The sequence below is a fragment of the Acartia tonsa genome, chromosome 1 (assembly GCF_053477335.1).
Source record: "Acartia tonsa isolate MP-2025a chromosome 1, ASM5347733v1, whole genome shotgun sequence".
In the NCBI taxonomy this organism is placed as follows: domain Eukaryota; kingdom Metazoa; phylum Arthropoda; class Copepoda; order Calanoida; family Acartiidae; genus Acartia; species Acartia tonsa.
In genome coordinates this window covers 44021166-44093254 of record NC_137260.1, presented here as the reverse complement: position 1 = coordinate 44093254, position 72089 = coordinate 44021166, and the positions used below count along the sequence as shown (strand labels likewise).

Sequence of the window (72089 nt, the reverse complement as noted above, 5' to 3'; positions counted from 1 at the left end):
TTTAGGACGCAAATTTATACCAGATTTTGACCAATTTTTACCACTTTTTTGGTAATATTTACCAGAAATTTGCGGTAAATTTTACCAAAAAAGTGGTAAAACTGTTCAACACCTGGTAATATTTTTGCCCTAAACTGGTAAAATTTTACCAGAAATAGGGTAAATATGGTAAAAATTTACCAATAATTGTGGTAAAAACGGGTGGTAAAAATCACGAGAAAGTGGTAAAAAACGACCTTAATTATAGAAAAACCTCGCTTGTACACAAAACGCAAAAATAAAAAAAAAATTGTTTTCATTATTAACTTTATTGATTGAAACACTTTTTTTACATAATGATTTACATAGGTACGATAGCGCGATACTATATAGGTATATATTCACAGAAATTTTCTTAATTAGTCTATAATTCTAGACGTGGTTTAAATGGCCAAATATTACATAGTTTTACAGATAATATAACTGCATGTTTAATCGGTTTAAGCTGAGAAATTAACACAAATATACATAGGTTTTAATTGCTGAGATCTGGATTCTAATTGTACTTTATACTAGAACATTTTTATACAAGAAAAATATATCACGAAGTTACTTTCCATTATTAAATTTTCAAAAATTTTGCTATATAGGAATAGCGGTTTCAAATATAATATTTATATGAATATTTTCATCGTCAGAACAAAACTGTCAAACTGTCAAGATTAATGTACGTACAAATTAAAGGTGGTTAAACATATTTTTTGACTCAAGATATCTTGATATATATCACTTTTTTATCACAAATAGTTTATATATGATCTGACTGGATGGAAGGACTATTATACATCAGCTTACTTTTGTCCTTCTTTTCTTTGTTTTTGCCTCTTGTGAAAGAAGACGCGGCAGTCTGGGCACATATAGGTGCATTCGATGAGTCTCGTGTCCAATGGCAGCTCGCTTCGGGGACTGCGTCCATGGGCGCATGTCTTGATTTTCCCCGGTGTTGCACTTCTTTTGCGCCTACTCAGTTTTGATGCTGGCCGGATTGTAGGAGGGGGTGGTTCAAACATCTCCTGCTCATCATCTGACACCCCATACACTGAAATTAAAATATTTTTTAAAATTACTTTTTTTTACAAAAAAATACTTCAATTTTACAATAGTTTTTTTTCTAGCCTAACCTAACCTAGTGTATTAATAGAAAGAGTAATATTTCTAGTTTTAACCTAGCCTAGCCTAGCCTAGCCTAGCCTATTCTAACCTAACCTAACATAACCTAACCTAACCTAACCTAACCTAACCTAACCTAACCTAACCTAACCTAACCTAACCTAACCTAACCTAACTTAGTGTAATAATACAATGTAGTACAGAAATGTTTCACTATATGCTTTGGGCACAGTCGCTAGTATAAATATTGTACTATACCTGGGCTTTTTGGTCCTGGATTCTTTATGTTCTCATAAATTATATCAAAATCCGGTTGGTCTTTCATCCTGAAATTAAACAATCTATACTACAAAGTAAAACGATTTTTGTTTGTATGTAGCGAAGGATCTTGTTAACCGCTGAACCGATCGGGTTCTTCTCATAGGTACCGGCAAGGGAAGGGAGTGGCAAAAGAAACTTTAAGGATATACTTCATATTAGAGGGTTTAGCGTACAGAAAAATCATTTACAACACAGTCGTCAGGATAAAGTAGTAATTTTAAAAAATCTTACTTTGCTGGTGTTTCCATAACAGTGACTTCCTTAACCTCGTTCTCATCCGAATTTTCTGGAGAGCCAGCTGCAGCTGTTTTGTTCCTGAATTAAACAATATATATATAATAATCTATTTAAATTAAGTAGTAAACTTTTTGGTTCCACATTTACCCCTTCCACCTTACCCAGCTAGAGGCGTACTTGCTAGTACTCGCTTTTAATAAATAAAGGAACATGTTGAATTTGTCTTTACAGAAAAATCATTTACAACACTGTCGCCCGGATAAAGTATGAAAAAATAATATTAAAAGAAATATCTTACTTTGCTTCTCCTTCCATAACAGAGGCTTCTCCGACCTTCTGGTCATCCTTTTGTGCCGCCGGACATTTCTCGGATTGCTCCCTGAATTAAGCAATCATATTATTATTAAATAGTAAACTTTTTATGGTCCACATTTACCACTCCCACCTTACCCCTAGAGGCATACTTGCTATAGTTTTGTAATATATAAAGGTGAATTTGTCTGTACCGAAAAATCATTTACAACACAGTCGCCCGGATAAAGTATGAAAAAAGATTATTAAAAGAAACTAGTGGCTACGCCCCTAGAAACCTCTAGGGGCACTTAAGGTTGGAAGGGGAAAAATCAACATCTTCCCATTTTCAATTTCAGTTTCAGAAGAGTACAAATATTTTTTGGGGGAGGGGGTGAAGACACCCTGCACAAAAATAGTTTAAAACCTTTCCAGGACCTATAAGAAGCTTCACTTTAAAGGAGAACAATATCGGTTTAGCGGTTATCCTTCGGGACAGACAAAAAACGCTTACTACTTTATATAATAGGATATCTTACTTTGCTTCTCCTTCCATAACAGAGGCTTGTCCGACATTCTGATCATCATTTTGTGCCGCCGGACATTTCTCGGATTGCTCCCTGAATTAAGCAATTATATTATTATTAAATAGTAAACTTTTTATGGTCCACATTTACCACTCCCACCTTACCCCTAGAGGCATACTTGCTATAGTTTTGTAATATATAAAGGTGAATTTGTCTGTACCGAAAAATCATTTACAACACAGTCGCCCGGATAAAGTATGAAAAAAGATTATTAAAAGAAACTAGTGGCTACGCCCCTAGAAACCTCTAGGGGCACTTAAGGTTGGAAGGGGAAAAATCAACATCTTCCCATTTTCAATTTCAGTTTCAGAAGAGTAAAAATATTTTTTGGGGAAGGGGGTGAAGACACCCTGCACAAAAATAGTTTAAAACCTTTCCAGGACCTATAAGAAGCTTCACTTTAAAGGAGAACAATATCGGTTTAGCGGTTATCCTTCGGGACAGACAAAAAACGCTTACTACTTTATATAACAGGATATCTTACTTTGCTTCTCCTTCCATAACAGAGGCTTGTCCGACCTTCTGATCATCATTTTGTGCCGCCGGACATTTCTCGGATTGCTCCCTGAATTAAGCAATCATATTATTATTAAATAGTAAACTTTTTATGGTCCACATTTACCACTCCCACCTTACCCCTAGAGGCATACTTGCTATAGTTTTGTAATATATAAAGGTGAATTTGTCTGTACCGAAAAATCATTTACAACACAGTCGCCCGGATAAAGTATGAAAAAAGATTATTAAAAGAAACTAGTGGCTACGCCCTTAGAAACCTCTAGGGGCACTTAAGGTTGGAAGGGGAAAAATCAACATCTTCCCATTTTCAATTTCAGTTTCAGAAGAGTACAAATATTTTTTGGGGAAGGGGGTGAAGACACCCTGCACAAAAATAGTTTAAAACCTTTCCAGGACCTATAAGAAGCTTCACTTTAAAGGAGAACAATATCGGTTTAGCGGTTATCCTTCGGGACAAACAAAAAACGCTTACTACTTTATATAATAGGATATCTTACTTTGCTTCTCCTTCCATAACAGAGGCTTGTCCGACCTTCTGGTCATCCTTTTGTGCCGCCGGACATCTCTTGGATTGCTCCCTGAATTAAGCAATCATATTATAATTAAATAGTAAACTTTTTTTTTGGTCCACATTTACCCCTCCCACCTTACCCCTAGAGGCATACTTGCTAGTTTTGTAATATATAAAGGTGAATTTGTCTGTACCGAAAAATCATTTACAACACAGTCGCCCGGATTAAATACCAAAAAAAGAAGTGAAAAAAATTTCTTACTTTGTTTGTGTTTCCAAACAAGCGATCTCCTCTTCCAAAGAAGCAATTTTTTGCTTTGCTGCCCTAAGGTCTTGTTTTATTTTCTGCATTGTCTCCCATCCATCGTCGTCCCTGAAAAATAAAAAAAAATAATACTAAAGTAACAGGATGTCCGTGTTTATGTACCGAATGATCTCGATAACCACTGAACAGATCGGGTATATCCTATATGGGATCCCCTGTTCAGGTGGTGGGGGGAAAATAACTAAAATATGTGTGGTAGGACCAAAAATTTTAGTTCTTTCAATATTTCTCCATTTCCGTCCCTACTTGGTGAGATAAAAATAGGTGGGAAAAAAATACAAAATTTTGTACCCCGGGAACAAAATAAATCTTGTGCGTAATGTACACCCCTGAATGAAACTATAATTATTCGCCATAACAATAATGTTTATCCTACTCTTTTCAATCCGGCTACTACCACCTTCCGAACAGAAATAGAATGGTAACAAAAATAAATAAACTTACGTAGTGCAATCCAAAGTTAGGTTCAAATCTTCTGTATCAGACGATTTAGGAGGGGTATCAGTCAGGTCATCCAGCTTAGCAGGCAGCTCAGGCTCAGACACACTCATTTCGTTCTTCTGTTTTTCGCTATCACTGAAATATATAAATATATATTATATATCCCAGGTAATCGGACCTTTGCCCAAAGAAGTAATTACCAAAAAATATGTAATATGTATTTATGTAATTATGTTGTGATGGATTGTCGAATCCGATTCGATGAATGGTTACCAAAATATAGCTAGGGACGGACGGACGGACAGACAGACAGACAGACATCATTCTACTTCGTTTTATACATATTAAAATATTACTCACCCACTTGTGGTTTCCGGCTTCTGTTCTTCGTGCTGTTCGTCTCTCTCTAAGTCGGCTGCTGCTGTGGCTGTCATGTCGGACATTCTATATTAAATTTGAAAAGAAACAAATTCTCACTGGTAATTAAATTTTCATTAATAAATGTCCAAAAAACTGACGTAGGGAATTTTAATATAATACGGTGGCCAGCAAGATCACATATTGGTAAACAAGTATATAGACAAATTTAACATTTACAAAAAGTTTATACAAATTTGAAACGTTCTCTTTTTTAATACAGCACATAAACATTACGCATTTTACCATGGAAATCTACCACCGTATTAATTAAAACATTCCCTACGATAACTGTCATATATATAATATTTTTCTACAAAATTAAACAAATATATAAAATTAACAAAAGCTAGTTCTGAATACTTTTTTCCTTAGTTTAGGGGGTAAACTACAACTGCTATATACTGAATTACAAAAAATGCGACAGATTATACAACAAAAAATTTTCAGTTTAAGCTCTTAACTTTAAGCTCATTAAACTTAATTGGTGGAAAGGGGTAGTTTCACAAAATGCATTTGAACTTAATTTTGTGAATTGCATATTTTTCTTTGTTAAGATGGTAAAAGTACGTGGTAGAAAATTTAACTTTCTTCAAATTTATGCCATATAAATAGAGTTTAAACACATTTAAACAGGTTCAAATATACGGTTCACTAAATTAACTTCAAATGCATTTTGGGAAAAGACTCCTTTCTAGATATTATAAAAAAAAATTGAAGATGAAACTTATGACATCAAAAAAAATTACATATAAATATATATATACGTAAAGTCCTGGAATTATTGGGATTGACTGCGACCTATAATCAGGTCTTCGTCTTGTTCTTCGTCTTGTTCTTCGTCTTGTTCTTCGTTTTCAGACGAAGGTTCCGACGGATAATACTTGTCTCCATTCTGCCAGGGATGTATATTCTACATGGTTCGGATGTGTAATATTTTTTCCAAGAATGCTCAGGGATGTATATTAGATTTCATTAAATATAAATAGATGGAGGTAAGAAAAAAAGGTAATAATTAAGAAAACTGAAAACATTTGTAAATTTTAAAAATTTTTAGCCGTGGACAAACAATATTTCTTGTGCAGAATATACACCCCTTTCCCGAATCAGCTGTAATGTAGCTGCCAAAGATACCGTAATTGTTTATGTTTTGAGAACATTGTTGAGAACTTGCTCTCTGTGGTGGTCTGGAGGTTGATCTTTTCTTCTTCTCTAACTCATCATCTTCAGGCCTGTGTCCCTGTTCCCACAATCTTTGCTTCTTCATGTTGTCCTTTACTCGTTTGTTGGCATCTCTTCTTGTCCGAGCCTCACCACGCTGGCCGAAATCGGGCAAATGTGTATTTGTTCTGTTCAACATTTGCTGCAGCTTAATTTGGTTAGGTTGCTCACTGAGTTGACTATTACTACAACCTGGCTCTGGACTATAACTACAACCTGGTTCTGTGTTTACGTCTTCATCAGGATTTGATGTGCCTGCGCTTTCAGCATATTCCCGGCTTGAATTAATTTGTGCTGTGCTCGTGCTTGCTCTGCTCTGGTTTCTGTACAACACCGCATTAATTTGATTCGTTGATGGAAATGTTGTTTGTTTTCTGGGACGTTTAGGAACTTCTTTGGTAGGCTTTGGCTTTTGGGCCACTTTTGCTTTTGGCTTGCGTTGTTCTTCTTCTTCTTCACTACTACTACTACTGCCAGTTCCAGTGTCTGGGTCTGATTGATGACCTTCATCTGTCTCATCACTCTCTGGTGCTTCTTCTTTGATGTCAGAAAATTCACCTTCTTCTCCATCTTTTTTCCACTTTGCTTTTTCTCCTACAAAGAAATAAAAAATGTTAAAGCAAATGTACATAATTGTAGCTTCAATATTATTTCCATACCTATATGAACATTAGTTACTATTAATCAGATTCAAATGAAAACAAGCAATATTTTTTACCCTATATTAATATGCCAATCAAAGATAAAAGGGGGAATTTTGCATTGGCAATTGCTTTATAGGGGTACAATATGGAACTGTGAAGAAACGGCGTCGCCACCGCCGAGGACCGCCAATAAAAGCCCCAAAAAAGTGTCACTTTCGCCCACCCCCCCCCCCCCCATTTATTACATTAAGACCTGTAACTTACCGTCAATGTTGATGAGTTCTAAAATTTCCATTTGGTTGTATATCGAAACATTTGAGCCTACTGCAACAACCTCATAATGACCCGTGTGGTTGTGATTGTGAATTATAATGGCAAGTTTGGGTAATATTATTCCACATGGATGTATCTGAATTTCCTTACTTGCATTGCCGTCATTCTTGCCCTCATTGTCCTCAACCTCCAAAATTTCGTCACTCTGGTTTCCGTCATCTTCGTTATCCACCTCGAATGATGGGTCATTGACCTCGAATGATGGGTCATTGGAGTCCAGCTGTCTCTTGGTTTTTTCTTCGGCTTCCAATGCGGTTTGCCTTCGCTCCCGGTTCTTCTTTGGAATGATCGCCACATCATCTAAATAATTATTATAGTCATTATTTCAAATAGTATAAATGTTACCCAACCCCCCCCCCCCCCCCTCCAAGGAAATAGCTTAAAATCACCGCAGGACCAATACACAGAAGAGTAGAATCCGATCTCCAGGATACAATTAATACCATAAAAAACCTAGTTTTTACCACTTTTATGGTAACATTTTACCAGCCTATACGATTTAAAAGGTGGTAAAATTTTACCGTAACCTCGATCGATTCAGTGGTTACTGAGATCTTAAGCTTCTGACGGCCGGACAGACATTAAGCTACTTAGTATTATAGATAGCGGCTGCGCCCATACAAATTTTAGCCTAAAACCCTGTCAGGGCCTGTACGAAGTTTCCCTTAAAACAAAATTAATCCACAGGGTTTTTATCTAAGACTACTTCTCAAATAAAATATTAATAAACTTAAATTTAGGTGATACAGTTCCTACGTTTTTCAAACTATAAATAACAATACCTTCGGCATCCTCATCATTCTCATCACTGCTGCTTTCCTCCACGACACTTGTTGCCTTTCCAGTCACCTGTCTCTCGTTACTGTTGCCTGTAAATAATTAATTTATACATTAATTTTATACGTTTCCAAACAAAAAGCAAGTACTGAAAACATTTTTTCCACCCCCCCACCCCCCCTACTTGGTTGAAAAAAAATTTTAAAAGGAAATGTGTTGTAGGAGGGATAGAATAAATAAATCATAGAGTTCTTTAAATATTTTTCAATTTTCCCCCTACTTGGTGAAAAAAAACTAGGGGGGGGGGGGGGGGGGGAAGAAAAATTTAAAAAAAATTAGTAGCAGAGGAAAAAAAATCTTGTGCAGTATATACACAATACGAGGAAAGATAAAACTTATAAATAATAATTAATGTTCAACAAATATGTACCTGTGATTGAATTATTTCGTCCATAAAATTCTTTCTGTCTTTGCAGTGGTGGAAAGTTTGGTGGTTGTTCATCATCTTGCATTGGGACTGTATCATCAAGATTTCCCACATTTTGGCCCTCATCGTCTGTTTCAGAAATAATTACCTTCTTCGACTTTTTCGAGCCCTTTCCATGCTTCTTCCTTTTGGAGCTTGTGATGTTTTGAAATACATCTACTTTGGGTTTATTATTGGACTGGCTGTTGACAATTTGATCTTCATATAACCTACGTGGCTTTACTGGATGCTTTACTGGTTCTGGAGTTACTGCTGGATTATCCGCGGGTGGTATGCGTAAGTCATTCCCAATCTGATCATCATTTGAATTCATTTCAACGTCGTCGCCTCCGTCATCAATTACAAGCTCCTCACCATTGTTGCTTTCTTCATCAGCAATGTTTTCCATACCATTTTCTTCAACATCATTGGCTTCAACAGCATTGCCTCCATCATCATTTTCTTCACCATCAGTGGATACATCAGCAGTGGAATCATCAGCAGTGGAATCATCAGCAGTGCAATCATCAGCAGTGGATTCATCAGCAGCATTCATCTTTCTATTTCTTGAAATTCTAGTTGCTTTCTCACTGGCATTGTGAATCTTTGTCTGTTCTTCACTCATTTCTGGTTTCAAATTGGTTGTGGCGTACGAATAATACATTATAGCTGTTTGTATAACCTTCTTATTACTATGGACTGTCTTGAAAAATTGCTTGGGGTTCTTTGCCATGTCTGCATAATCTTTGATCTGAAATGAATTTCTCGACCTGTCATTGTTTATTCTCAAGTAAATCTGGTTCTTTCCTTGAACTTCGTGGGGTAAGCAACCCATTGAGTGGGCACCTAACATGTGGTAAAATTTCCTGTCTTCGGCTGTAACACCTGGTGTTGAAGTTGTGATTGTCTTCGGTTTAATACGCCGCTTAATTCTTTGTATCTCTGCAGGGGCCAGATAAAATTCACACATCTGTAAGGCTGATCGTTTCTGTGCCTTTTCCTTCTTGTCTTTCTTGTCTTTCTTGTCTTTCTTGTCTTTCTTGTCTTTCTTGCCTTTCTTATTGCTTGTCTCCTTCCTTGGCTTGATTTCAAAAACCTGTTCATACGTGTAGTTTGAGGTTGACAATGCGCGTTCTTGTTTTCGCGTTACTATCCCTCGAAATAGCCTCCAGCAGACAGGATCCTCATTAGCAATCATATAATCTTCGGCCCTCTTCTTATTTTCACAAAAACCATTCGCGTCCTTTTTAAAAGTGTGATCGAAATTGCGCAAGAACCTAGATAAAAAAAGGGTTTATATCAAAACAGTCTCAATATATAACATATAACATATATCAAGAAAAGATGAACTAAAAGTCTTGCCACATAAAAAAATACATGGTACAAAATTGAAATTCTTTGAAACATATGCCATAGAAATGTAGTTTAACAATTTAACAAGAATACAATATGCAGTTAACATTTCGTGAAACTACTTTTTTAACTAAAGAACATTGAAATGCATTTTGTGAAACTACCACTTTCTCATTTAATAGACGCGGAATAGATGCGATAAATAATTGAATTACCTACAAGCTTGTATGTGGTTCCTCACTAGAAAAAGGTCGCTTGAAGACACATAGGTTCCTGTTCTCCACAAATTTGGTGGGATAGCTTCATGTAGGTACGTCTCGTTAAGCACTACCTTACAATGATCCAAGAAACGTTCCACTGAAATAATAATGAAATTTTCAATTAACTCTGCATAGGTACATGTTTATTATTGTACCAGGGGTGTATATTCTGCACAAGATTTATTTTCAAAAATAAAATATATATATAAAAAGATTATTGTACATGGTCACCTGCTAGCAAGAATAGGAATGCCCCTTTTATTCGGTTTATTTCCCTTGCCCCCACCTCCCTTCTCCCTGTTTTAAACGTTTTCTCATCATGTCAAATTTACAAAATAATATTTACTTACCAGTTTCGTCATCAATAACTTCCGGAGCAGTCCAAAAGGCAGCTGTGATGCGGACGTCAAAGGTGAACTGCTCGAACACGACATACAAAAAGGTTATGATGTCTCTGCATACTTTCAGTAAGGTTTGCCAGCCTATATCCACTTTCAGTGAGTCTTCGAAATTTTGGATGAAAAAGATAATTTCTTCTCTTCTCATATAACCCTCTTTTTCCAAGGGGTCATGGTTCTTTATTCTTTCTCTGTAATATTCTGGTGAGAAAATCTGGTCCACGACAACCTCCTGATTCTCACTAGGCCCTTTATTCGCCTCCTCCTCATCAAGCTCATCCACATTGGTCAGTCTTCTTAGATCAGTCACCAAGGTTTCCACAATTTGGCCGGTTTTCTTCATTTCTGTTTTCAGGGTTTTAGTATTTTCAGCCATATCTCTTGATACACTGTCTTGCAGGTCTTTGATTTCAGTCTTCACTAACTCATGGTTTGTGGACGTTTTGTTTACCAAGTTTCTGATGGACGCATTAATGGGCTCTAATTGATTTTTCATTTGTGAGGTCAAGAAAGTACGTAGCTGCTGAAATTGGTTCTGAATTTGGTTCATAACGGCCCCGGTGAACAAATCCTTAAAATGAAACATATTAAACCACATATTTTCAAGTCTTGGTATTTTAAAAACTATGTGGTAGAAAAGAAGACTATCCACAAACAAGAGCAAGTGATCCTAAGCATCTTCCATCATTTTTGGACTTTGACAAACAAAAAAACTTGGTAAAATTTGACAAACTTTTTGGTAAAAATTGACAAGGTAAATTTTTAGGCTAAGTCCAGATTTTTGGACTTTGACCAAAAAATCAACTTGGTAAAATTTGACCAACTTGTTTGTAAAAATTTACAAGGTAAATTTTTATTGGTCAATGTTTACCAAAAATTTAGTCAAATCTTACAAGTTATTTTTTCCAGGCTAAGTCGATATATATCCTAAATAATTGTAATTTGTATCCTCTGGATGACAAAATGAAATAAAAATAATACCTCGCTTTCTTCCATCTCACCAGAAGGGCCAGATGATCCCTGGGGTCGTGATGACTGGGACTGGGATCGTGATGATGTTGCAGGAGGAACTCTCGCGGTCCGTTGACTCGCGGAGTGGTGCCGTGCCCGTGGAGATGGAGGTGGGGTAATATTTATTGGCCTCCTTGGAGATGTTGTGGTTCCAGTTGTGTTCTAAAAATAATATAGATAATTATTGTAAAGCATTACTTACCGAGGATTATAGTTTTAAACAACACCGGCATTATCCTAATTTTTTTCTTCTATTTTTTAAAAATTTACCCTCCCCCCCCCCCCTCTCCCGACAAAATGACTGTGTTAGGTTAGGCTAGGTTAAGTTATATGGTTAGAGGGACCCAATTTGTTCAACGGTTAACGAGATTTGTTGGTACAAACCCACAAACAGACATCATGTTAGTAAGTTTAGTTTAACAACAAAACACCAACAAACCAAAAACCGATAACAATAAAACTTAAAATCCTACCTTTGCTGTTGTACCTTTGCCACCTCCAGTAGATTTGTTGCTTCCAGTTTTGGCACTTGGAGCTTTGGCACTTCCACCTCTGGCACTTAAATTAGGTTTGCCACCTCCAGTAGGCTTGTTGTTCTAAAACAAGAAATAATTGTTGTATTTACAATGCATAAAAAGATATTAGATAGCAGTGGCTACGCCCCTAGAATTTTAATTACTAATATCAAATGTTAAACACACTGTGGAAAATTAATAAATAATTATACTTGGTCAATAATCTTTTGTGGTCTGTTAAGCATGAACCGATAAGGTTTTCCTTTCGATCCGGTAACATGCGAATTTATAAGTTTTAAGAGCGAAGGGTAGCAGCAATTTGTACAATAGTAAATTAGGCCTTAAATATAATTTTTACCTTTACAGAACTAGCACTCTTTCCAGTCCTCGTCATTTTGGGATCTAGCTTGATCAATTGCCAGTCGAAGTTACGCTGTTCGATCCAGGTCGTTGGCATGGGCAATTTGCATAGTTTTAAATCTGAAATGTGTAGACAGAAATTAAAATTTTATGTAAAATTAAATTAAATTGCAAACATGTACTCTTTCAAATTACAGACTAGACTTATAACACTTTAACTTCATACCCATCGATGGCCAAAAAGGTAGGGTTTTGCTAAATTTAGTTGAAATGCCTTTTTTAAAATTAGCTATAAAAAATAATTTTAATGAAAAAAATATTTTAAAGTACATTTCACATAAATTCCAAATAAAGAGGGAAGGGCCTTCAGTTGAATTTTACAACATTTTACATACATATTATAACAAAAGGGGGGGGGGGGGGGGGGAAGTGACACTTTTTGAAACCAAAACTAAAAGTCAAAGGAACTGAACTAAAGAAACAGTTACAGATCTGTAATTTTGCATGGCAGTTGTTTTATAAGGGTACAATATGGAACTTTTAGTTTTGGTTTCAAAAAGTGTCATTTCCCCCCCCCCCCCCCTTTCTCTGCTTTCAATGTACAAAATTAAATTCCGATAGGAATTACGATGGAGACATCTTGATGCAACAGGTGTACGGAGATATGTGCTACTCTGTACTTCAGTAGGTTGGAGGCTAGTTCTGTTGGAGGATGGCTATAGTCTTCGGGATCGTCAGTCTTGCCTACTCCTAATACCAGGGGTGTATATTTTCAGTGTTTAAAACCATAAAACTTAATTCATATTTCCTAGACCCCCCCTCCCCCCTTTACCACACTCTCCTCCTGGCATGATAAAGAATTACAAATAAATTGTGGTAGGTTAAAAAGGAATTAGATGAAATGTATAGTTCATGAAATATTTCTATACAACAATTAATCATGTGCAAAATATACACCCCTACCTATTATTCTGGAATCTTCAGGAAAGGTGTATGCCGGAAAAAATGTCCTCACTTTGTGGACCAACCATACTGTTTTATCACGACGGCAGTCTGGGACAAAGTAGAGGTCTTGGCAGTCTGTATAGAATTGATTTCTTTCGAACTTTCGTTTGTTGGCATTCCTTTTTCCCCTGACAGCCAGCTTTTCATTTATGTACGGTTTCACTGTGTGAAATATCAACAATCTAAATATGTCATTTATGTCATTAATGGCTGTTAAACGGAAAGGTATGTTGCTGGTGAAATCGTTATAGCTTAAGTGTTTGATCAGCAATACACGGAAAGAAAGTTATGTTACATTTTTAAAAATTACATTAAAATTTGTAAAGAGTGGGGGGGGGGGGAGAAGTGACACTTCTTGAAACCAAAACTAAAAGTCAAAGGAACTCAACTAAAAAAAAATAGTATTACCTGTTTGAAACCTCTTTAAGGCCAAAATTATATCCTCGGATGTAAGTTGCAATCACATGATTGGCACTTTCGAAAGCATAACAACTGAACGCCATGGATGGTCCAAATCGGCGGACATGTTCCGGCATATGGTAAAGCATGTGAGTATTGTAACTCAAGCACGATTCGCCGTACATCTCCGCCAATTTTGAGTTCAGGACCATTATCATGGTCTTGAGCTCAGCCACACGTTCAGTTGTTATATGCTCTTCGAGACAGCGCAATATGTGGAATAAAAACTTGCATATCAGACGTTGTTCATCTTTAAGATTTGCCAACTGGAAAAAAAAACATTGTAATAATTTAAGGGAAAACTAGCTCTTTCGCCCCTAGCCTCTAGGGGCTTCGCCCTATATACTTATTGGAAGTCCACCCTCCTCAATAGAAATATATATATAATATAGCACACGTGCGCAAATTTAAAAAGAATGTTATTGCTATACAATATAATGAAACTGAAATAAGCTTTAAATTCTAAAAAGATTATAATATGGTAAAAACCTACCTCTGCATAAAATATCATATGGTAAAAGCCCAGTACTTTGAATTCAGAACTTTTCAAATTGAGGGCTAGCTTCTTCTCTGTCAGGCGCATGATGGACGTACGGGGAACGCGATCAAAATCGCCAACAAGCTTCAATTGATCGTTGATTTCATCTATAATTGGAGTTACTGCAGTTCATGGTAAAATATGGGTGATAAGGAGAAAATTTTCAAAATTTAAGTTCTTTAAACTTTTCAAACTAACACTCTTTTAAGCGGCATAACAAGGCGTACAAATAATGTGTAATAGACATAAATCTAAAAATGCAGAATTTTATCGCAGTGCCGACAAATGCGCGAAGAAAACACCTATTTTACGCGTCATTTCTTTAGTCAAATGCAGTACATCCCTGTAATTCTCTCCATTTGAACTAAGTCTTCTTCTTCCAATTCTGGATAACTATTACGTCCTTTCTTCAGGTACGTCATCACTTTCTTTACATAGCCCAGGTGCAACGCGTGCATCGGATCACTGGGGGTATCTTGTATTAAATCCAAGCTCGGGTCAAGCTCAGAAAAACTGGTTTTCATGTTCTGATTATTTTCCTCTAACTTGCGGAATTTCTCGTCAGACCTCGGCGTACCCATATTTTGACTGTCACTGGGGTAAAATACATTCATTGATTCGAACAATACCAAGTTCTTTTGACGGAGATAAGTCTGTGAAAAAGCCATCCCTGGAAGGTCACAGTGTGGGCATCCATTTTTTGATCCATGGCCAAGAATGCCGAATACATCGGCTCTCGCAACGGCATCGTGGATGATGGTTCTACATTGAAAGGTATGTCCAGGTAATCCTTCTTGAATTAGTTTGTTGATGAATCGGGTAACATTATCCAGAAAGTTGTAACTGTAGGGACGCCTCCTCGTCTTCTCAAATATGCTGACTGGCAATATAACACTGAAATCCTTGTTGAAGAATAACCTGAAATAATAAAGAAGAATTAATAATAATAGCATTTAATAACTTAGACTTAAAATTGTAGTTACTGATTTATAAAACGTAAAGGCTGGTAAAATTTTACCGTAAAAGTGGTAAAAACTAGGTTTACTTATGGTATTAATTAAGTCCTGGTATACAGTAAGACAGATTTTTATATATGTATGCAATAGAAAAAAGTATCAATTGTAAACTTAGTTTTCTTTTTTATTTCTTTATTGAATGGTTTCCTAAACTTTGGCTTTAAAAATCTGGGCTGTCAATTGATGTAAAACAAATATTTTGATATCCTTTGAAATATAGGGTGCCATTCCTAAAAAATATTTTTTCGAGGGTCATGCTGTATATGAAAAGAACTTTATCCCAACCCAACCCTTTCAAATCCACAATAAATTAATTACTTACCTAATCCAGACAGTATAATAGGAGATATGAGATCCCTGAGCTGCTTTCACTCCGTCGCCCGAGATGTCAAAAGTTATATGATCATCAACGGCCTGTTGTCCATTCAACCGTTTAAAGTCTGTGATGGCGTCTTGGAGGATCTCATAGGTAGGGAATCTGGAAAAAGAAATATATTTTTAACTAATAATAGCTTATAATATTGTTCTCAAGTTGTCGCAGGAAGCAATATACCAAAGAATGATCAAACTGATAATTAGAACACTTGAAAGTTTGTTGTTAAAAAAGGAGAAAAATCGACATGTTTAAAATGGACGTACGGAAATTCTGGTAATGATTATAGAAATGCTACGCTTTCTAAATCGTATATAAACATACCTGCACTCAATCAGTGAACCAGGAGCATTTGTAGGATTATATTTGTTTTCTTTGATTTCAACTTTGTATTTGGGTTTGAATAATGTATTATATGACGGAAATTTGAAAATACACGAGCGTTTCAGAATTGCCAGGATGATTCTAACTTTGTTGTGAGAGATGGGGTTGTCTAGAACACAAACGCTTCTGAAATCATTAACAATTTCTTTCTCAAGTTCTGTAAGATGTTTGAAGGGATCCCCGTCATGATCGCCATCAGGTTCGCCATCAGGTTCGCCATCAGGTTCGTCATCAGGGTCATCGTCATCATCTGGGTCAAAATCATCTTCAGGTATATCAAACAATTCCCAGTCCTCGGCATCTTGAATGCTGTCATTGTCTGCATCATTATTATCGTTGGTATTATTGTTGTTAATATTGTCTACAACAATATTAATGTAGTTTGTTTCTTCAGGATTGTTATTTAATCGCTCCAAAACTTGGTTTGCGTAGCATTGATAACATATACTTTCGGTTTCCTTTGTGAAGTTGGTATTGCAGCCTGTACAAACTTTACCTAAAAAAATACGATGTTAAACATGGTGTTTTATAGTTATAAACCTTCCCGGGACCTATGTGAAGGTACCCTGTAAAGGAGAACCCAATCGGTTCAGCGGTTAGCAAGATCCTTTTGAACAGACACACAGACATCCTGTTACTTTAGTATAAGGATAATGCCGTAAAGAAAAACTAGTCAAATTAGAAAGTTAAAAAATTAAAAATTCCAGAAAAAGTAGATAAATGTAGAGAGTGGGTGAAGGTGGGTTAGGTTAAGGGATCCCATGTAGAATATACACCCCTGGAACAAGGATATCTTGAGACAAACTTAACTAACGTTTGATCAAACCAATTGTTTGAAATTTAGATTGAAAGGAAAATAAAAAACAAAAATTGGGAGACAATGTTTGTGGGAATTTGGACAAACAAACAACAAACATACAGACCGACATCGTTCTACTTTATATTACAGATATTGTAGGTTACCTTTTGACGATGCAGTTTCGTTCTCATATTCCACATCCATCAAATCCTCCTGCTGTTCTTCTTCTAGTAATGGCTGACTGTCTTCACTTTGTGGAGGTTTCTTGCGCCATTTTCTGTTTCTCGTTGCATTACAGAAGAGTTTTCTTATGGACCTCAGTTTATGCTGCAACTGGAAAAAGATTACATAATTAGTGAATTACTTATTTAAAATAATATAGGGGAGTTGTTATGGATCGTTATTTGGGCAAGCTACACGTGTCAATTGATTACAGTACATATGACTATACTGGTGTAAGAGCAAGCATGTTTATAGTGCGCTGACTGCAAGTGAAAAATAGAAATTAAAGTCGAGCATAGATTATACTTTAAGTACAGTAATGAAAAGTAAGGTCTCATCTTAAATATGTAGAAATAATTAGTTGTAAAAAGTCACCTGTACATTTTTCCTCTTATCTCCACTTCTTATACGCTTCAGTAGAGCTTTAGAGAGTGTACCAATCAAATTGTCTCCCATTGCAATAACGTCTAACAGGGGTGTATAGGTAACTCCTGAAATAAGAAGTATATGTTATAATCAGGGATGTATATTCTGCATGGGATCCCCTGCTCAGGGGGGGGGGTGGAAATAAAAAATAAGTGGTTGGAGGAAAAAAAAATGTAAAAATTAAGAAAACTGAAAACATTTTTTCCATTTCCCCCCCCCCCCTCCTTGGTGAAAAAAAACTAAAGAAATGTGTGGTAGGAGGGATAAAATAAATGAAGTATAGAGTTCTTTAAATATTTTTCTATTTCCCCCCCTACTTTTTCAGAAAAATCTAGGGGGGAAAAAAAATAAAAAAATTTGTAGCAGGGGAAAAAAAATAAATCTTGTGCAGAATATACACCCCTGGTTATAATAATAAGGTTATTACTTGTTTACATATAACGAAAGAAGGAGAAAGTAAAAAAGGGGGGGGGGGGGGGGGAGTGACACTTTTTGAAACCAAAATTAAATGTCAAAGGAACTCACAAAATAAAGAGTTAGAGTTACAAACAAGAAAATACCCTTATTTATTCTTTGATTGTCTATAAAATTAATTAAACTTACCTATCAAAATTGTGATCCAATTATACATACGTCATCCAGCGTTGGTCTGACATTTTTTTACTTTGAAAAAAATAACTATATACAATATATACATAAAATTTTGTTTGTTCCAGTCCTGACCTGGATAATACCTATATAAATTTCCTGCCTTCCCTGAAAAGCCGACGAACGCATATATAATCGAGCCCCACTGGTCGTGACTTTTGCAGAATTCTGCAGTTGCATGGAGTTTTATTATAACAACAATGTTGAACCCAGAAAATTTGTTAATTTGCTATAAAATAAATAATAATAAATAATAAAAAACAACATAACAAAAAAAACAAAAAACAAAAACAAAAAATAAAACATATCAATTAAGATCTCCTAGAGAGCTATAGCCAGAAGCTTAAAAAACTGTACACGTGCATACGTAATCGTCGGCTTTAGGGGTAAATAATGTTTATTAATGTTTATATGCAGGAAATTATATATCTGCACGACCAGTGGGGCTCAATCACTGTCACCATGGGTACTTAATTATAAAATATATGGGCGCTGCAATCAAAGAGAGGTTAACGTAAATGTTCTGAAAGAACAAATTGATGTTATCCTCTTAGGAAATACCCCCCCCCCCTAGAAAAACGGCCCCTGGCCTCTACCTAGCCGTATAACTTAACCTAGCCTAACCTAACCCAGCAATTTAGTTTGGGGGGGGGGGGGGGGGATGGGGAGTTAAATAATACAAACAAAATTTTCTAAGAGGATAACGCCACAAATTACAATTAAAATTCGCTTTCAGCATGGATATCCGGAGGCTGGATGAAATCGCCGGCGGCGAGCTCGGCTTCTCCTAGCTTCTCCTTTCTCTTCCCTGAAAGGAAAGAACATTGAATTAAAAATGAGAAAACTAAAGCGTTTTTTAATGAAGAAACTCAAAGAATTCTGAAACATTTTTTGGTTAAAAACAATTTTTTCCCCTGCTAAAAAAGACAACTAGCCATGAACAAGAGCATGTGATTTGAAGCAACTTCCATCATTGATCCACTTATTTCTTTTTTCCCCCTCCCCTCCCCCCCCCCCGGAGCAGAATATACACCCCTGCAATAATTTCGTAGTTTTTACCTTGTTACTCTGGGTTTTATTTAGAAAAAAGGGCTGACGTTGGTGAGGAAAGGTGCACAGTCGGCTTCATGGTCAATGACACGTCTCTCGGTATCATCCAGGCGGGGTCTCTCGTTCTCGTAGAGATTCTCGGGCATAGGTTCAATCTTCTTTAAGTGTGTCTCTACCCAACCGTGATGGTATAAGAGTTTTACTATTTCAACAGCGTCATCAATGCCACATGATTCTTCTTGAACTCGAATATTTAGCTTGGAGAAGAGTCTCAACATCCTAACCATGAGGGCGTCCCATCTGTCATGCAGCTCGTGGTATTGGTATGGATCCATCCTAATTTGAGGAATGATTATTTTGTTTGTCTTGTTTATTTTTGGGAGGGGTGTGATTAATGTTTTTTAACTTTCCGGTATTTTATTTGTCCTTAAACAAGGGGGGGGGGGGGAGAAGGCCTGGAGCTCCGGAACCTGGAGGCCTATCCAAAAAATATTAAAACTTGGGAAAATTCATCATATAAGAATGATTTTATCCCTAATAACCTATACTCTCAGTCCAAAGATAAAGCCTATACTCCCTGTTTACGCAAATGTGTCAAAACTTCCCCCCCCCCCCCTATTTATTTAGAACAAATTTTGTAGCAGGAGAAAAAAAATAAATCTTATACAGCTAATATACACCCATACCTGTTATTATGATGTACGCGTACCCAGGTGATTAACTTGAATAGCCTGTTATTCAGAACTATCTGAAAAGGTAGAATATTTAAGAAATAAAAAATTACAAAATAAAAATAGCTCGTATTCATTCGAATCCGGTGGATAGGAACAGGTGTTCTCATTCATACGCCAAAAAACTAGGTAACTAGCATATCGTATTATATGCATGGTTTTCTACGAATATAAAAATCTAAAAGCATAAGATTAAAAACAGTTATTTTTAGCCAGTGCCTCCGGCACCTCTGGGCCAAAAAAGTAGTTTCATTCTTATAATTGTACTCCTATATTTGCGACAATCCGTTTATACTACGGTGCAAGACATATATTTATTAATTTTACATTTAAAAAAGTCCTGTATATTACGTAAGCTAAAAAGAGTCCCAAAAATGGGAGAAAAAACGAATACGAAGAATATTTAGAAAGAATTTTCAATAATTAATGATAAAATTTGAATTATAAAACAGAATGATACATATTAACGTCTTAATTCACTGTAATTTCACTAAAAATGATTACTAAAATACAAAAATGCACCGTAGTCATATAGTCCAGTTGAATTATTGCGCCGATGGAAAGTTACGGTTGCCAACATACAGATTGAATAGGTGGCAAAACACTTTGCAAGACAGTTATATTTTTAATCGTAAAATTGCAACGAATAATAACATTTCATGAATTATATAAGTTATGCAGTTTTAATTAATTAACCGGTAAAATATTAAAATGATATTATATACATAAGGTGTTTTTTAAAGTTTGGCAACTTTGTCCAGCACGTTGATTTTATCATCTGAAAACAGGGTTACGAAAGTTAAATAAATGTAAATTTTTTTTAATGTGAATGTAATATATTTTTGGCAATGACTTAAATGAAATATCATCGATAAAATATAAAAAAATATATTGCAATGGATATAAAAGAAATATTTTTCAATATAAAGTTGTATACCTGTACAGAGCATGTGCATGAATGCCGCTATACCGATTGAAAACTATTGTAAACAATGAGTGTTATAGTTCAAGTCTCTTAGAGAAAATACGTGTTATATCCAAGTATGATTGACAGGAGATGGTCCATGTCACAAGATTTATATGAATGTCAGTTAAGAACTCCTAGAGAGCTATATATTCAGAAGTTTAAAAAAGTACCTTGCTATACTGGCATGATACTTGATGTTATGTCTACCAGTCTTGGCTGTTAGTGTTGATATATGGACCCTGCAATCAAAGAGATGATAGTCAGATGTTTAAAAAAGTACGTGTCCACCTTCAGTCTTGGCTGTTAGTATATGGACCCTGCAATCAAAGAGTGGTTTGCGTAAAAGTAAGTGTTTAAATAATTTTAATATAAAAACATTAATAATATAGGACCTTGAGCGTACGGTTTTAGGCTGCCTTCGATTAACGGTTTAAGTTTTACTAGCGGCTATGCCCCTTAGAAGCCTCTAGGGGCACTTAAAGTAGGAAGAGAAAAGTCGAGGCCTCATCCTATTTTTAATTTGAGTTTCAGCTATAGATTAAAATAAATAAAAAGCTTCGTTGTAAAAGAGAACAATATTAATATATATAATAGGATAATTGTTTTAAGCCTTTTTTAAACCTTTTTGATTTGATCTAAGAAACACTTTTTTTTTATCCTATTCTTAATATTAAATAATCCGGGTTTAATATATATGAATGTAAGAAATATTAATAAATTATATTTAAATTGAATATTGTTTTTCAGGTTCAGCAACACTGATTCATCAGAAATAACTATTTGGGCGCTGCAATTAAAGAAGGGCTCACTTAGTAGTAAGTTTTAAATAATGTAATAAAAAAATCAATATAATTTAGGACCTTACGCATGGTTTTAAGCTACTTCGATAAACTGTTTGTTTTATAATTTTTTAAACCTTTTTGATATATGATATAAGAACGACTTTTTATCCTATTCTTAATATTTAAAGTATTCTACTATTAATATATATAAATAATAATAGAAATATTAACAAATTATATTTCAATTAATATTGTTTTTCAGACTTAACCAGGAATCAGATTCGTGAGAAAATATATGGGCGCTGCAATTAGTGAATGGTTTACATAGAAGTAAGTGTTAAAATAATTTTAATAAGAACATGGATATTTTAGGCCATGTTATTAAGACTATCCTTTAACGAAACCTTTTTAATTCAACCTTGCTACGAAGCCTTGTGTGATACCGGTAGAGTGTTTGAGTTCTTAGGGAACCACACTAATTACATAATATTATCTTGAGTTAGACAGGTTTTATAAGCTGTAAACAGACTAATACAATTAGCTATATGTCATTATCTTTAAATTATTTATTATAATTTATATAATAGCACCTTTGAAATAAGCTCATATTATATCCAACCTATATTCGCCCTTTAAGGTTTATGATTGTTTTAAGCGTAACGAAGTTTTATACCCTTAATAGAAAGATATTATAAGATGTGTTTTATGTAAAATAATATTAAAAATATATATAAATTATATTTCAATTAATATTCTTTTTCAGGTTTAGCTTCGCACACAGCTGGGTGTATTCTCTAATTATAAGCTGACCGCAATTCGACCGTGGAACATTTCTTAAGCACCAACATGAAGCTGTTGCCATCAGAAATTCATCCGTTAAAAGTAAGTGTTTAATTATTTGTAATAAAAGATAGTTGGAATAATCCTACACGCAACTACGGCAACACCTCGGCCCCAAAAGGTAGTTTCCATGTATACAAGCATAACAAATATGAAGTTAATATACACAGACACACATCGAACTACCTTTATGAAACTGTATACTAAATTATATTAACAATTAAGCTATTATTAAATTTATTAGATAGATATTAAACTGGTTAGACAAAAGTTAATACATAAAAATAATGTACTAGATAGGTAGCTATTTAAAATTAGATTTTACTACTTTATATTATTGAAACAGTACATTCAGGATATTATTAAAATCTAAACAGCATTACATTCATCCTCGTGCATGTTTACTTCGTGAAGAACAGCTGCCAGTTCGGCAGCCTGGGCAGCGGCGGGCAGCAGAGGGGAAGGACGGCAGCGATTAAGATGTGTAGTAATCCATCCATGTTGATATAACCTCTTACAAACCTCCCTCTGGATCTCGACATTGTCAGTTCTGGCTCTAATCTCTAGACTCTCTCTTAGTACTAACATACGACTATTTAATTCATACCATAACTCCAAATTCCCGTTATAAGACATTCTTAGTTTCTCTCAGTCTGGTTATGTATTGATAACTGAATTAAACTTTCTCTAATAAGCAGGCACATACACAAGCTGTATCTACTTTCTCCATGAAATTTTCCCAAAACCGTTAACTTTCCTTTTTGTAAGGCCTTTTTGATTTGTTAATCCTTTAATTGCTTAATTTAAAAATGAATATTCTTTTTCAGGATTTTGGAGTTGAACCAGTTTTGAAGTACGTGGAGCTTTGCAGTTCCATGGAGAACAACGAGAGTTCCATCTCAACATGTAACAGTCACAGATTATACAAAAAATTTCATTATATTTATTATAACGACAATGTTGAACCGAGAAAATATGTTAAAATATGTTAGTCAGTTAAAATTAACAAATAATTTACAGAACGATACTAATAAGTTTTATTATGACGATCAATGTTGAACAGAGAATATTCTGTTAGTCAGTTAAAATTAACTTAAATAAAGCGTATTGATATACAATCAGTGTTTATTATGACGACAATGTTGACACCTAACATTCCACAGCTAAAATTCTAAAAAATATTGACTTTAACATATAAAGCGTATTGATTACAATCCGCCCAATCGGTGTTTATTAATTAAGTTCTACTCGAGAGCTCCAAACATTCCACAAGCTAAAATTCTAAAAAATGTTATTTACAGAAACGATACTAGTAAGTTTTGTAGTTTCAGTATTGACCTGGATAATATCTATATAACCTGTTATGTTATAATATGAAATAAATTCTAAATAAAATCATTATCATCATTATATTTTATTTGCGATTTTTATCATTAAGTAGAAGGATGTTTGTTTGGAAAAATCTGGACTTAGCCTAAAAATTTACCTAAAAATATTGACAAGAATTTAATTAACAAGTAAGAATGGAAAAACCTACCTTAAATACTGGAGATCTTGAGGCAAGTATAAACTTGTGCACTTTTAATTTGGATGTACTAGTTTCTATCAAACAATCATGGTAAACTCTGGATCCTCAAAACAATTCTCCAGGTCACCAGAGAGACAGGATACTGCACTTTCAGGTCCAGGTTTTATAACTTCCAGCCAAATAGTCAGAGTACCTCCAGGTAGGAGACTTGCCTGATTGTTCTTCAGTACATTAATCTCCATAAAAGCAGCATTACAATTTACCTCTCCAGGTGGCACTGTTATCAATCGACATTTAGGCATCAGTAGTAGACTGTTGTTATCTTGGATGCCAATCTTTTGTAGTTTCAGTATTGACCTGGATAATATCTATATGACCTGTTATGTTATAATATGAAATAAATTCTAAATAAAATCATTATCATCATATTTTATTAATTTCATATTCGATATAACGAAAGCAAATAGTGCTGAGTAAAAGGATGCTTTGTTTGGAAAGTATTAGGTCTGAATATTTCCTCATTATATTTTATTTGCGATGTTTATCATTAAGTAGAAGGATGTTTGTTTGGAAAAATCTGGACTTAGCCAAAAAATTTACCTTGTCAATTTTTACCAAAAAGTTGGTCAAATTTTACCAAGTTTTTTTTTTTGGCAAAGTCCAAAAATTTGGACTTAGCCTAAAAATTTACCTTGTCAATTTTTACCAAAAAGTTGGTCAAATTTTACCAAGTTTTTTTTTTTGGCAAAGTCCAAAAATTTGGACTTAGCCTAAAAATTTACCTTGTCAATTTTTACCAAAAAGTTGGTCAAATTTTACCAAGTTTTTTTTTTTGGCAAAGTCCAAAAATTTGGACTTAGCCTAAAAATTTACCTTGTCAATTTTTACCAAAAAGTTGGTCAAATTTTACCAAGTTTTTTTTTTTGGCAAAGTCCAAAAATTTGGACTTAGCCTAAAAATTTACCTTGTCAATTTTTACCAAAAAGTTGGTCAAATTTTACCAAGTTTTTTTTTTTGGCAAAGTCCAAAAATTTGGACTTAGCCTAAAAATTTACCTTGTCAATTTTTACCAAAAAGTTGGTCAAATTTTACCAAGTTCATTTTTTTTGGCAAAGTCCAAAAATCTGGACTTAGCCTAAAAAAATACCTTGTCAAATTTTACCAACTTTTTGGTAAAAATTGACCAAATTGTGTTTTTTTGTCTAAGTCCGAAAATTCGGACTTAACCTGAAAAATAGAGTTGTAAAATTGACCACATTTTTGGTAAAACTTCCAAAAGTGGTAAAATTGAAAAAAAAAAAAAAAATTTAAATTTAGGCTTCATTGTATAAAAGTCATTATTTTAAAGTACTACAACTGTTTATGAAGAGCTGTTTTTTATTTAAAACACAAAAAACGGGTTTTTTTGTTTCGTCAAATTTTACAAAAAAAATGGTAAAATTTGACTAATTTTTTGGCTAAAATTTTTGCTGGTAAAATTTACCACGAAACTGGTATATTATACCAGGTTGACCAGCTTTACCACTTTTCTGGTAAAACGAGTTTTTTTTCTGGTATTTCGTAGAACCTGGGTATTTTTAATCAACATTTGAAAAGTAGAAAATGTTAGTAAATGGAATCACCAAACCTCTCATAAAAATTGTATGTTGGACTTAAGAGATATAAGTTTTCCGGAATTTTAATGTAGGGAGTAGATTTGAAATCTGCATCAAATTTTAAGGATTTTTTATAAAATTCGTTTTTGGTATAATTCTTTATCTAAAAGCGGAAATACATTTTAAGTTAATTAATTTTGACCAATAGGATAGTTGGATTTTAAACTACCTGTGCTCTAATTGGTTGAATGATGTACGACATCCAATCAGGGTGCAGATTTTTTAAATCCACCAATCACGGATGCCAAAATTAATTAACTTAATTTGCATTTCCGATTTAGATAAAGAATTATACAAAAAATGAATTTTATAAAAAAATCCTTAAAATTTGATGCAGATTTCAAATCTACTCCCTACATTAAAATTCCGGAAAACTTATATCTCTTAAGTTGGTATCAAATTCTTTTTCCAGTATTTCTTTGAAACCGCTGGATTAGAAACGGTTCTCAGTCATACTGAAAAATCAGGTATAACATTGTATTACAGATAATTTTCACGGATATTAAAATGAAAAATCATAAAACTAAAACCAGTTTTGTTTAAATCTTTTATTTTTTCATTTTAATAAACGCGGAAAGCTGTTTATAATACGATGCGATAAATAACTATTATATTATCTACTTTTCCTCCTTCATTAAATTACTTAATTATGTACATATTCTTTTCTCCAAAAAAAAGCTTCCTTTTGTATGATTTGTCATATTTTAAATTTTGTTTCTAGAAGATCATTGAGTGAAGTAAAAGTGGAAATTTGGTGCTTCATTGGTAAGACCCCAATTTTAGATGTTATTCAACTATTAACCTGTCTTAGATATTTGATAAAAAGAACTTATAATCTGGTTATTTTAAATTTATCATCTGAATAAGAATAATGAAATTAATGGGCAAAATTAGATTGATTAAAATACTGCATTAAAAATCACACAACCTTCTGCTATGTTCAAATTTTTAAAAGCAAAGATTTTTATAATTAGGGTCGGTCCGTCCGTACGTCCGTCCGAGAAAGATAGCTTTTATTCGTTAATTTAGGCATGTTAGAATTGTCCTATCGATTTCAAACTTTGCATGATGATTCCTGTAGTAGTTAGGTACGATTTAGAAAACTCTATAATCATTACCAGAATGTCCGTACGTCTATTTTAAACATGTTGATTTTTCTACTTTTTTAACAACAAATTTTTATGTTATCTAATTATCCGGTTAATCTGATTTTTTGGTATATTGATTCCTGGTACAACAAAGAACAATATTATAAGCGAAGCAACTCTATAACCAAGTCCTAAAAATGTAAGTATGTCCATAAACATTATCCTGTATCAAGCAGTTTTTTCAACAAATTTACTTACAATTTTGCTTCGACTCTTATACTTTATATATATTATTCAGTTCAGACACTATACAAGAGTTTATGTCCGTTTGTTCTACCGTTTCAGTGCTTCGCTTTTAGGGATGTTGTCATCCTTGTTTTTTAGAAATGCAGCTACTAAAAAATTAATAATCAGCCTCTCAAACAAGGAAGTCCAAGCTTTTTTTATTTGAGGGGGGTGGGTACTCGGGTAGTTGGTAAAAAGTTTAAAATTGTAAATATTGTGTATAAGTATTAGATCGTTAGTTAAAGTAACTCTAAGTAAGTTGTCAGAAATTATTTGAAATCAATCAAAAAAAAAGAGTATTGTTATAATTATTGTTAAACAATACTGCAGTTCCATTAGGAAAATACAACAAACTTCAATCATTTTTACACTGAACAATAGTTTACATAGAATTTGGACAGGTGCTAATGCCACCTAATAATAATAAAATATTTTATAATTGAAAGAAGGAATTATTTGTTTAAAATCTACAATCTTTATTATTTTTTTTAATTTGCCTATACTCTTCTTAAATTTAAATAAACGTTTAGTAGATTTTCTTTTTAAGAACCCACCTCTGTTCTGTGCAATATTATTCTATGATTTCTCACATATGCCTTGGTATTGAATGTTTTTCTGATTATGTAGAATAAGAAATTGACGAGGGCAACAACACCACGGCTGCAGGGGATAGGACAATGGATGTTAATTTTACCTCATCCTAAATTCTTGTCCTAAAATATGCCTTTGTAGCTTATGATTGGTTGGGTGGGGGCCCTTTAAGGGAGGGGGGGGGGGGTTATAAACAAAATTTTACCTTCTTGAACCACCCAAACTTTTGAACTCAACAATTTAAAACGTGTCTGAAAAAGTTTGGGGACTTGTATAATTTAAAGTCCATTTCCTCTTACTATTGCTACTCCCTCCCTGTGGAACAACACATATATTTACCACTAACTAGTCATAATTCCCGAGCCAAATGTTACGCAAAAAACAAGGACGAAACAGTTTAAATTTTGCAAAGATTTTCCAATATCCTACACAGTATGAAAATGTATGCATGGCTCTGTGTGTATGTCCGCTGAGATCTCGCAATCAGGTGGTCCAATCTTGTCATAATTTTATAAAAAGTTTGATATTGTTCAGGGCAGGTTTTAAGCTTTTTTTGGACACCTTTTTCAGAGACAAAAAATGTTAAATAAAAATTTCAACAACTGTTTTTGACATAAAATATATGTTAGATGTGACAACATCCCTTCTCTCTTGGGACGAAAACAGTAAAAATGTCTGACTATGACGTCAGAAAAAATTAACAATTAACCAATGAGAGGCCGCTATATATTTTACCATTGTGAATACTGGCTTCTCATTGGTTAATTATTAATTTTTTCTGACGTCATAGTTTTCCTTGGGACGATTCATTGTTTGTAAGTTTAGAATATTTTAGTTACTGATTTTTTCAGCTGATTATTCTACTTTTAATGCATTGCTGTCAATGTAACAATCAATAAATGTAGGGTATCATCGCTGCTATATTACTAACGTTTTTTCTTAGTGTCCTAATCATAAGTAAAACTTTATCATTATTTAAAATTACAAAGATCTGTGTCTGTCTGTACCGAAGGATCTCGCTAACGGCTGAATCGATATGGTTCTTCTTTACAGTGCAGTGTAGCTTTTCATAGGTTCTAGGAGGGTGCCACCACTATTACTAGAGAAATGTCCTATAGAAAAAAATGCCCCCCTCCAAATTTTTTTTACCTTTTCCTTTTCAAAAAATTTAAAGTTGGGGGGGGGGGGATTGACTTCCTCTAGGAGCATAGTCTCTAGTATTATAAAAAGAAACGGGAATAGTCCCTTTCGTGGCAACGGCCCTTAAGGGGCGATTCGTCGTATTTTTAAAATGGCTATTTATAGGTTAGTTTAGGTTAGGATAGGTTATATTGGGTCAGGTGATTGTCCCACAGAGTCAGGCAATTGGCCTCGCAGGGTTAGAGCCCCCAACAGGGGCTTTAAATAGGAAAAAACATACTGTGAAAAATACGAAGAATCGCTCCTTAAGGTGCGTTGCCACGAAAGGGACTATATCCAAACAAACAATGGAAATAAAATGGTAACCTTTCTTTCTTATCAAAGGAAATATAAATTTATCAACTTAAAAAGGCTCCTAAGTACATTTGAAATAAAAGTTTTATATTAATGGCTTAAGCTTTGTAAGATGACACTATAAAACGGATAATGATCTTAATTTTCAGTCTGATTTTATTAATTTAAAATAAAAATCAATAGTATAGACATATGTTTACATTCCAAACTTTCAGCTCTAATTATTTCTCAGGTCGAATGTTCATTTATCCGAAAAAAGTAAAAGTGTCTGACTATGACGTCAGAAAAAATTAACAATTAACCAATGAGAGGCCGCTATATATTTTACCATTGTGAATACTGGCTTCTCATTGGTTAATTGTTAATTTTTTCTGACGTCATAGTCAGACACTTTTACTGTTTTCATTTATCCAAATATAAGAGTACATTGGAATATAAATTTTAATTATCCCACAAAGTTTTATACAGACGATTCTTCATTTTTTGGCTTTAAGACTTTGGCGACTCTAAATAAATCTTGATTGGATTGTACAAACTTTCAGTTTCCAAACATTTCCACCAATAATTTGAATCTGCAGAAGGGATAAAATTTGTACATCATAATTTGAGGATATATATCAATTTATCTTCATAATCTTATCTATTTTCTCATTTATTATTATGAAAGATCATAATTATCATGAAACTTAATTTCTTAAATCTACTTTTTCTTTTATTCATAATATTTAAGATTGTTTTAAAAAAAACAAGGATGACAACATCCTTAAGCAGCTAAGCACTCAAAAATCATGTATGGAAACACTGACAAAGTCATATCAACAGTAGATGATATTGTATGATTGACATATATTCTAATATGTTTCAGAAATCACGAAACCTTTCACATTTGTTTTTTTTAAATGTTATACTTTTATCATATTTTTGTAGCATAACTGTAAGACTTGCGGACCAAGTAAATTATATGCTGGATGCTAATTGAAATCGGGAATTTTCAAACAAAAAAATCAGCAGACTATTTTGAATAGTAACCGAGAAAATCAAATTTCCCTTTGGCGTTGCGGAATGAGAGACAGACAAAAAGAGTTGTAGAGTAGCTTCGCTAATTTTTTGTAAAATATCCATTACTTTTTACCTTTTTAAGGATAAAGTCTATAAATAAAATTAGTTAGAATTTAGAAATTAAACCTGAAATTTAAATTTTTACAGGCTGATTAAAAATGTCTCTTGACCTTAAAAATTTTGTCTGCTTTGACAAATCAATAAGAAGCGTGAGATTAATGATTAATTGCTCTATTTCGCAACAAGGATCATAACATCAGAGAGAGAGAGAGAGATACTTTGGGGACTTTTAATGGATTTTGATTGGTTGGTTTATTAAGTTGAGTGTCAACCAATTATTGTAATGTACTAAAGGGTTAATTTTGTGTATTAACATTGGGTATGTACATCAATTTATTGACCATTGTCTTAACCCTTTAGATCCCTGCATGAAAATAGTGATGGTAAAATAATAAATTTGTTACCCTGTATGGTCTTTCTGACAAAAAATTTGTGCATCATAAAAAGGCATTTCTAACAGACAATGTTTTTTGATATATCAATAGTTAAATTAACAATAACCCCCACCCGCCCCTTGCCGCGTTCCTTTCCCTTCTCTCGGATGAACGAACTGACCAATAAATAAGATCCATGTTAGCAACCTAAATTTATGACAAATATTTTCCTGTCAATATATCCACCAAGTATATTCTATATCTATTAATGCTAACCCTGTCAAACCGTTAGGCATTGTGACTACGAATGGATTGATGGGTGGGGTATATCTTTATTGTAGAAGAGTTTTGCTGTTTATTTAATATGACCTAATAACTTTTCAAGCTCTAATTAGGAAACATCTCATAAAGTACTATAAAAAATCATAATTTACTGATTTCTCATTAGTCAAAATAGTCACGTGATCATGATTTCTAACCAATAGAATGAAAGAGTTAGTTTGTGTCTATCTATAAGTAGTAAAGTATATAGGGAAGGGGGGAGGAAGATTTGTAATAAACGGGACGCATATGAAGATGAAAGAAGCGCAGAGCTGCTCAGTTCGCTGTTCCGGACATGGTTACCAAGTCAATATACAGGGTGGGGCAAATAAGGCCGGACAAATTCTAACTTCTAAACAAATGAACATAAAATCATCAATTTTAAAGATTTTATTGATTTTTAAAAACTGGCAAGCAAAATAGATATATGACTATTAGATTATTCAATAAAATCGCTGCCAGCCTTAATCATCGTCTCTACCCGCCTCCTCAACCGCCGGCAGGTCCAGGTCAAAATGTACCTGTCCAAGCTGGCGTAGTTCTCCTTGATAGTGGTAATAAGGGAGGTCTTTGTGGCATGGGCACGTCTATTGGTGCATGCTTCAAAGTAGCCCCAGGCCCGAAAGTCCATTTAATTAAGATCGGGCTGCTGGGAGGCCACATTTCCTTAGGAACGTGAGTAACTGCAGGATCTAAATTTGCCTAACTTTCAAGCTACCCTTATACACGGAGGCTCTTATTTGGACTACAGTTGAGCTAGAACGACGTTTTTACCTTTTTAGAAATGGCATGAAGTTTCAGCTATGGTTGTCAGCGCAACCCATAGTCTACAATGAGTTTTTAAGTTCAATATGGGTCCGTGAAGTCAAAAACCTAGAAATTTTCACGAATTTTCACGGTTTTTAACGTTTTTTAAATCTCAAAATCTGCCCCGTTTCACTTTGCTGGAGTACTATGTCCAAGCCATTTCAAATAGAGAGCTCTAGTCTTTTCAAGTGTCCTACTTATGTATCTGACAGTATCCCCAGCATGTTACATAACTCTACCTCATCTACAGATGGGCTGAGGTCAGATTTAGGGGGCCCTAGTCGAGAAGCCAGTTTAAACCACCGGCGCATTTGGAATCTGCCTTGTTGAACATATGCGCGGCCAGCTCGTTGTACACGTCCATCTTCGTCCAAAGATTTTTTTGTGCTAAAGGGTCATTACCTAAGCTTTTTATAGTGTGGTCAAACGTCCTGATTGGTCAAGTAGTTTTGGCGCTATGGCCGTTTAAAGTTTGTCCGGTCTTATTTGCCCCACCCTGTATATGTTCAAGATACTTTTATTCATTTTGAAGAAAATAATACACAATTTAAGGAAATATTTTCTCATTTTATAAATCATTTTTAATCTAATAAAATATTTTTACTATTGTTTTTTTAAAAAATTACCCAATATTTATATTTATTTATAGTTTTCACTGTATATTATAACTCACTAGCAACTGCTCCCCTAGTATCCAGGGACTTTAAGAGGGGTAAGATGGGGGTAGCTAGAAAAATGAAGATATCAATCTATGTTTAACTCAAGGAAAGTAAAAAAGATATGATTTAAAACTGCTAATATTTAGAAGTCTCAGCAAGAAAATATAAATTTTTTTTTTATAAGAAATCTTTAGATGCACTTGATTTATAAAGACACATCTTCTCCTAAAGACATCATATTTATAAAGATGCTTTCTTTTTAATGATGATATGATAATAAAAGTAAAGTACTTATCTAAATAATATAATCATTCTTTATTTTTCATATCCTTGTACTAAAGTAACAGGATGTCTATGTGTTTGTACCGAAGGATCTCGCTAACCGCTGAACCGATCGGGTTCTCCTTAACAGGGTAGCTTCTTATAGGTCCCGGGAAGGGTTATAACTATTTTGGGGGAGGGTACCACCATCCTCCCAAGAGAAATCGCTCCTAGAAAAAAATTACCCCTACCGAAAAAGAAACTTGAACGAAACGTAAACCAATTATTTTTCTAATTAGATATTTTAAATAAAAAAAACATTCAAAATGCCACTAGAGGCCTCTAGGGGCGTAGCCGCTAGTACTTAAAATACTATTAGATCTATAAGTTCAAAATTTAGAAAAATTCACTTTAAAAATATGTTTTATCCCCAATTTTGTTCTTTGTTAGTCCATTTTTATTATAGTGTATTAAAAACGCAAACTGCCTCCTGCGCTTTTTTTCAATTACAAAAATATCATATGAAAAAGAGCCTTTACATACACACTAAATTTTGTCATCCACGGTTTAAATAGAGAAGAGAAGGAATTAGAAGGAGAGAGAAAGGGGGAGAAGGAATGTGAAGATGATAAACAGAGTGAAAAAGGGAAGGGAGAGGGGGCAAAGCGCGAAAGAAAAACCTTTAGTTGAATTTTTGAAAGAGTCAGCGTAGCATACAGATACTACGTGTATGTTTTTTAAAGTGGTTTTTGAACTGATATAGTGTACGTACATATCATGAAGAATTTGTGAACTATAAAGGAAAAATAAAACATATTATAGTTATAGAGTAGCAGTGCTACTTGAAATATTCATATGACATAAGTTTGCCCTTAACATCTAAGACCATTATAATGAGTCAACAGCAAGCCGGCAGAAAAGTGAGTAACAGCGGCGGCAGTAGTGCAGCTGCCAGCGGGCGGCTGACCGCCAGCAAACCGGATGAAATTGTGGTCGTGCTGGTAGGTGATGCTAGGGTTGGCAAAACCTGTCTGGCCACCAGATTTTGTGAGCATATTTTTATACAGGTAAACAATAAAGAACATTATTTTTAGTAGCGAAGCTACTCTATAATTCACAATGTCCGTCCGTCCGTCTGTCCGTCTGTCCGTCCGTCTGTCCGTCCGTCCGTCCGTCCGTCCGTAATTAATGAATTGGGGGAAACGTGATTTTCTCGGCTCCTATAAAAGATAAAGAGCTGAAATTTTTTGACAACATTCCCATCATTAAGGAGCCCAATTAACTATAAAACATCAATGGCGGTCGGACTGCTTTTTAGCAGGTTTTAGGCTATTTTTTTATATTTTCCAAATTTTCCCCATACCTTTGGTGTTTATGGTCCGATTTTCAAAATTTTTTCAGTTAAAGATATCAAAATTAAATTTCCCGTCATTTGAAGAAAACAACAATGACGGTCAGACTGCCTTTTTGCAGGTTTTTGGCTATTTTTATATTTTTCACATTTTTCCCCATATCTTTGGTGTTTATGGTCCGATTTTCGAAATTTTTTCAGTTAAAGATATCAAAATTAAATTTCCTGTCATTTGAAGAAAACAACAATGACTGTCAGACTGCCTTTTTGCAGGTTTTTGGCTATTTTTGTATTTATCACATTTTTACCCACATCTTTGGTGTTTATAGTTCAATTTTCAAAAATTTTTCAGTTAAAGATATTAACATTAAATTTCTGGTGTTTTAAGAAAAGAAATAATGGCGGCCAAACTGCCTTTTAGCACAGGGAGGAAGGGAGGGGACAATGGGCAATTAATTCAATTTTATAGTTGTGACACTTTAAGGTTGAAAAACCAGATAATTCCAGATAAAACGAGTATTTCTGATAGTGCAACTTTTATTGGAAATTTATTCATTTTTAAATTAATTTTAATTCAAAATGCACCATCCCCCAAATTCTACTTTACTAATAGCCTCTGATTATCAAGATAAAGAACTTGGTAGCAATTCATTTACTAAAGAATATTAGTTTTAGAATTTAGCGTAGAAAAATAGCATAAAACCATCTTAAGATTTTAATTATAAAAACAGTCTAAAAGGATTTCAGGACCTTTATGCATCTTCCCTAAAATGTAGAACTTAATCGGATCGGTAACCAAATTCTTAAGCTATAAATAAACAAAACTTACTACTTTTTATTGGATATTAGCGCAGCTTACTATTATATGTGTATGAGCATGTTATAAATGGACGTACGGATTTTCTAGTAACAATTGAGTTTTTATTGTTTCTAAATCGTAATCCTATTATATAAAGTAGTAAGCGTTTTTTGTCTGTCCCGAAGGATCTCGCTAACCCCTGAACCGATATTGTTCTCCTTTACAGTGGGGAGGTTTTAAACTATTTTTGGAGAGGGTTTCTTCATCCCCTCCCCCCCAAAAATATGTTTTTTTACTTCTTTGAAACTCAATTTTAAAATGGGATGAGGTCGACTTTTCCTCCTCCTACCAGTGCCCCTAGAGGCTTCTAGGGGTGTAGCCGCTAGTAAATAATAAACAAGAATCAGTTAAAACAATTGTATTAAAAATTATTAAAATAACAACAAAATCTACTTAAATAATACATATATGTATATATCATATCACAATAGAATTGTTAATATAAAACAATTGAATCAAAAATGATTTATGGGTATAGTCCCATTCGTGGCAACACCCCTTAAGGGGCGATTCGTCGTATTTTCAAAATTGCTTGGGGCTGGAAATAGGAGAAAAGCTACTGTGAAAATACAAAGAAACTCCCCTTAAGGGGTGTTGTCACGAAAGGGGCTACCCTGATTTAATTACAACAAAATAATAAATAAAAATAAAATCAATTAGATTAACTTTTTAAAATCTAAAAAAATTGTCAGTTTAAGACGTACTACACAGTTACACACACTAGGTATAAACAAAATAACTTGATAAAAAATGTTTATGAATAAAAAAGGTTGCAGAATAAAATGTCTCAAGGATATTTCTAGTTTTGTATTTAGATTTATGGTTCTAATTCCTAATTATATTTGGTCTAGTTACAAAAAATTTACTTTTTATTGATAAAGTATTAATAAAACATATTTTGGAAAGTATCAGATAAAACAAATTGATAAAAGTAAAATAAACTTCTAAATGACCCCCTTTTAAATAAAATTAAACAAGGATCAAAACATTCATCAAAGCGAAGCTCTGAAATGGAAGGACAAACGAATATTAACACTTGTAGATTGTCAGAACTGAATTAGCAGAATATTAATGCTTCAGTACAAACAATATTGTAAGTAAATTTGTTGCAAAACTGCATAAATAGATAATACTGTTTAAGGACATACTTAAATTTTTAGGACTTGTTTACAGAGATGCTTTGCTTATAACATTGTATAATAGGAATCAGTTTTCAAAAAATCTGAAGAATCGGATAATTAGTTATCAAAAAAGTTAAAAATCGACATGTTTCAAATGGATGTACGGACATTCTGGTATTGATTGTAGGGTTGCTACGCTTTCTAAATTGTACCTAACTATTACAGGAATCATCATGCAAAGTTTGGAATTGATAGGACAATTCTAACCTGTTTAAATTAACGAAAAGAGCTAACTCTCTGTGACTGAGGTACAGACGGACGTACGGACGGACCGACCGTAATCATAGAAAAGCTTCGCTTAAAAAAAATAAAATTATGTAAATGTCAAACTACAGACCACCCCTACACGCTGCAGATTCCCTCCGTGATGTAACTTAAATTCTTTCTTGCACGTTCGCACCATATCAATAACATCTTCTTTCAGGAAAGCTAATTTTCTCTTTGTTAGTCATCTGAAATAAATATTTTTTATAGTGTTTATAGGCTTAACTGAAAGGCAAAAATATTAATTCGGAACTAATATAAATACCAATGAAATTATTACCTACTGCTACCTAGTTAAACAAGGATGACAACATCCATAAAAGCGAAGCACTGAAACGGTAGGACAAACGGACATTAACACTTGTATAGTGTCTGAACTGAATAATCAGAATATAGAAGTATAAGATTCGAAGCAAAATTGTAAGTAAATTTGTTGATAAACTGCTTGATAGAGCATAATGTTTATGGACATACTTACACTTTTAGGACTTGATTATAGAGTTGCTTTGCTTATAATATTGTTCTTTGTTGTTCCAGAAATCAATATACCAAAAATCAGATCAAACTGATAATTAGATCACATAAAAATTTGTGGTTAAAAAAGTAGAAAAATCAACATGTTTAAAATGGACGTACGGACATTCTGGTAATGGTTATAGAGTTGCTACACTTTCTAAATCGTACCTTACTACTACAGGAATCATCATGCAAAGTTTGAAATCGATAGAACAATTCTAACATGCCTAATTAAAAGCTATCTATCTCGGACGGACGGACGTACGGACCGACCCTAATTATAGAAAGCTTCGCTTTTAAAAACCATAACTGGAAATTACTTTTGGATATAGTCCCTTTCGTAACATCGCACCATATGGGGCGATTCTTCGTATTTTACACAGTAGCTTTTTTCCTATTTATAGCCCCTGCGGGAGGCTCTAACCCTGTGGGGCAATCATCTAACCCAATATAACCTAACCTAACCTAGCCTAACCTAAAATAACCTATAAAAAGCCATTTTAAAATACGAAGAATAGCCCCATATGGGGCGATGTTACGTAAGGGACTATTCACTATTCCCTTACTTTTCTCAAAATTAGGTACCTAATAAGAATGAAATGATAACCGAAAAGCAATCTTCTAACTGTTAATAATTAGTGGCAAATGTACAGTATGATTAAAAATGTCAATCTGTATGTCTTTCCCTTCCTAACATTCCATTAATTACAACATATTTTCTTAATATTTAAATTTCTATGCTTTGGTAGTTGTCAACTTTGTTTTGATAAAAAATGTATATATACCGTAACCATTTTGTTGTTCTCCTGGAAACCTAGGCAGTATCACATTTTCTGCTTGTTTGCATTTTATACAAGATTTCATCTGAAAAATATTCTTATTCTTATAGAGTTGCTTCGTTTTCCAAGTGATACCTAATTGTTATAGAAATCATCATGTAAAGTTTGAAATTGATAGGACAATTCTAATCTGTTTAATTTAACAAAATGAGCTAACCGTAATGGACAGACGTACGGACAGACCGACCCTTAAATTATAAAAAGCTTCGCTTTTAAAATTTTTATAAAATCATCACTAGACTAAATTTTATCTTGTAATGTAATGCCCTCTATAATGGAGAACTATATCAACATACAAAAAACGTATTTCTATATATAAAAGGATACAAATATTATAAAATAAAATATATTCTATTAGCGTAGCTACTTTATAACTCATTTATTTTAAATTTGATTAATGAAAGATATCTAAAAGCAATTTAATTATTAATTTAAAAAAAATAAATACAATAATTTATATAATCATAACTGCAAACAAATATTCCATAATTATTTTTTCATTATGATTTTAAAACAATTAAAGTAAAAATTTTCTGTCTGTTTGTTTATTGTTTACATTTTTATTATTGCGCTAGTTAGCATAAGAATGCCCCGTCATGTTGCATGATTTCTCGTGACGTCATTCATATTTTAGTCCCCAAAGTCAGTCAGAAACTGCTAAATTCATGCACATTCCCTTTAAGCCAGTCCCCAAAGTCTGAGACTCCTAAAATATGAATATTCGATCCATTGTCCCCTCCCTTCCTCCCTGCTTTTAGCAGGTTTTTGGCTATTTTTATGTTTGACATATTTCCCCATATCTTTGGTATTTTTGGTCCAATTTTAAAACTTTTTTGCAGTTTCAAATTTTTTCCCCCATTGTTATGTGCATCTAGTATGTAATTTACTTTAACCGTCTTCATCATACAAAATAAAAAAAGGTTTCGTGTTTATTTTCTCCAATAAATCTATTCTTGATTTTAATAAATACACTTTAAATCTACTTCTACGTATTCCCATCCACAATTTTTTGTGCTTCGCTACTTATGGATGTTGTCATCCTTGTTTTTATTATTTAATCACAATCTGCATATTTGACATAAAAATCAATAAATGTAAATATTAAATAAAATGTCATCTATGTAAATGAAATGAAAAATTCTTTATTATTCATAACAAATGTCCTATAATACTGTTATTTAATTATATGATATTCATATCAAATGTCATATAAAGACATATTGTTGAAATGGTTTTCTATATATTTTGTGTGTGTATATATGTTTGTGTGTGTGTGTGTGTGTGTGTGATTATTTGGTGTATAATAGTGTAGGCCTATTGTTTTTACTAATTGCAAATGAAATGTCTTAAATTATAAGTAATTGTCAGAGTATGATTTAAAACATGATTGTTTCATGGGTATTATATATGTGTGTGTGTTTTTAAGAAAAATATATAATATTTTATCCAAATATAAAACTGTAAAGATTTAGCAGTACTTCTTTTTCGTCTATTTTGATTCTAACTTTTAAACTGGTAAGTCTGAAAAACATTGTACTTTTTATTAGAAGTTTATAAAAGAATAGTTAATATTTTTTTATATCGATTTTATTTTTTTCTGACAAATTTATTTAATTAGTTAAAGAATACAATTCTAAATTAAAAGGCAAGATTTAATAAGGAGAAACAATATACTTAGACTGCTTTTTAAAGAAAGAAATATATTTCCAGCCTTCCAACTTTTTAAACCTTCTTGAACCCCAGCTATTTCTTCCTCCTTTCCTTTCTTTGGGTTGAATAGGTTTTATTGGTAGCATAATTATATGCCTGTCCCAATGGGAAGCCATTTTTTCCTTCCCTGGTAATTTAGTGATGGTAATAGCACCTATCTCTTTCTCAAAGCCCGAGTAGTCTTTAAATGAAAATATATGTATCATATATACACTGTAAAAAAATCATACATTTAAAGATTTAATTATATGCTATAAGGATATAAGAGCTTATGTGCTCCTGGTATCTAAGGGATAGAAGGGGTGAAAAACAGCCTAAAACCATCCTTGGATTTACGTTAAGCTTCCATTTAAAAGTAGAACTCAATCAGTATAGGCGCTATTAAAATCTTAAGCTTTAGACAAAAATAACATTACTACTTTATATAAAAAGTATTACTGTAAAAAGAATTATTTTTTTTACCGTGTGAAACTAGCCAACCCAAGAAAATGAGCTCGTCTTGGCTAATAACTGGGTTCAAACTTTTTGCTCAATTTTACTTTTTTTACTCCTTAGAATTTTGTTTTTCTTAAAAACAATTGTAGGATTTGTAGAATTTAATTCTTTATTTGTCTACATTTTTGTGATTAATTTTTATATTTAATTAAAATCAAAAAGTTCAACCTCTAATTCCATTCTTCCCACAGTCTTTAAGATTTAGAACCTTTAGAATTAAATTCATAGAAACTGAGAAACGAATTCCTTTTTTGGCTCGTAGATTTTTTTATGCTAATTGAAAATAGCAAAATTGTTTTATCTTTTTTAATAAATCATCAATCTGGATACAAATGGCATTTTTCAATCTTTCTTCCTAAACTAGGGCAGTAAAATTTACAAATTTGGACTTTTAGACGGTTGTAAAGTCTAGCCTTCTATTTTTAGATAAAATAAAGAATTTTTGCGACATTTTTTGACTATATTAGTCTTTTTAACACCAACAAATTGGGACATAATTACAACACGTAATCATTAGTTACATGTAAAGCTAGCCTGGTCATCAAAATCTCAGCTGGATTTCGAATTGTATCAAATTTGTCCGTAATAATAAAACCTTCAGGCTATTAGATAACACATAGAAAGAGGGAAAGAGGGGTGGGGGTGTCTGACGTTTTTTTATATCCCAAATTAGAACAATTTCCTGATGGGGTTTGCTACTAGCAGGTGTTGTGGGGGTGGGGGGGGGGGGAGTTAGGGGAGTCATCTATTTCTGTCTAAATTTAAATTGAGGTTTGTTACATAAACCTATTCATTTTTAATGAAGATTTAGTTTTTATATAAAATGTTTGAGTATGCTTGATATAAAAAGGAAGATTCATTCTCATCAAATAGGTTCATTAAAACGTTTTCAACTTTAAATTAGGACATTAATTTAGAACATCATTTTTAATTATAGTTTGTTTTAGATATTAGATAACATTTTAGAATAAAAAAAAATTCCACCTTTGTGTTGCAAAAATAAGAATATTTGAGACTGGGTTATTAAATTTGACAGCGTTATGTTTGAGAATTATTAGGTGTCTTTGAAAGAATGAATAGTTTGTCACGATTCCTTTATTTTTTTGAACTTCTATTGTTATTGACAAAACTCCCTCTGTGCTTTTAAATTGGTTTAAAAATGTAGAACAAATGTTTATTTTATGTTTGAAAAAAATCCATTAGCTTTGTCTTTAAAGATAATTTTGACTGATTTAAATACCATACTTGAACCCTATTTAAAGACATAATTATCCTTTTTAACGGGGGCTTTTTCAACCAAAATAGGGCAGAAAAATTGGCTTAATCATTATTACTTACCCCCCTCTACTGCTATTCTTACTATTTTCTAATAAGTAATTTTCTACTAATCCCCACCTCACCCTTCTCTATAATAGTGTCGTGCTGTCGTTATGGCCTGAATCTCTTGAAATAGGAAATCAGTTTATTATCATGTCCTATGTATATGACTACATGGTTCTATACAAGGTTTAGCCGTAAATTTTACAAGCTATATGGAATTCAAGTTCAAATAAAACAGGACTTTGCAGCCGTCATATACCTGAAAAATGTTGAAAAGGCGGCTTCTTCTTTTTGCTGCGAGCAGTTTTGTGGTTGCGGCTGCAAATTGTTTAAGAACATTTTGATTGTTACGGCTAAGGCTGCAGATTATTCGAAATTGATCGGTTGCGGTTTGTTAATATGAAATTCAGACTTCGCAATAGAAAAAAATGTTTTTAGGGGACATTTTCAAAGCCAAACCTTGCTTTAAAACTTTGACACTGGTTTAGTAGTGTGAGAAATAGTTCGGGGCGGTTTCTAGTTGTAAAACTGTTGATGAATAATCAGGCTATTTCTAACAACCAGGTCCAAGAGAAAGCCTGTACACATGACAATAGACTTCTCACGAACTAGGCTTTTTTATAGAGAATAATTATATACATCATTCATTATATAATTGCATACAAAAACATGTAATTTTATATTTTCTTTTTTATGTGTCTAATATAATATGCAAACTTCTTTTATTTTTTTTCATGTGTTTCAGAAAAAAACATGTTTGCTTAGAACTTGTTTTTAATAAAAGAAAATAAAACATGTAAGTCATGAATGATAAGGATAATTTTCTTCATAGAAATATTCTTAATGTTGCTTTTTTAAAACGGTATTATATGTAAACCACAAAAAAATGAAACACAACTATATGATATTAAGATAAGTTAAATTGGAGTTTAAAATCCTTCACTTTACAAGGAAGTAAAGCTTAATTACTGAATGTTTGGACGTACAGACAGACTTCAGCTATAGAGTAGCTTCGCTACTAATATAATTTATGCAAATATTTGAAAGGGGAGGGGATGTTGTTGTCACACACAACTATTATATTATTAAGCCAATTTAGATACACACATTTTTTTGTTGTTTCAAAAAAGACAAGTTCAAAATTTAAATTGTCATATTTGTATTATTTCTAGATTTGTAGATTGGCCTTAATAGCTTCTTCTTTGCAACTTCAGGCCTGCCCTTATTGTTATAGTTCACTGGGTCCAGGAATTTTAAACATTTACAGGTCTTTTTTAAGTGATCTATAAATACAATTTAATGTAGGGCAAAAGTTACTGATAATAGTAAACAAATATGCAATTTTTTTTTAGAAGCATGGCATCTCTATAATTCTTTTTTTGTGCATCTAAATTTGACATTTTTTTATGAATTGAAAAAGTTCAGTACAGACAATCAGAATGTGAGTTCGCATAATTGGAATAAGGGTTTGTTAAAGTTTTTCAATTACGGCTATCTTGATTTTGTTTTTTTAATGACAATGGATTTATTATTACTTGGATCTTACACCAGATTACATGTACCTTAATAAAGCGAAACTTATAGCTGGCTAAAATATCGATCCCAACCACCCATCCAGCTCATTTATCGCATTCCTTCTCTTCTAAAGGATGGACGAACTGGCCATAAATTAATGTCCATGTTAAATTATTCCTCCCCTGTCATAATATCCACGTATATTTTATATCCATTTGAATAATGACATGCTATGTTGATTGCTGTCATCTGAACATAATGGCTTTTTGTCAATTAAAACATTATGGAGACTTTGTATTTAATAAGTACTTCTTGTCCTTATAAAGAACTTGTGACGAGACTGCGAATACAGGGATATGTTAATAATTGATAAATTAATATTTTTAAAGTTAGGAAAGTACTATATTATATCTAGCACTCCGAGCCAGCCGTAAACAAGACACTTATTCAAATCCGTTTAGCTGCCCTTTTAGGAATTCGGCCGAAAATATAAAAAAAATAAGCTATCTTATTTCTAACGTATGGCAGCTTTTTAGTAGCTGGCTGGCCGATAAGAATTATAAAAAATGTAATACTTAGCAAACTAATAGAAAGATTATTTTATCTTCTAATTAACTATCTCTTTATCCCTTAACGAGACGGACAAGTCAGATGGCTTTTTAAATATTCAATTGAATGAAATATTTTTATGTCAAGTATTTAAAAGAAAAATAATTTTGCATGCTTAAACTCGAATACAATTGTTAAGAACTAGGAAGCAATAAAAAGTGCCCTTTAAGCAGAGATAAGTGTTTAAAACAAACAATACTAAAATAAATTTTAAACTATCATGCAATTTTGTGTTATTATACCGTTTATTTTTTATTGTAGTGTGTTGTATTTTTTAGAATTAATCTACAAAATATTTTTTTACGCAATCCTAAAATTTGGCCAATTTCTCATCATATGTTTGTGTTGATTAACGATGCTGGGTGTAATTCCTTCAAATGATAGTGGACCACACCACCCCCCCCCCCAAAAAAAAAAATTAAGCGAGGGTGTCAAGAAGGCAGTTAAATATCTCCCTTCTACCTTAAAAAAATAGTTTTTAGTTTTTAAGCTTTGTTAGTCTGCCCCCACCCACTGAATATTTACATATCAATTCTTAAACCTAAATACTGAGAGCGGGGGGGATATGGTTGCTCCGTTGGGCGCTTGTAGGAGTTGCCAATGCTGTAGTCTTACGACATATTTTTATTATAAATCATTGTTTAATGATGAAATTTATCTTTATCATTCATGCTGTGTTTTATTTCTTGATTATGCTTGCATCAATCACAAATTTATCATCGTTTGACACATTTTTTCCAGCATAACTTTGAAACCGATTGATATCCGCTGATTTAGAACCGGTTCTCACTATTATTTAAAATCTCATATATCGCATAGTATTACAGACAATTTTCCACTAATATTAAATAAAAATCTTAAATTAAAATTTTGTTACCCAGGGACTTCGGCCCCTCGGATCTAATAAAACTAGTTTAAATTGTACAATTTCCATTTTGATATCCGCGGAAAGCTGTCTATAATACGTTGCGATAAATGACTATTTTAGAAAGATAAGAGCGAAATAATACGAATTTGCACCATTATGTTGAATTTTTATTGTTTGCAATATTTGAATTGATTATAAATAAAACGTGTTAGTCATCTATAATTGCTTCAACGTGTTACAAATATTTTTGATAAAGTAAGTTTCTTCTTAGTAATACTTAGGAATACATGGATGAGTGGGGGTCAATGATAGATAAATTAATGCTTTATAATCAGGTGTTTATTACACTAGTCCCCAAAGTCTTATAATAACGCTTTTTTTTCGTTTGCCTAACAACTTTGGGGGACTTCCGTTAATTTTGATTAGTTGGATCATTATGTTGAGTGTTCAAAGGTTTCAACCTCTTATTTTAACCTATAGAAGTGGAAATATTTTGTATCATCATTAGGTATGTACTTCAATTTATCGACCATTGTCTTATCCCTTTAGATTCATGATTAAATTGCCATATGGGTTTATTTATTCTCGAGTAACATATCCCTGCCGATATATTGCATAATAAAATGATTATCATTGACAGCTAGATAAATTGTATCCTCACAACATAAGACAAGTACACAAGGTTAGAGGCATTTGAGTAAAGCATCATTGCAATAGATTGTAAGACAGGTAGCTTATAGTGCACTATTGGGCCCAAGCACAAACATAGTCTCTTGTTTATTGGCTGATTTAAAATTAATTAGCTGCTTAAAGATAGACTGAAACTTCCATAATTTATGTTTTTATGAGCAAATATTAAGTGAAGTCTTTTTCTTACCTGTACTTTACAGTCTACATTATTGATCTATGCCACAAACACAGTTGCAAAAAAATATTGTATCAAGTGATTTATTGCAGTTAGGGGCTTTGTTCTTCAATTGGGATCAACTGTTTGGCAAGACATTTGTTTTACAAGGAATTTCATGACGTTTTGTTGATTTTTTTGATGAACTCAATTTTCGAAGATTTTTCCTTATCAAATGAATGTTTATTGATGTTTATGTTTGAATTTCGATGATAACAGTTTTTTAACAGTGGCGTAAACAGAGGGGTGAAAAATGGTAAGGGGGTGTAGACAACCCCCTTCAGCACATTTTGAAGTGCGGCCTGACTGCGAGTTATAACATATTGCTAACCAAACAATTTGAGGTCTAATAAGGCTGCCGAGCCCTGGCTTCTAAAGGATCTAATTTTGAATTATTTAGATTAAGTACGCGATTTAAATCTTGCCCCCTTATATATGTTATTATTTTCCAATTTTAGAGGCCAAATTAAGCATCATATCGATACCCTAACCCACCCTCATTTTGATTACATAAAGTAGATATAGTTGATATCAGAGAGATAGAGATCGTACAATGAGAGATAAATTTTATTTTACCAACATAAAAAAAAAATTTCCTCTTCGGAAATTTTAGGCCACAAAATTACAGAATTTATTTCATGGCAAGATTATTTTATTTTTATCATTGTCCCATCCCCATATCCCTGATATTGAAATTATGATGTTGTTATAATTTCAAGATCATGTTCTAGCCTGCCCCGTATGTATGTTGAAGACTTCAATTACACGAGGAATTCTAATCTGACGCGAAGTAATTTTGCTAGTTTGATGCATTATATTAAGGATACCCTGTAATTTTAGTTATTAGGCACGTAGCTGCTCTTTAGTGCATTGATATATATATCCTCAATGATGATAAACAGAATTACTCCTTCTGTAGATTAAAATTATTGGTTGAAAAATTTGGATGACACTAAATATTTTGGAACCATTAAATCAAAATATAAAGTACCCAAAATTTAAGAGTTCAACTTGATAAAAATTTAGGTACCAGTGTAATTAAAGTTCTATGTCCCATACCCCCCCCCCCCTATGTATTTCATAGCCAATTTTTAAATATGAAGAATTATTCATAATATTGTAAATGATAATTTAATCTTAGGATATACAGTTAAACAGTCATTACAGCTGGGCTACTTATAGACATAATTGTACTTGTTAAACTACATCTTACACACACACGCACATCTCCTTACTTATTATATAATTACGTGTGATATGATTTTGGTAAATCATACAAAATTACACATCTAGTACTAATATCTATATAGATGAAATGGACTGATATACAATAATTCCAAATATGAAAATAAACCATTAAATTGCAGGAAGATAAGTTTAGGACAATGGGCGATTTATTAATTCTTATGTTTGAAACATTACATTAAGTAGCTAGTAAATGCTAGAATGAAGAAAGGGTTTTAGATTTATTTAACTTCCATGGTCCCCCTACTCCCTGCATAAACTTTCCTATTCTATTTCATTACTTACTTTTGTTATTTACTTTGTAAATGATTTTTTACGATATTGCTTACTCTGTTAAACTTATCAGCTGATAATATCATTGTATTACTTAAACTTAAGTCATAATAATATGTTTAGATTTTGGCAGATATAAGTTTCTAGATGTAATGCTTAATAGATTGTAAATATCTTAGTAATGTCTTAAAACCCTAAGCCTGTCAAGGACCCATGTGAAGCTTTTATAACTTAGTCAGTACCGTTTTAGTCGATAAAAATGGAAAATAATAAATTCACTGAGTTAAAAAGTCTTTGACACTTCTTTGTTATTTATTGAAATATATTTCGGTGGACATTCTTCAGTTTTGTAGTTTAACTGGATGTAAAAATAGAAAAGTTTTATATCAACAAAAATATTCGTAGTCTAGTAGGGAAATAAGTCTAGCTGCCCAGCGTAATCACAATAAATGGCTGAACTTTCTGATTTTTATTGGCCCAATTGTTTGCATTTTTTCTACCACGACTGGTTGGCCGTTTATTTGAGTTTTAAAGTTTGTTCGATATCCCTCTCTCTTCCTCTCTTACCCTCTATCTCTCTCTCTCTCTTTCTCTCTTACCCCCCCCCCTCACTCTCTCTCTCCTAATTTTTTTACTTCAAATACTTTTTCTCACTTTTTTTTATTTTTCTGAGTTTTATTGTAATAATTATAGAGTTTTCAGTTTAGTATAGCTTCTGACTTAATGCAGTGAACACAAAAATTACTTACAGCGAAGCTTTTCCACATTTTAGCCCATCCGTCAGTCTAGATCTGTCTGAAACGGATAGCTTTTAAAGTTACACAGAACTGATGATGTTCTATTCTTTTTTAAAGAAAACTTTTAAATGTATGTTATTCTGTTCGATTTGTTAAGAGCTTCGCTTTTATGGCCGTTGTCATCCATGTTTCTTTTCACATTTCATCTCTTGTTGATAAATAATTCAAAATTTTATTCAAATTCTTTCTTTAAATGAGCGCTCATTGAAAGCTTATGTCAAGAGAATTAGCTTTTTTTATGCGCCAAATATGGAGAGCTGGCACCCTAACAAAGCAATAATAGTTGAGTTGACAGACGAAAAAAGAACGACAACCTCCATAAAAGCGTAGCTTAACTAATCAGCTAATTGGACAAACAAAACATTAACACAAATTTAAATAAGTCTAAAGTAATGTTGTTGTAGAGGAGCTATGCTTGTAACATTATGCCTTATTTTCTTTAAAAAAAAAAAAAAAATTAATTTTATCAATTTTAGAGTCCTTATTTTTGTAAGGTTTGAAAATAATTTAACAATTCTTACATGTCTAAGCTTAAGACGAGAAGCGCAATCCATTACAAACGTACAGACGTACAATTAATTTGGAAAAGCTTCGCTTATTTTTTTTTCTCAGTTAATTGCCCGCATGGTGCATACATACACAAAAAAACTCACTCAATTCTCAGCCCTCATAGTTTTAATTAATTTAGACATAACATTACTTAACTATCATTTTATTTAACACTAACGGATACGCCCCTAGCATCAAGGGTCTCTGTTTATAGAGAAGGTCTTGGCAAATAGCCCAAAAACATCCCAAGAATTAAATCTGAAAATAAAAAAAGCCAGAAAACCATCAGAGGACCTATGTTAAGCTTTCCTAAAACAGAGAACCCAATCGGTTTAGTAGTTATAGATATCTTAAGCTTCAGACAATTCTACTTTGTATAACATGATTTCATTTTCAACATAATTTCTTTTTTATTGCCTTAAATATGATTATACAATAGGAAATCTTTTCCCTGAGGGCATTTTGAAAGGCCCAAAGTCAGTCTAATGGACCTGAACATTGTTTGAGTACATTGTTGTTGTATAACTTTCCGCCTCTAGTGAAGTACCACCTTCCTACTTAAGACTTAAAATGCCATATTTTGACCTTTAGATTTAAGTAGAGAAATTTTTTTGTTAATGTAGTTTTTTTTCAAGTTAGGTGGGTAGCTTAAAAATTAATCTTTACTATTTCTTAACTTTTAAATATGCTAAAGGATAATTTATTATTAAATTTAAATTTATATTAGCTTTTTAAAAGATATATTAAAAAAATATTTTAGCTGCTTGACTTTTGGTGTAAAATATATATGTGTGAAAAATAATCGAGCTAGATTTTTCGTTTGGCAGTGAAAATTAACACCATGTTTTCTACATTTATGGGAGCAAAACTAGTAGATATCATCATACACTTATATATTAATCTCTGTGTGTGTGTATGTGTGTGTCTGTGTGTGCCCTTCAATTATTAACACCATGTAGAAGGATGTGAAATATAGTTAAAGCCATAAAAAATTCTACATTTTTCCTATTTCTCACCCATCACTAATTGACTTTTTCCCCTGATACAAGATTTATTATATTTGAAAATATACTTTTTTTTGGCTGCTAGCTTGCTTAATGTTCAGAATTTTTAAAGTAAAATTTGTCAATAACAAAACTTGTGAGTGAAAAATGATGTTTGTAGTGCCAAGCCTCGACTAGGAAACGGGTGTGCAAATAAATCTGCGAAAAACCTTTTATTAAATAAGAAATATATAGGAAATATTTTAGTTTTTTTTTACTTGTGATGTTCTATTAATATTGATAATGATAATTATTTATGTCGACTTCAAAGCATTTAAAAAAGGGATCAAGGCTGACATTATTTTTACATGCAATTTCTTTATTGTATATTTTCGACTATTTAGCAAAAAAAATGGCCGTGCCTCACATATTATGGACATAGATGAATTCTAATGTCATTATGACTGGAAATCAATGTTGATTTGATAACTACAAATAATTTTGACAAGGATGAACTAAAAAAATGCGTGTAAACGAATGAACACTCTGGAAAAATTTTACCCAATCTGTCTATCTCTCTCATTCTCCCGTTTCCTTATGATGGCGTCATATCAATTTTAAAATTTAATAATTCTGCGTGATGCTACCAGCAGGATAACTGAAACTTTACACCATGGAATAGGACAAGATGTGTTCAAGGTCCTAATATATTAAACAAGATAGATTACATTACAAATTAGCGAAGATTTTATAATAAATATGATAGTCAATGAAGAGCCTTTTGACTTTTAAGTCAGCTTCTTGTTGTCTTACCAAAGATTTCTGTTATTTTTGGCGGATTTATTTTTGATAAGATTGCCTTATATAGATGTCTTATTTCTTTTATAATGCTAGACAGACAGACAGACAGACAAACCTACAACTTACAAAATTGTAGAGTAGCTTCGCGCTCCCAACAAAATTTCTGATGTATTAATGTTGGTATGTGTGAAAATTAAGTTTTACAACATTTTTGATTCAATAATAAGATAAGTATTTCTCACGGCAAATTTGATATTAAGCACCAATTTAAGATATATTAGACTTTAAAGCATCAAAATATAAATTAGAAAATTTGGTACGTTTAAGGTCAAGTTTAATTTGTCAATTACCTTCATGTGTTATCTAACTTTAGTTTAATCTCCATAGGGCATAGAAAAACACAACTTTTAAACTTAAAAGGGTATGTTGTTTGACTTATTTGGACTAGGGGTGATATTTTGTGATTGAAACTCCAAAATTTTGAGTGAATTTTGACAGACCAATCATCTGCATTGATTTCTTCCACTTCCTTTCCTCATACACTCCGGATTTATTTGGAGTGGGGCTTCTTTATAACCAACACATTGTAGTACGTCTATTCTTTGTAGTCTAGTCTACTACCTTCTCATTTAATAGATATAATTGAAAATGTTGTCATAATTGTATTAACATTACATTGCCCTATGTGTGAGAAGATTCTCTTTGTTGATTTACGTTTTCTGTCCTTTTTTCATATAATTGGTCCGCTACTGATGGATATAATAATCCTTATTTATTTTTATAATTGATTACCTATATTTGTAATGGCTTGAGGATAGATGGTTTTTTTTCCAGGGAGGGAGAGGATATTGGGCTGTTTATTACACTAGTCCCCAATGTTTTATAATAACGTTTTCTTTTCGTTGACCTAACAACTTTGTGGACTTTTATTGAATTTTGATTGGTTACTTCATAATGTTTGGTGTCCAAACGTGTCTACCATTAATTGTTATCTACAAAAGGAGTAATTTTGTGTATGATCATTAGGGGATGTACATTAATTTATCGGTCATTGTCTTATCCCTTTAGATCCCTGGGTTTTATCCTGTTGTCATGGCGCGGCCACAATATCACTTCCCAAGGTTTCCTGTGTACTATAGCACTGCCCATTTAAGGAGCGTAGCTGCTGTACATCTAGACCTTGTCTGTATGTTAGTCCTTAAGTCACTTTTTTTAACTTACACCATCAAAATTTTGTGTATTTAACATAGCAATACAAGTATGTAGCATAATGTTATGTAGATTCTATGTCAGTTATTCTGTTTTTTTTTATTTGTTTATCTATATAAAGTAGTAAGTCATTTAAGAATAGCATGTTGATATTGTGTCAGCCGTTGCCACTTTTATTTAGTGACCATATAATCGACATAACAATTGAAATGATTGTTACCTAATGCATTTTACCGAGTCGACTTATTCTATTTATCTTAATATGATTTAATATTATTCAAATAAAAAAAATAACAATTAAGTTTAGCTGCGGAACTGTATTTTTCCTTGTTCATATTTTACTAATTAACTCAAAATAGTTTTTGAATTGGTTATTATCTAAAATTAATTAATTTTTATCCTCAAATTTTAGAAATTAAATCTTATGAGACTGTGAGTAGAAGGACAGGTTGTTTGAATGAAAATAATAATAAATAATTAGTTCTATAATTTGACAATCCTGTGGTTGAGTACATGTCAGGGACCTGAAGGGATAAGACAATTAACATCACCAATGAGGATAAACAAAAATGCTCTTCCTGTAGATTAAAATGATTGGTGGAAAAAATTTTGAATTACATTTTTTGAAACGGATAATAAATTAACGTATCTACAAAACTTAAGGCACCAGTTTCATTTACAGTCTAATGTCCCCTCCCTCCTTGGTAAATGTTGATTTAATTGGTCTTGTTTAATCCAGACTTATTCAAGACTGAAAGAAAAATAATCCTTAAATTTGATTTTAATGAATCTGCTTTTCTAATAAGCGCCAGGACTTCGGGGATAGACCAATGGCAAAAAAATTATTCTTCATTGCCAAAATATCAAAGTCTCTTTATCTCTTTTTGTATTGGGGAAATAATAATGTTTCTTCGTTAACCTATCCCTAAGTCTCTTTATCAAGACAATTTTTTTTGTATAGAGGGAATAATTTGTCTCCGTTGACCTATACCCGATCCCTGATAAGAAGTAGTAAGCTATTGTTTTTCAATTGTTGATAATTAGGCAGGGGAAACATTAATACCCAGGTTTACTGATAGCAATCTTTATGCACCCTTTTTAAGGGGGGGGGGGGCGTAGAGTTAGGAAGACAGTCATTCAATTTATTAAAGGGATTGTTTCTCTTAAAATTATACCAACGATTTCCTTTAAAAATTATCATTTATTTAAGTTTTGTTACTTTAAGATAAAAATTTTAAACAAAAATTTATTTCTCAAAATGTTGTTTTCTAAAATTTAAAACACTGTCGCTTTAAGAAGAAGGACATCGGATACTTGTGTTTTGTTTGTCTTAAATATTTAGAAAAATAGGAAGGGGTCGTTGTTTATAAATAAAGGGAAAAGGGGTGTGGTGTGTGGATCTTTAATCAGTAGTCAATAATATTCTCTTATTCTTTGCTACTTCACTGATTACCAATCAAGGACTATTTTAATAAAGTTGACAAAAATGAATATCATTTATAATTCAAGCTTTTAAGAGCTATGACAATTTTTATAAACATTTTTTTACTTATCTGTAAACATCTTAAATTTTAAGAAAGAATTTTTAAATAATTATTTTTTTTCTTTTATAACTTTAATTTAATAATCCTTGGGTAAGTTTACCATTTTGTCAAAGAAAAACAACTACTAGTTGTTTTTTAATTAAGGGGATGGGAGGTAGGGAAGGGCGTTGATCGAGGAAGGATAGGGAAATTAGGAGCTTTAAGTCATTTCCATATGGGAGGAGATATATGCCCCCCCTTAATGAAATTTTAGTGGGGGGTTGGGGAAGGTGGGGAGAGGCGCATATTGTTCTATGTGGATCGTGTGAACATGAATTGGAAAGGTAATTTGGATATTGAAAAGTTGAGGGGTGTAATATGGAATTGTTTTCCTAGTCATATTTGGGGTGGCGAGGGGAGGGGGGATAGTTGGAAAGTTAATAAACATATAGGAGAGGAAAGGGGGGGGGGGGTAGGGGTGATAGCTTTCGGTTTCTAAGGAAATTTGAGCAAAATTGATCCCTAAGGTGGAGTTAATGATTTAAGGTGTGCGGTTTCTTACAAGGAGGTAAAGAGTTCATTATATTAAGCAAAAATATTTTTTCTGTCTGCTAAAATAAAATCTAGATTCTAGACATATCATTTTTCGGTATCATTTTGTATAAAAACGTGTCTACAACCTTATTAATAAAGAAAAGTATGATAATTTTAAGAAACTAATTGTATACTGCGAAAAAACATTTTTTTTTCTTGAGTGCAATTTCCCTTAGTTCCCTGATTTTCTTATAGTTTACCTCCCAGATTTATTACAAGCACGGAATTTACCATATGAACATATGGCTTTCTTTCTCATAAACATCTTTATAAATTTTAGCTTAATACTTTCTTGCATGATATTAAAATCATTAAGTCCATATTTTATTCAATTTCATTTCTTTTAATATAATTCAATGAAAAGGAATTGAAAATTCGATAATGTCTTTTTATGTGTAATTGTGTACAAAAAATCATTTCATAATATAGATAATATTAATTTGTTATAAATGTATTTTGTGGAGCAAAATTATCTACCTTACTAGTGATCTAAAGTTATCTGTTTTATAACACTATTCTTGCCCCCATTTTTGTGTGGCTTGAAGGTTAGCAAATAGTAATTTGAGAACACCCATCACCTATAACCCCCCTCACTCGCCCCCCCCCCCATTCCAAAGTTTTACAAATAGAATTTATGATCGCAAATTTACAACTCTAGGTGTTTAAAAGATTGTATAGAGTTTCATTTCATATGGTCTTTTACCAAGGATGTTCAGTTCATGCATAAGAAAATGGACGATAAATTGATTTCTCGTATTCATTCGAATCCGGTGGATAGGAACCGGTTCTCATCCATACGAAAAAACAATGTCTAGCATCGTATTATATCCAGCTTTTTACGAATATAAAAATGTACAATCATAAGATTAAAACCAGTTTTTTTAGCCCGTGCCTTCGGCATCTCGGGGCTAAAAAAACTGTTTTTAATCTTATAATTGTACATCTTATATCCGCGGAAAGCCGTCTATAATACGATGCGAGAAATCACCCTTAATAATGATAAACAATATTACCCTTTTTAGATAAAATTTTTAATTTAAAAGGTTTGGCCACTGATAGTTTATCTATTTTTTAGACAAAAAAAGATTGGACTTTTTCATTAAACTTTGGGAACCAGTATGTTTAACAGTCAATTGTCCCCTCCCTCACTGCCTATACATTGAATTTCTAAAGTAATCTGTTTTCGCTCAAAATTTGACATATCTATATCTCCATGTGCACTTGTGTACGTACTTGAAGCCTATTGTAAACAATAACACAATTAGATTTTTAAATTTCAAAGTTGGGCTACTCAAAATATAAATTTCCTCTTAAAGTATAAATTCTATTTTGTTACAAAAATAGCGATTTATACCGTGCGATTGTGTAATTCTTTGCTGTTATTATATCAACACAAGACTGTAGTCATAATGTCATTACTAGAATATCGTTCCACGTTGTTATAGAATAAATGCCATTGAAATATAATTCGACTTAATGTATTCTTGTTATAAAAATGTTTGAAGGAGATATAAGTACCAAACCATAACCTTTTAAGTGAGAGGAAAGTATTCTATTTATCCAACTGCTTCATGTGACATAAATATTTCTATAGAAAATGGATGTAAATCTTTTACTTTGGAATTTTACTTATTTATATGAAACAGCGTGATTGTAATCAGACACATGCTTGCCCAAATATGCTTCTGCAGATTAAGATTTTAAAATGCCTATTTTCTAACAAAAAATGTGAAAAATTGCAAATTTCTCAATAAAATATAATCTCCAATTCTTGACATGTTGCATAATATCTCTTAATTTTGCTAAACGCAACTTTAAATTCTTAAATTGATCTTAAAAAATTAGATTTACAAATAAAATAAAATCAAACTCTAGATCCTTACTTTTTTAAATTTCAAAAAATAATAAAAATAATTAAGTTTTACCTACAACAAGTAGAACAATTTTAGAGAAGTTTTTCTTTTTAAAATGAAATGATATTTTCATATCTTTTCCAAGAAAAGAAAAAAATCGGAAGCCAAATGAATTTTTAAAATGTTGCAAATGAAGTTAAATGCACAAAGAAGGAAGGGAAAATCCTTTTATTTTACAACTGGACCATTTCTTTTCCTTTCTTAATACCAGTTAAGCCTCTGTGTTCTGGAATTGCGGGACTTTTCATAGCACTACCGTAAATAACCTTACCTAAAGAAGATTTAAAACAAGGATGACAACATCCATAAGTAGCGAAGCACAAAAAATTGTCGATGGGAATATACAGGTAGATTTAAAAGGTTTTTACTAAAATCAAGAATAGATTTATTGGATAAAATAAACATGAAACCTTGTTTTATTTTGCATGATGATGATGGTCAAAGTAAATTATATTAAAGATGCTCATAACAATGGGAAAAATTATTTTGATACTGAAATACCATAAAAGTTTGAAAATTGCATCAAAATAAACAAAGATATGGGGAAATATGTAAAACATATAAAAATAGCCAAAAACCTGATAAAAGGCAGTCTGGCCGTCATGGCTGTTTTATTAAAACGACAAAAAATTTAATTGTTAAATCCTTAACTTAAAAAATTTGGAAAATCAGACCATATACACTGAAGATATGGAAAAAAGTGTTAAATATATAAAAATAGCCTAAAACCTACCAAAAAGGCAGTCTGGCCCTCATGGTTATTTTGTTTAAAAGACGGGAAATTTAATTTTGATATCTATAACTGAAAAATTTTGAAAATCGGACTATAAACACTGAAGATATGGAGAAAAATGTTAAATATATAAAAAAAACAGCATAAAACCTGCTAAAAAGGCAGTCTGGCCGTCATGATTGTTTTCTTTAAAAGACGGGAAATTTAATTTTGATATCTATAACTGAAAAAATTTGAAAATCGGACCATAAACACTGAAATTATGGAGAAAAATGTGAAAAATATAAAAATAGCCTAAAACCTGCTAAAAAGGCAGTCTGGCCTTCGTGGTTGTTCCTTTAAACGACGGGAAATTTAATTTTGATATCTGTAACTGAAAAAATTTTGAAAATCGGACCATAAACACTGAAGATATGAAGAAAAATGTGAAAAATATAAAAATAGCCTAAAACCTGCTAAAAATCGGTCCGAACGCCAATGATGTTTTATAGTCAATTGTGCTCCTTAATGATGGGAATGTTGTCAAAAAATTTCAGCAATCTATCTTTTATAGGAGCTGAGTAAATCCCATTTCCCCCATAGCGTTACGGACGGACGGACTGACTGACGGACGGACTGACTGACGGACGGACAAAGTGAATTATAGAGTAGCTTCGCTACTAAAAAATATGAACAATTATGTGTATGCGAATTGTTTCTGTGGCCCCACTGGTAAATTGTGGGATTTTTCCTGGCTGAAGGTTGTGAGAGCCATATAAAGGAAATTTAATTTTGAATTCTAATTTAATTAATGCAAAAACTTTGTGCAACGTGTTTAAAAACAGAAGGAGATATTTTTTTCACTATCTACCCATTTTACAGCACTTCATTAACTTAATTATTTCTATTAAAAGAATATATGTTTTCATAAAAAAATACAATGGCTAAAAGAAGTTATTAAATGATACATTTATATATTGGCAAAAGCCTGAAATTTACGTCGACATAAAGTCTTACAGTAAAATTAACAGCAATCATATAATTTGCTAACGATATAATTTCATTTTGCCTTTGACTATAAGACCAATGAATAGGTTTTTTTTTGTTAAATTAGAACTAAAGTTACATAATATAAAAGAAACCTAATCTTCCCGGCCCCTGCAACTATTACTGCTGTTCTTGGTTTTTTTTTCAAAGTTAAAACTAAGGAAGTGCAACTCTTTTATTCTTCAACTTTGTGCAGTCTTTCTATTAATGTCAAGATCACTAAATTTTGTATTCTTTCCATGCTTGGACAGTTAGGTTGTTGAGTTATATTCTATTTTCTTAAAATAACTAAATTGAGTTTCTTTTTAAACCTAAATTTGAAAAAAAAATTGTTTACTGTAGGTTAATATTTTAAACTAATACATTAGAAATAAAACAGCAATAAAGGAAGGTTTGCATTTAGAAAAAGAAAAGGGCTATTTTTTTAGTTACCCAACTGTTTTGGTCTAACTCTGTAGGCGTAGATTGATTAGATTAAAGGGTTAGGCATTAATTTTAATCTTTATTTATATCTCCTCTAGGATATATCTTTTATTCATATTTTATTCGTGTTTTAAAGACCAATTAAAGACATAAATTACATTAATGTGTGTTGAAATTTAAGATAATAGTTATTTTATTCTTTAAAGTAAAGATAATATTTTTTTTAAAGTAAGAAATATCTTAGATATTTGTTTTTATTTGTTGTTAAACTGTTTTGTTTTGTAGCAGTTAAAAATGCCTCAACATTTTACACATTTTTCCTCCCAATTTCACTGCTTATAGAATGTGTGTGTGTGTGTGTATGTGTACAAGAAAGCCATTGTTAAAATATTTGCTTAGCTTCTATGCGATAGATAAAATTCCTTTTTCTTTCACCTATATGTAACTATGTATATGTACATATATGCCAATGTTTCTTTTAACACGTCAAGGCACTTAAACATGATTTATTGGCTAGTGTGGCAGGAATAATGAAACATATCTAGTGCATAGTGACAATGGCAGGCATGATTGTCTATGTATGTGGTCTACCTAGTGGTCTACCCAGGGGGGGAGGGAACATGGACTAGAGATTATACTGCTAACCAAAGATTTTATAAACATGTTTCCTTAATTTTATACTTTTATGAAGTTTGATGAATTTTGTTTGGTTCCAAACTAATAGTGTACAAACTGTTTAACCAATAATTAATAATTTTTATCTACAGAAAGGGTAATTTGTTTATCATCAATTTAACGTCCATCGTTTTATCCTTTAAAATCCCTGACTCTTATCAGGCGCGTCATACTCATATTATTAATTCTGAACCCCCCACTGAAATTGAAAAGGCACACAATGACCAACACTATTAGGAAGAATAGGGTGTTAAAAATATCTATTTTTATTTTAAATTATCATTTATTTATTTATTACAAAATCAAAGCACAAATTATATATTTAATTAATTTTGACAATTAAAAAATCTTCCAAATTTTTTTTTGTAAATCCACGAAAAATTTGAAATATTCTATAATTGGTAACAAGGCTGAATGTATCAAAAGTGAGTAAGCAATTAATTTTCTTCCTTGGGGGGCCTAGAACACTCCAAATAGAGTTGGGTAGCACATAAAATTTTTCTTCAATTATAAATCTAATTTGATTACTCTTATCTAAATCAATATTTGAATATGACTTGTTTAAAAATATCAATATATTTAAATAGAGGAATCAAATAGTAATGTAAGATTGTTGTTTAAGAAATTAGAATTAATCTTCTGCCCATTTGAATTAAGTGTTGAATGTGTTCAGTCGATTATGAGTAATTTGCGGCAGAAATTTGGGCCGACATATCATTGATTACTTACACACACACACACACACACACACACACACACACATTGTGCCCACAATAACACCTTTAGATAAAAGGAGTGGTTCCATTATGAGCATTTAGCAAAATTGATTTTTTAACATAATTATTTCTATGTAAAGTTATTCCAAACAAAAGTAATCCTTTGCCAAGTAGTTTTAAATCCTTGATTATTTATACAACTGTGCATAATAAAATATTCATGTTAATATATTAGAACTATTAACTTTTGATAGAATGCCCTTCATTGGAAACCCTCCTTTTAAGTTTGTGGCTGTAACACCTTGAAGTAAATTTATCATGTCATGAAAAGAGATTTCTCTTGTTATTAATCTAGATTAGGAACAATTATGGTAGAACACACACACACACCCTTCACACACACACCCACACACACACACACACATGTCTATCTTAGTTTTAAAAGGATTCTTCAAAAATTGCTTTAAAATCGATAATAAAAAGTTTAATATTGCAAAAAATGAAACCTAAAGCCCAACCCATAAAAAAAGAAAGTGTCTTTGTGCGAAAAATTCCTAGATTTGGGGTGAAATAGCTAGAAATGTTACTTTTAACTTGACTTATAGTTTGATCTATAGCTCTTGCCAAAATATTTTGCTGAAAATTTGGCATGCAAAATTCAAATACCATGCTATTAAAAACTTGTCGGCAAGGTTTAACAAAATTTAGACAAATACCTACTTTGTGTTCATTTCAAAGCTTTTAGAAAATATTTTTTTTACAAAATTTTTTGTTGTTGACATAAAATATAATGTAAGGTTTATAAAAAAAATATAATGAAACTGTATTTTGCAAATTTTCTAGATAGATTAAATTCCCAGAGGTGGGAAGATATTACTTAGGAATAATGACAAAATATCTTTGTCATATAAAATGAACTATTAATCATATTAGATTATATCATTTCACACATAGCGTGTTTGGAAAAATAGTGTAAAACGCAGGAATAAACGGAGCAGGGACATGGGACTGTAAATTATACTGGTCCATAAAGTTTTTACACAAATATTCTTTCGTTGGTTTAAAATATTTATTGGGTTGTACAAACTATCAGTTTTTCCCCCAATAATTTTATCTACGGCATAATAATCATATCTGTTGATGTACATCAATTTATTGTCCATTGTCTTATCCTTTAATATCCCTGTTTAAAACGGTAATGTATTGTGTTCTGTACATTGATATAAACCAAACTGTGTTAATCCAATTAGTTGGATTTAATATTAACAAATACACCAATAAAAATAAAGTATTATAACAATTTTAATTTTATAATGCATTTGCTTTAGTTCAGAAATGTTTTACTTAACTACTAGTCTAACCAGAATAATAATGTTCATAAGTAGTAAAGCAAATACGAGCTTTTAAAATAGTAAAATTTATCATCTTATATACCATTTACGAATTTTTTTAACTACGTACGAACGGCCAATCCCTATTTGTAAAGTAGCTTCGCTACTATTTAAAAAGAACAAATAAATTAATCTCAGCAGTGAGGATTTTTTATGTGAGCTTAATAAAGTTAGTTTTTGGCTGGAAATAAAAAGAATTGCAATGTGACCTGCTGCGTTGTAAATGACTTTCACATTATCGAAACAAAATAAAAAAAATCTGGATATTATCAATTTAACTGTACAACAAGAATGCCATTGTCCATAAGAGCAAAGTGTAATACCTGGGAGATTAATTAAATGCCAATGTCCTATCCCTGTTTTTGTTTAGTCCAGATTAAGTATGACAGGTCAGGGATATAAAGGGATAAGACAATGGCCAATAAATTGTTGTACATCCAATTATTATACATAAAAATTACCCCTTCTGCAGATTACAATTAGTGGTTTAAATGTTTGAACACTCAACTAAAAGATCCAACCAAACAAAATTCAATAAAGGCCCCTAATGTGTTAAGCAAACTAATAAGAAAACATTATTATAAAACTTTGGGAACTAGATTCATAAACAGCCCAATGTCCCCTCCCTCCCTGATGACAGGTGCCATTGTATTTGCAAAAGTATCTCCCAGAACAAAAATAAATCTTTGCAAAAAAACATATTTTGCACAAGGAAGAACTTCAGAAGCTCAAATTATTGTTATTTTTCTAAATTTTCATATACAAATGTACATAAGTCAAAAGATTGGTAAAAATATTAAATAAGAAATTTACTTTAAAACTTGGGACAAAAGTCATGCAATTTTATTGATATGAAGTTTCACTAAATTTCTAAAAGTGTTTTAGTTGTTTTTCATACCGTTTCTTAAAATCCTTTACTGTCACACAAAGGTTATATGATTCAAATGAAAAATAGTGTCCCGTTCCTGAGTAAATAAGACAAATTGGGAAATTTGTTATTAACTTAAATGCTATATTTATATTTATTTAAGCTTTGTTAATCTAGGTTTTTATTTAAGGTTAAATAGTCTGTAAATCAAACAGTACCTAAGGGAGGTAAAATATAAGTGGATAATATGACATGGTAAAAATTGTAGTCAATTTGTTTATCCAGTAGGAGGGGAGGGGGTGGGGTAAAGGGAGTGTATCATTATTTTAGCCAGCTACAAATTTCACCTTATTAGAGTATATAATAATCTGGTGTAAGTTCCATATAATAATAGATCCATTACAGTGGTGTATAAATATGCTTTATCTTCATTGTCCTATTTTCATGCGGTTTTGATATAATCTGAAAAATAGCTGTCAACTTATCCCCAGGGAGGCAGGGGGGGGGGGGGAATTGGACTGTTAATTTTTAAGGTATCCAAAGTTTTATTTCTAAGTTAATTTTATGTAAGCTTCATTTGTAGTAAAAATCAAAAATAATTTAATCTACAGAAGGTTAATTTTGTTTATTATCATTGAGGATATACAATTGTTTATTGTCTATTGTCCTATCCCTTAAGATCCCTGACTTACTCCACCCCCTCCCCCTGAACTTTACGACCACTACAAGTCTGTAAGGATTATTGTCAAGGATTGCAATTCTTAAATAACTGAGAAATTAATTTTACATCTTCCTTATATTTCTATTATTTCTTTTTCAAACATTCTAACAATTGAATTATAATAACATACAATCAATGCTCACACAGTAACCGCCTAATTTTGGGCGGTTTGGCTGCGGCTGCAAAATGTTGACTTATTGATTTGCGGCTGCTTTGTATTCAGCCGTCATTTTTTATGCTGCAGCTAATTGAGAAGGCTTAAAAGATTATTACGGATGAATGTGTCTACATCCGGTAAAAAGTAAATAACATTTTTTCAAAAGCAAACAAAACAAAAATTGTGTTCTCGCTTAGTCTCATATTTGTCATTGACAAAAAGATAAGCCGAATTTAAATGCCTAGTTATACAAAAATAATAAAGATAAAGCAAAAAATTTAGAAAAACAAAAAGTAAACATAATTTTAGTTTTTAAACATTCATTATTCATCGTAAATATGTTTAATTAGTGAAACATTACTAAGTTTTTGTTTTTATTTTTATTTTTGTTCTGCTTGATTTAAGTCAATATAGACAAGAGAAGAACATTAAAACAAATTTAAAATTTATAATTGATCAAAATATAATAAATAAACATTTATTTTTTGCTTAAATTATAAAAAAAACTAGATAAATCAGGCATAATGACAATAATAGCCAGGAAATGAAAATCTAAGCATAATTACCCTCCAATGCATTGGTGAGAAAAAAAGTTGAAAATGTGAAATAAAAATCTGACAACTTTTTTTCACCTGATTTGCACGCTTGGCTGATGATTTATAGATTTTCACTGGAAACTAGTAGTATAGCTATTAGTCCACCAATCATAGAATATTTTGAATAGAATTACATGGCACTTTTTCACCAATTAAAATATACTGAAATAAAGTATTGTGTAATAGGAAAAAAACACATTTCCATCTTTGGTAGTTATATTCATATTACCTGGTGAAGGACCTTTTTTCATTGGGGGAATAGTAGTTAAACATATTTGTGTGAAAATCTATATTAGTATCATGTTTTGCTATGTCAAACCATTGCAAAAACGCAACCTGACTATTGATCTATAGCTATCCAAGTCCATAAACCATAATCCATATATATTTAATATATACTGGTTTCCGGTTTATGGCATTAGGATAATAATATGCGTCAATGTGCGGCCATTTAAACGCAGGCATAGTACAATGGAGAAAAAATTCCCCCAAAACCATTTGTGTGGTGTTCTGTATTTTATAATTGCCATTGTTGTCTCCCTCCCTCCTGGCATAAACCACAAAGGAGTTAGTAACAGAGTCATTACAATTTTGATGGACTCCGTTTAAGACTAAAAGAAATATAATGTCCATTATTTAAATAATTCTCATTTGTTTTGTGGATTTTTAAAAATGATTAGGTAGCGATGCTTGGTGTTTTTCATTAATCTTGAATATTTTGCACCCAGCAGTGGCTACGTCCCTAGAGGCCTCTAAGTCAATATACATATTCAATTTTAGCTTTAAAAAGAAGAAGTAAAAAAAAGTAAAAAGGCTAAATATATTTTATTATTTACCCGCTACCAATTACAGAATTATACACACAAGAATTAGGTAGAAGATTAATTTATACTTTATTGGACTGTCCCCTTTTTGCGTTTTTCTTTACCACGTTTGGATACATTTTAACGCATGACCACGAAACCAATTTTGCTATGAAAAGAAATCTATATTTTCCAGGGATCTAAAGGGATAAAACAACGCACGTTAAATTGATTTAACCCCCAATTTTGATTAACAGTAATTACCCCATTTGTTGATTAAATCATTTCTTTACCAATTAAACAAGATCATGCCCAAAAGAAAAAAAGTCAAGAAATGTAGAAACATGTATATTATTATTTTGGAGACCAATATAAATTCCAGTCCAATGTGCCCTCCCTCTCTTCCTGATATTTCCTGTGGCATATACTCACAAACACATGCGTGCCAATGGCCTGGCTTTCACATATACAACAATATTAATGATCCAAAAATAGGAAACACAATTAAACCAAAAAATCAATAATTTCTCACCGCCCTTTATAGATTTTTTCTTTGAACGCCCTGGTGTGGGGTGTTTATGGTTTCATTAGCTTTGTTTGTGGATATAATTTTTAATGGTTTTTTCATTGGCTTATCATTTTCAAGCTGTAGCGAAGCTCCTCTGTAAGTTATTATCTTGTAAGGGTAAAATAGGGACCTCCAAGGAGGGGGGGAGGAAGGGGTGATTATCCCTCCCCCACCCCAAAGAAAAAAAAGCTTGGACGTCCTTGGGGTAAAAGCAATGTATTTTTAAAAAATTAAAAAAATGTTTTACTTAGCCTACAATGTTTTCATCCTTGTTTTTATTGCTTAAAAAGTGAAAACCACCTATGTAAGTAATTGACAAACAAAAATAAAATAAAAACGTGCATAATATCCCCCACAAAAGGCTTGATTATGCATTTACATGATAAAATATGTAAAACTTTTGTTGGCTATCACGGAGGAAATCATGAATAAATTTGAATACAAATATATCTTGCATCAAATGTATAGGTATTTTTTATGTGGCGCATTTTTAGCAATTTTTAAAAAATATTTGTCAAAATTAATACGCTAAAATTTAATTTTCTATATCTTTTTAATTAAGTTATGTTTTTAAGCAGTCAAATTGCATTTAAATGGCAGCTTACTTGGGCTGCCGATCAACGATAAAAGTACTAATTATCTTTTTCTTCTATATAGAATTTTATTATTTTTTAAACAAGCTTTTTTATCGCCACTCTTTACACTTTTCTCTTTGTTAATTTTGGATAGCGAGCTTTTTTGTATTAATTTAAGATGGATGAAGCTTTGGTTCTGCGAGTCATTCAATATTATTATTCATAAGCTTTACCATACATGCCAAAACTTTCTTCACATGTTTAGATTTGGATTTTTTTGTTTTTGTGTGAACAAAATGATATATTTTTAACAGGATTTATTTTTTATAGATTTAATGGGTGGAAAGACGTAATATATTTAACTGAAATGACTAATGATTTTTTCTTGTACAAAAAATCTAGCAAAATTTTGAGATAGAAAAATGTTTTGTTTGCCTGTTTTTCTGTGAAAGGTGATTATATAACAAGTTACAAATAGCTATTTACTGTTTTTTTGTTGTTGGCATTTAGCTCATATTTTTTGGACATAAATAGTGAAAACAAGAACGTTGTTTTTGTGTAGAAGCGAAAATATAAATGTTTTTGATGCTTAAGGTGTTAGTTTCCATTCTTATTTGCATATATTTATAATAATATTTGATTTCTCAATGATTTATGAGTAGATATTCAAAAAAGACAGAATTTTTAGAGTAGTTTTTCTACAAAAAATGTTTCAGTTAAAAAAAAAGGCATTTGTCATGTTTTTTAACATGCTTATTTCAAAACTAATTCAAAAGTTTTTTTTTTACTTTCTAAAGCATTAGGTATTTTTTACTTTTAAAGTACACTATAAAATGTAGTATTCACGTTGGAATATCAACTTCAAATAGAGGAAAACATTGAACTTTTAAAGTGTAGTATGCATTATTTACAGTGTGCAGTACGTATGGCCTGAAGGACCTTGTATGTATATAAAAAGTTGGCAAAGGGTTTTAGTATCCTGCAGAGCCAATATATAATTTTCATGCCTACACAAATTTTCTTAACCATACATTTTATAGCATTATCATGAGCATATTCACTCAGGGAGGAAGGGGACAAGAAAATTATTCTTCAGCCCCAGGGTTTTAAAGGAATATGACTATGGCTGATAAAGTGTACATTCAAAATAATGATACACAAAATTAGTTGTTGCAACGTTTATACACTCAACTTAATAAAACAACCAATGAAAATACATTAAAGGACCCATTTTTGTTAATGAAACGTTATTATTATAAAACTTTGGGGACTAGTGCAATGTCCATTGTCTTCTCTCTCTCTGGTTCAGTCCTCTTTTTCCAATTCGGTATAGCATCTACTAAACACAAATATTTTTTATATATGTTGGGGGGAAGATTATTTAATGTCCATTGCCTTATCCCTGTGAGCATATTCACTCGTGCCTTGATCCACCATTCATTTTTATTTCCTTCCTTTTTGGGGGTTTAAGGCCGTTTTTTGTGCTTTTTTGCTTCGCTAATATTTCAACATTAAGAAATGGGGTTAAAAAGTTTCCCTACACAGACCAAACACATCAAAAACATAGACAGAGAGACATCCTTTCACTTTTTAAATGGATTTAATATTATCCTCATATTACTTTCTCCAACCTTAATCTTTTTATTATATCTTTTTTATTAAAAGAAAAAAGTTAATAAAGATAAACCCCCATGATATTAGCCATTAGGATAAAGATTACTGGGATTTCTTTTAAACTTTCATACTATTTGAAATAAACTTAGAAAAAAATATTTAATGATAAATTTAGACGCCTTAATTTCAAAATAAATGTAGGTATAAAAAGAATATGAATAAGGTTTGGTTTTGAATTATAGGATTTAAAAAATTGCTATTCAAATTAATTTTTTAGAAGACCATTCCAATCCTATGGGGCTGTGTCCCTATTTTTTATCCGCCCATAGACACACTCATAATCCTTTTTTATTGTGACACGACACATACGTTTCCCACGGACACGAACATATATTCTAGTCATTTTATTCATTTCACATACATGTGTATGTATGTGTAAAATAAAACAGTATTTAAAAAAAAGTTTTATAACAATGGAAATAAACACCCACCACAAATATTACATGATAAGAATATAAAGAGAAGGTGAAATTGGAATATAAAATGAATTAGCAATTATATAACCACGCTATCTAATTCGTTGGCTTAAAAACTTTGGGTACGTTAGTGAATTTTGATTGATTGATCCAAACTATTAAACCAATAATTTAATCAACAGATGGGGTAATCTTGCTTATCATCATTTGATATGTATATCAATTTATCGTTCATTGTCTTACCCTTAAGATCTCTGTAAAAAACATGTCCCTACCCCTGCCCAAAACATTACTAGGTGATAATAGCTTGAAAAGAGATTATAAAACTAGCCAGTGAAATTTTTACACGATTTTATTGTCACATTTATGGTGGATAATATTTTGTATTTTATTTTCTTTATAAACTTGCATTTAAAACAATCTAGAAAATTATTTACAATGATGAAAAACTTCTGTACGTTAATTTATCTGCAAAATAAGCAACCTTTTAATTAAGATAATACAATTTACCCATGACTAATATTTCATTAAAGTGATACAAAAATTTGATCTTTAACACAACCCCCGTAATAGGTTCGAATCCTATCTTTATCCCTAATGTCTATCTAGCACATGTTATATCTTAGTGTCATAGTGTGAAATCATCACGGATTTCAGGGATAGAACAATGAAATAAATACAATTATCTCCTTACTTCTTAAATATGATTTACTGTCTACATTTTACTGAAATTTGGGGATTAAAAAGGACTAAAACTTGATTTAATTATCATTGATCCCTCCCTCCCTGTAAATCCTAAATGGAGGGATGATAAGTAACAGATATACGCGGGAAGGAAAGGGAGTGTTTCATTTTCAAGGTATTTGCAGGGATGGGGGATAAAGCTTATACAAAATGGTAAATATTAGCGTAATTGGTTGATTAAAAGGATTACTTGATACATATATAGTTTCCATATATTTAAATTTAACCCTCATTGTGCCTTTTCTTTTTTCTTCAACTACTGGATTTAGATAAGGAAATAGCCTAAAACCACTAAAGGCATTTATAAAGCATCTCTGAAGGCCACAACCAATTTTGTCAACATTTTCAGAGTTTCTAAAGTTCATACAAACACATTATAACTTTATATTATTAAATTACAAAATATTTTTTTTCCTCTCTTAGCTACCAATTATTTAATACATATAAGTCCCTCTACATAGGATTTAAGGGTATATATGATAGGAGCTTATCTATCACGACTCTATGACTCTCTTACCCCCCTAGCTTAGTGTCTAGTCATCTATGGAATTTTTGGCACCCGGCGAGTGTTTGAGCGTGTGTTTGTTTGTCTGTTTGTCGCGGTTCATCCTATAAAATACCATTGCAAAGTCATAATTCGAGTCAAATCAAATTCCATCACGAAACACAAGAAAAAATGTTATTGATAGCAAGGCACGCGCGCTTTAGATTTTTTTTATGAGCACATATGACGTTTTAAATTTAAAAAATCTCCATTCCCCATAAAGAAATTAAATTTAATGTGGTATTTGTGTGTGTATTTTGTGTATGTGTATGTGTCTGTTTTGTGTATTTCTGTGAGTGTGTGTCTGTGTATTTTTTTGTGTATGTGTCTGAACTGTGTATTTTTGTTTTATGTTCATATTTTGTGTTTTGTGTTGTGTCGCTATAATTCATGCTTTCACATAAATTACTAGCTAGGCGCGTCTAGTAAAGAAATTTTAAAATTGAAATAATAGCAATTAAAGTTTTTGTCTCGTCTAGAGGCATTATGCTTCCTTACTCAGATTATTAATGGATATTTTCTTTTTACAAGCATCTTTAGAAAGCTTTCAATTTGATTTTGTAACTTTTTATGACATTTAATTATTGATTTTTAATGTTTTTTTTTCTATTTCAGAATTATGCCGCGACGACGTTCAACCGTTACATAACCGAGTCGACAGTTGGTCAGCGCCAGGTCAGATTCACCATCTGGGACACATCCGGGAACAAGGAGCAGCCAGACACTACGCGCAGCCTCGTCACCAGGGAGGCAGACGTGGTCCTGGTGTGCTACAACATCTCCAACCCGCAGTCTCTCTTCTCCGCCATTGACTACTGGGTGCCGGAGGTGCGGGCCAACGCGCCGCGAGTTCCGCTTGTTCTTGTCGGCTGCCAGAGCGACGGACGCACAGAGGCGGCCACGCTAGATCGTCTGGCGCGTCAGGGCCAAAGTCCTGTGTCCTCACAGCAGGCTCTGTTTATGTCCCAACAGATTGAGGCTGTTATGTATGTAGAGACTTCAGCTAGGACATCAACGAGAGGAGTTGAAGCAGCAATGGAAGTTGCTGCACTTACAGCACTGGGACAGATAACCTCACCAACACAACAACAACAACAACAATATCCCTTACAGGGAGGTGCGCCTGAAAGTATGGCCATGGGCCGCCCAACACCGCCATACCTAAATGGACCAGCCGCGGTTGCAAGTCCCTCAACACGCCGCAAGTCTCAGCAGCAGTCGCAGCCCTTGTCACCAATTCTTTCACCAGTCAGATCTTCTCAACAGCAGCAACAGCCTTTGCACTGTCACACCCCACCACCACCCCTTCCACCCCACAATGGCATCCATAGTCCCAACATAACCCCAGTTCACTCCCCATTGTCCCCCATGGCCAGCGGTGCTATGGGCATGCACAATACTCCCCTGTCACCTGTCCACACACCTCTGTCCTCAGTCCACCACCCTCACTATCCTGTGCACCAACACAATTCTCACCACCAGCGCCAATCCTCGTTGACACCCTCCTCCTCCTCGACTCCCTCACCCATGGTGGCCAGGAAGACACGGAACAGAAGTGTGTCGGTGACAAGGAACCAGCAGCAGCATCAGAACAACCGTTCTAGTCAACTAATCAGGACCAAGGAGAGCGGCCTTGGCCAGTCCAACGATGAATCACTCTTGTCCCTCGAGCCAGCCGAAGCCTTTTGGGACCAGTTCAACGCGCCGGTTTCACCGGCGTCACCCGCCAACAGCAATAGCAAGGACAGCCACCGTCTTGGCTCGGACAAGTCATGCGACTCGCCATCCCTGTCCGCCCGCAATCTTCGACGATCTCCACGCTCTCCTTCCCTGAACCCGATTCACGGTTCGCCAGTGCCAGGTTCCGGAGCCAACGGCAGCAGTGTCGGCAGTGGGTCGCCGATGAACCAGCACACGCCAGCCTCCGGCGCCGCCAGGTCGCCGTCCCTAGGCAACCGCAACAAGCTGATGGGCAGCCTGAGCTCCATGAGCATGAGGTCCAAGTCTTCAACCCTGTCCAGTACAAAGAGTGACTCGAGCATGCACAGTATCACACATATCAACAATAGTTCCAGAAACACCATCTCAATCACCACGAAAAAGACGCCGAAAGTGACGCGGAAATCGGCCAAGGACGGCAAAAACGGGCAACAGGAGGAGAAAATGATCACCATCAAGTGCCAGCGACTGACGGCGGACCGCACCTACGAGGAGGTTGAAATAGAAGTACCCGCCCCTATATACGAGACTATGCAAACCTATACCGAGACTGGCTCGCCGCTACCCGCCAACCGCCAACTGGCAAAGTCTGAAAAGCGCGGCGGTAGCGGAGTCGGCGGTATTGGCACCAAAATCAAGTGTCTGTTTTCTAAAACTGCAAACTAAAAAAACTCTAAATATCCAACAAATACAAAAAATCATCTGCTGCTTTAAAAATCCTCTTTCCATTATCTATCCTTACAAAACAGTGATGTTCAAAAGTCTAAAGAACCATAAAACGAATGTTATGTAAATCATATTCATATATAGTGATTAAAAAATGATAATGAATGAAAAAAAATATCGACTGCTTTAGCCCAAAGAAATTTTAAAATTTGTAAAGTTCTTCATAATTGTTATAAATGCAAAGAAACAAAGATTAGAGAAATCGTTAGAAACCAATTTTCTATTGTAATTTAAATTCTTTTTTCCCTAAATGATTTGGATGAAAGCAACTGAATTTTTCTACCCCAACAACTCCCATTATTTAGCCAATTGAAAAGCTTCCGAGGAATGTATTTTTTTTCCACCGAATTCTTTGACCTATTGTTTCTTTTTTTTATGTGTAGTCCAGACTTGAGGCAATATACTTGGGCTTGGGTTTAAAAAGTTGTGCAGCTTAACTAATTTTCTTTACTTTAAAACTTTTTTCTCCCTCTTTTTATAGATACAAAATATGCAATTGAACATCTAGTTTTATATTGGTTAATGTGTTATCCATTCAAATAAAGTTTACTAAATCTTTTGTAAAAGAAGTTCAATGTTTTTTGAGAAAACAAATTAATTTTGAGTTGCCCATCTGTTAAATAAACTGGTTACTTAAGCCAATAATTTCTCCACCATACTATAGCTTCAATCTTTGGGGGCCCTAAAATAACAGAACTTAAGCAAGAATTTTAATTTTATATAAGAATTAAAATTTTAAAATTCAAGATTCTTTTTAGTAGATAACTTAAGTCCTAAATTGTATTTTCTTAAAAATAATTATTTTACAAACATGAATTTCTATTTGATCAAGTCCCCGAACACCCATTATTTTTGCCTCAAGCCACTGAAAATTTTTACCTCGTCTCTTAATTGCAAATATTTTTCTGTGATAGTTTTTGTATAAATACAACTATAGAATTATTATGTTTTTGTTATTTTAATTTAGTTAGGGGTGCAATTATCTCGTTAGTTGAGATGATTAATCATTATACCATGGTATAATTATAAGCCAAGCTTTTCTATAGTTTCTTTGTAAGTACGTCATAACTTTAAACATGGTTGATAAAATTTAGTGACCAAATAAAAACTTTTTTTTGCCATCAATGTAGCTATGCTGTTCTAAAGCTTGTGTCTGTTCGTCAGTTTTCAAAGTGTATACACGTCAAGTTATTAAGTAACTTGACAATTTAGTAATCAAGGGTGAATTTTGTGGAAGGGCTTCCTATGTGCTAATCAAATTAGAACTATGAGCTACTCTTTATAGGTATTGTCATTCTTGTTTAAAACTCAAAGTAAAAACAACATGTGATGTTTTCTTAGCGAATCTTATATGAAATTAGGGTAGCCTAGTGTTTTTAAAGAAACGAAATATTTTGAAGCTTAAAAATATGCAAGAGTTGAATTTATGATACAATCAACTGTAATTTGTGATAGGCTTCTTCAATTTCTCTTGAAGATTCCTTAGACTAAAGATCTACTACTCCATTACTAACCTTATATGTCTGTCTGTCCAACAATCTCTAAGCTTCCAGGGAGTAAGGGAGGGGACAATGGGCAATTAATTCAATATAAGAGTTATCAAAGAAAGGGCATGAAATCCAGTTTAATCCAATAAATTTGTAGGAAATTATAAAGGGATTGTTAATTGAATAATAGATTTCCATAGCGTCATGTAAAGTAAAATCACAACTTGTTTTTGATGAAATATATTGAGGTTTTTTGGTGTGATTTTTATATTAAAAGATTATTGGGCCCGTCCAGCCGCTAGCAAGAATATGACTGCCCCTTTTTATTCTGTTTATTTCCGTTGCCCCTTGCCCCCACCTCCCTTCTCCCTTCTCCCCATCTGCTACATTCCAAACTAACACAACGAGTGTTTATTTCCGTTCCCCCCACTTCCCTTCTCCCCGTCTGCTACATTCCAAACTAACACAACGAGTGTTTATTTCCCTTCCCCCCACTTCCATTATCCCTTCTCCCCGTCTGCAATATTCAAAACATACATAACGAGTAGCGGCATTCTATGCGCAAGTCCCCAAACTCAGTCAGAAACTGCTAAATTCTTGCACATTCCCTTTAAGCCAGTCCCCAAAGTCTGAGACTCCTAAAAATTGAAT

General features: G+C 32.7%; 5 protein-coding genes across 6 annotated transcripts in view; 1 reads left to right on the top strand and 4 right to left on the bottom strand.

Moving 5' to 3' along the window:
* The window catches only part of LOC145320776 (uncharacterized), a 5051-nt gene extending 203 nt beyond the window's left edge, over nt 1-4848 (bottom strand). Inside the window, exons 1-8 of the mRNA XM_080162832.1 lie at nt 4742-4848; nt 4385-4516; nt 3878-3988; nt 3602-3682; nt 2006-2086; nt 1702-1785; nt 1408-1475; nt 1-1078 (exon numbers count right to left, since the gene is read on the bottom strand). The exon at nt 1-1078 is cut by the window's left edge and continues 203 nt beyond it. Coding sequence (XP_080018958.1) covers nt 831-1078; nt 1408-1475; nt 1702-1785; nt 2006-2086; nt 3602-3682; nt 3878-3988; nt 4385-4516; nt 4742-4824 — 888 coding nt within the window. The 5' untranslated portion in view covers nt 4825-4848 and the 3' untranslated portion in view covers nt 1-830. The remainder of the gene's footprint in view (nt 1079-1407; nt 1476-1701; nt 1786-2005; nt 2087-3601; nt 3683-3877; nt 3989-4384; nt 4517-4741) is intronic.
* Nucleotides 4849-7388: 2540 nt separating this feature from the next.
* LOC145320760 (uncharacterized) lies at nt 7389-9451 on the bottom strand. Its single transcript, XM_080162831.1, has 2 exons — nt 8204-9451; nt 7389-7865 (listed from the first exon to the last, which is right to left on the bottom strand). Exons 1-2 carry the CDS (start codon nt 9435-9437, stop codon nt 7699-7701), a joined length of 1401 nt encoding a protein of 466 aa, XP_080018957.1. The 5' UTR covers nt 9438-9451; the 3' UTR covers nt 7389-7698.
* A 3132-nt stretch (nt 9452-12583) lies between these two features.
* Nucleotides 12584-14222, bottom strand: LOC145320744 (uncharacterized). The gene is made up of 4 exons (XM_080162830.1): nt 14094-14222; nt 13550-13866; nt 13100-13323; nt 12584-12886 (listed from the first exon to the last, which is right to left on the bottom strand). Exons 1-4 carry the CDS (start codon nt 14181-14183, stop codon nt 12744-12746), a joined length of 774 nt encoding a protein of 257 aa, XP_080018956.1. The 5' UTR covers nt 14184-14222; the 3' UTR covers nt 12584-12743.
* A 242-nt stretch (nt 14223-14464) lies between these two features.
* LOC145327659 (uncharacterized) lies at nt 14465-21430 on the bottom strand. Its single transcript, XM_080171205.1, has 8 exons — nt 20925-21430; nt 19743-19804; nt 17962-18814; nt 17308-17423; nt 16875-17043; nt 15852-16407; nt 15477-15632; nt 14465-15056 (listed from the first exon to the last, which is right to left on the bottom strand). The coding sequence occupies exons 3-8, from the start codon at nt 17987-17989 to the stop codon at nt 14465-14467; spliced, it is 1617 nt and encodes a 538-aa protein (XP_080027331.1). The 5' UTR covers nt 17990-18814; nt 19743-19804; nt 20925-21430.
* An 11811-nt stretch (nt 21431-33241) lies between these two features.
* Nucleotides 33242-70894, top strand: LOC145320707 (uncharacterized). 2 transcript variants are annotated; one of them, XR_013880245.1, is made up of 3 exons: nt 33243-33625; nt 68122-70346; nt 70814-70894. XR_013880245.1 is itself a non-coding variant. In XM_080162829.1 (2 exons), exons 1-2 carry the CDS (start codon nt 33452-33454, stop codon nt 69889-69891), a joined length of 1944 nt encoding a protein of 647 aa, XP_080018955.1. In that variant the 5' UTR covers nt 33242-33451; the 3' UTR covers nt 69892-70894. The 2 variants fall into 2 exon arrangements, 1 of the variants encoding a protein (XP_080018955.1); XM_080162829.1 differs by having other exon boundaries at nt 33242-33625; nt 68122-70894.
* Nucleotides 70895-72089: the final 1195 nt, after the last annotated feature.

Bases quoted from the DNA above. Each gene is read 5' to 3' on its own strand.
- LOC145320760 (XM_080162831.1), bottom strand. From the start codon at position 9,437: ATGATTGCTAATGAGGATCCTGTCTGCTGGAGGCTATTTCGAGGGATA. The intron at 7,866-8,203 runs GTACATATTTGT...AATTATTTACAG, and splicing joins ACGAAATAATTCAATCACAG to GCAACAGTAACGAGAGACAG.
- LOC145320744 (XM_080162830.1), bottom strand. From the start codon at position 14,183: ATGCGCCTGACAGAGAAGAAGCTAGCCCTCAATTTGAAAAGTTCTGAA. The intron at 13,867-14,093 runs GTAGGTTTTTAC...TTTTTTTTCCAG, and splicing joins ATATGATATTTTATGCAGAG to TTGGCAAATCTTAAAGATGA. The intron at 13,324-13,549 runs GTAATACTATTT...TGACATATTTAG, and splicing joins CTTAAAGAGGTTTCAAACAG to ATTGTTGATATTTCACACAG.
- LOC145327659 (XM_080171205.1), bottom strand. From the start codon at position 17,989: ATGTATAATTGGATCACAATTTTGATAG. The intron at 16,408-16,874 runs GTAACCTACAAT...GTATTTTTTTAG, and splicing joins CGAAACTGCATCGTCAAAAG to GTAAAGTTTGTACAGGCTGC. The intron at 15,057-15,476 runs GTAAGTAATTAA...TTATTATTTCAG, and splicing joins TATTATACTGTCTGGATTAG to GTTATTCTTCAACAAGGATT.
- LOC145320707 (XM_080162829.1), top strand. From the start codon at position 33,452: ATGAGTCAACAGCAAGCCGGCAGAAAAGTGAGTAACAGCGGCGGCAGT. The intron at 33,626-68,121 runs GTAAACAATAAA...TTTCTATTTCAG, and splicing joins GTGAGCATATTTTTATACAG to AATTATGCCGCGACGACGTT.